Here is a 60948-nt window from a genome sequence, read left to right as displayed (position 1 = left end):
TTAATTATACTTTGCTTTAATTTTTATTACTGAACTCATACAGTGCTTTTTATAAACATCCTCTCTCAACAAGTCCACATTCATTTTTGTATTCTTCATGCTACTATCACTCTGTTTTAAGCATAAAGGCCTCCTAAAATATTAAATTGGATCCACTGAAGGAATTTTCAAGAATACAGTAGGGACTCCAGGGTAACGTTTTCATCATTAAATTCAACTATAACAAAAGAGCAACAGAGAATGATGAATGTTTTGAACATACTTATAATTCAGTTCTTAGGAATATTACTTGACTACTATATGACTAAAACCCTGACCAGTCTGGAGAAATAGAGGATTGTAATACTACTTTACATTCATATAGTACTTCACCCTACATAAAGTGCTTTCTTTTAATCCTCATCTCAGTCCTGCAAGGCAAGTATTATTATCCCTATTTATTATGGAGACAATGAGAGGTTAAGTGACTTGCCCAAAGAGTTACAAGCAGAAAGTGGCAGAGCTGGGGTTCTAACCCAGGTTTCTGGGTCAAAATCCCATTCCCTTCTTTGCACACTAAGTTTTAGGATTGACTGACACCTTAAGCAGCAATATTTTACCAAGTGCACTCATTAGTAATTAAAATTGTTCTGATTTTTATGTGTGCATGTTTGATGACATAAATTAACTCTTCTAGCATAATGTTTTATGCTAGAATCATAAATCAAATGTTTTATGATTAAGTGCAGAGAACTACATATTGAAATATCAAAGAACAGCGGAAATTATGTAATACTTGAGTATGTTTCTAACTACTACTTTACCACTAATGTGTGCGAAATTCTGCAAAGTATGTAAATCATACAAGTTTGCTTCTTTATGAAAACAAATGTTTGGGAAGGTCTTTGAACTTTTCAGCTGGAAAAGGTTACTCAATGAGAAATTAAAGTACTGAAGAGTTAGGAGTTAAGCTTAATAGGTTTCTTTTTCATATTTAGGGGAAAAAACCTATGACTACATTTTAAAACTCCATACGGTAATTAAATTTGTTTGAGCCTATAACTGCTTAAAATATAATTTCCATTAGTATATAATAAACACATACCCCAAACCAAAAATATATATTATTAGCCAATCTAGATTTCTTACAAAAATTGTTCTCTCTATTGATTGCTGTCCAGAGAATTGAAAAACCTGTCTTCTTTTTACAAATTTATAGCTGTGTTCCAAGGAAAATCTCATTGTTAAGAAGAACCAGAACGCACAAGAAATTCAAAGCCATTTATTTTGGAGAATTGAAACCAGGCATCAATTACTATTTATTGTATATCCACAGGGTGCCTAAGCATTAAAGTGCCAAGTGCTTGATCTGCATTATTCCGAGGATTTCTAAGGGGACTCAAGATTTGCAGATGTCTTTTAAAGATGCAAAGTGGTGTGCGCTTCTCTAATTTAAACAGGTCACACTTGAAATGAACTGAATAGTACGAATTCATCGGAGCTCTAGAGGTTTCTAACCCCAGAACCGACTTTTGAGCGAAGACCCCACTGGGTGACAAGAGACAGGCCGACTGGCGGGCAGAGCAGGGCCCTACCAGGGGCTTCTGGGCAAGTCAAGTCCTCCCCAGCCTGGTCACAGGGCCGACGGCAGCAATGGCGTCCCTAACCTGCTACCCCATCCCTGCCCTTCCCCCACCCCGCACACCCACCCCCCACCCCCGGCTCACACTATCTCCCAGGCTCCGGGCCCCCGCTGGTTCTCGCGAGATCCGGGCAACAGAGCGCTCGGGGCCTTTTCAAATCGGGATCCGTTACCGCTTCCCCGGCCGCCGCCATTGTCACGCTCGGAGCCTCTGTACGCAGGCGGCCGAAGCGGAGGCAGTGGCGGCGGGATGGCGGATGCCGACAAGTCCGAGGTGTCCGGGGCCCCTGGCGACGACAGCCCGCTTCTACAGCCCGCAGAGCCGCCAGGAGAGCCGCGGGGAGAACCGCGGAGAGAAACGCACCCGCCAGAGAACGAGAAACATCCTCCTCCGCACAGCAGCAGCTCCAATGGCGTTAAAATGTATTGTCTTTTCCTCCGGGGACCGGGACGAGGTGGGGGGCGGGAAGTCGGTCTGGGGGGTGCCGGAGGCTAGGCTGGGCGTCGGAAGATAACGGCCTTAGGACCGTAGGCAACGGGAGGAGCAGGTGCAACCCAGCCGCTCCCAGGCCCAACCCGCCCGCCGCGGGCCCAGTGAGCTGGGCTGCGGGTCAGGGGGGGCTGGCGTCCGCTTTCCCTTTGCAGCCGGGGACCAAGGCTCACCCCCTCTTCCCTCATTTTGGCTGGAGAATCTTTGAGCAAAGCCACAGGCTGCTGGAAAACGGTCCCCCTTTAAAGGCTAGTAGTTAGTGTTCATCACTAGGGAGTAACTAGGGATGACATCATCGGACATTTCCTCCTAACCACCTAGAACGTATTTCAAAGAAATATCTCCGAATCTCCACGGCCTCACGCTGAGCTTTATAAATTCAGTTGTTTTCTAAAGTAGGAAGGCATTTCTGAACAGATACACACCAAAAGGAAGTTTAATATTGTGCTGTTAGGTTGAATCCATTGTTATAAATGAATTGGAAGAGTGATTTGAAAAAGGGAAATGTGCCTTGCTCCCTCGTCTTTCCCGGCCCCCAGATGTGTGTCAACCCTGCAGGCTATTATTTATAGACAGTTTGTGATGGTAGATTCTTAATGGTAAAGTAAGATTTTTTTAATTGAAGGAAATCCCCTGCTTTTAAAGTTGCAGCTGTCAAAGAATTTAGTTGACTCGAATTCATAATAATTTCGTCACTATAAGGAAATGTTGTGCTCCCCTTTGTTGTTATATGGGGGGATGTGAAGTCAGGCATTTATTTGCATATGCCCAGCTCTTTAAACCTAAAGTTGAAGTATGTTGTTATTTAGTGAAAACCTCCTTTTCCTTCTCTCTCAATTATTAGGGTAGAAAGCAGTGAACATACACTCACACTAAAATAGACCATGGAAATGTCTTTTTCTTTTGTATAAAAATATTTGAAATGGTGTAGTAAATCTGGACCTGTTTTTCTAAGGGTTGATTGAAGATAAGGTATCTCTGACAGCTGGGTTGGCTATGACACTCTTGCTCTCAACTGGGTTTGAATAGGATGGGCAGTGTCTTCAGGCAGAATGGAGGTGAGGGTATAGGAGGTTGTATCTCCTTGGAGTTCGTGGGTGGAATATGGTGCACCTCAGTTACTATGGGACCAAAAGTGACTGAAGCACTTCTACCACGTTTATCAATATGTGGGCTTTCAGGGATTTGGCATCGTAAATATGAATGAAAACCACTGAAATGATAAATTTAAACTGTGCTTTTAAAAATTTAGGTAAACATGGGTCTGCCACCCATCTTTTTCTGAACAGAAAGTACAGCCTTGAATTACAGAGAGAAGCCCTTCTCTACTTGGATATGATCAGTACTGCAATAGTGTTAGTGCAAGTAAAGCTGGCATCTAAACCTCCGTCAAATCGAAACGTCTCTACTCCCTTTTAAAGTTTCTTTGTGGTTTAGCTGGACAGGAGAGGAGAGGAGAGGAGAGGGGTGGGAAAAGAATCTCTCTAACTTCTAATGAGGAACAGGAAAATAGAAGGTGAAGAAATTAAGCAATGTTACTAGTAAATTCAAATGTAGATCCTTTTCGTATTGCTTATAATTCATCTCTTTCCAATAATCTTTCCTAAGAAGTTGAGTGAAGAGGCTAGTTTACTCTTGGGGCTTTCTTGTACTGTCTAGTCCATAAAAATATATAATGGTTCAGCATGGGTCACTCACACTGAATAATTAGGGACATTTACCTAACAATCTTTTTTTTTACCCTTGTGACCCAATGGGAGGAGTTAACAACCCAACACATAAACTTCAGTTGATTTCCATACGTTTTTAATGACATAGAGATGATAAAAATTACCAAATATTGCTTTGAAAATCTATGTTGCATAGAACACAGTGCTGCTTGTTACCAAGATTGAAATTACTTTTGCTGAAATCAACCCATAGTCAATGAGGATGGAAACCTCTCATCTTTGTATGCTTTAAAGGGCCTGGGATTTTTAGTGGTCATGTTCACATCTTTTGACAAAAAAATTTAAGATGTTTCCCTAGGTGTAGTGTTTTTCTTTGTGCCAAATGGTATATTAGCTTTTCTTTTCTTTAGTGAATAGGAGGAAAAATAGTATTGTTATATACTCCTCATTATTCAAGTGTAATTAAGTAACACCTTGGAGTATGTGGACATTAAGAGTTACATTAGGGTCTAGTATAAAATATTAAACATTGGAATAAGGTAGAAGTAGAAGTAGAATAGTATTTTATATCCTGTTACAGTAGAGTAGTATTTTATATCCTATTAGTAAAGAACTGGGCTTAATTTTGGATCTCATACTATAGCTTAATGTTTTTAAAATCCTTAAAACTGTTTTTCTCATTTGATATTAAATATCGATTTTTCAGAAATTTATGTTATAATTTGGGTAGGCATAAATCAGTCTTAAAAGTAGATAACATTTTTATGACTTAGAAGAGTCATAGTCTGTACAGCAGTATGGTGATTACCAGAGGGAGAGGGGGATAGAAAGGAGTTAAGTGGAGATAAATGGTGACAGAAAGAGACTTGACTTTGGCTGGTGAACACACAGCACAATATACAGATGATGTACTATAGAATTGTACACCTAAAACCTATATAATTTTAACAACCAATGTCACCCTGATAAATTCAATAAAAATAAAAAAGAATAGTCACAATCTATATTTCAAGTACATTAAGAGAAATGTTTACCTAAATGAATACTTTGGGAATTACTACATGGAATTCTGGATATAGTGTTATTTTGATATTATATAGCATTGTTTCCTTAAGAGTTTTTACATATCGTCTTACTGTGTCTTCCATAATGTATTTAGGACATAGAAAAGGTTTAGAAATTTAGTAATTACAGCTTAGTTTCTTAATCAGACCATATCTCTAGCTCTAAGTGATCTGCCTTCCATAGACAGTCTTACTTTACGCGTTGTAGATGAGCAGTAGCCATTTTCAGCATTGCAGCTGTATAGGCAAGTATTACTTGCTAGACTTGGACAGGTGTGATGATCACTTCCAGGCTGTGCCATTTCTGACGAAGGACAATGTCTGACAGTGAAGATGGCCCTGTCAGGGTCTGAAAAAGTGGCAAAGCAAGTTTGGCCCTAATGTCTCCTAATTTTAGTAGTTTTTCTGGCAGACATCAGCACCATCTGACTGTTTGCTTGTTCAAGAATTAATATTTATTGAGCACATGTTATGTGCAGTCACCATGCTAGATGCTGCTGATACCAACACACATAGTTTTTGTTCTTGTAGAGTTTTATCTAGTATATTTATTGCTGTGTTGTTACCTGCTGAGAAAAGTAATGTGTGAAAATGTCTGTGTATCATGGACTAGAGTAAGAGGTGTGTGGGGGGCACTGCACGATTGCTTGGCTTAGATAGTACGTTTTTCTGCCAGAAAAGCTGCTAAAATTAGGAGACATTAAGGCCAAACTTGCTTTGCCACAAAGATTTTATAAAATTCTGGTTGGTGCTGCATTTAAGTACTGCTTTCCTTTTCCACCCCATCCCCCATTATAGGTAATACTAATAAAAATGGCATGATTCTATGAGGTATCCTATTCTAGTTTATAGGGTAAAACACAGAAAATATTGAGCATGAAAATATTAGGATACCTTGTTAGTTTTCTATGTTGATCAAAACTGAAAATAAGCATTTTGAGTCACACTGGAGTGTGTATATACAGATATAAGTTGTAATTATGTATTTTAACTGTTTTTAAGCAACAGAGGAGAAAAGTTCTGGGAAGAAACTGTTAATCTTTAAGAAATGAACTTTTGAGGGTATCATTTTGTAGATTAGTTTTTTAAGAGTTCGGAATAAGGCCCAAAAAGTCAATTCTCCATTAAAGGTGGCAGTTTTACATACTGTAGGAATATAATCACCCATTTTCCCTCTTAAGTACTAATAACATTTATTATGTACTATGATGGGGAAAAACTGGGTGATTGTTTGGATGCTGAAGCTGTTTAATATGGTAAAAAGGATGTGGAATGAGAATTTTGGTAATGTGCCCAAATCCCTGCTTTGAAATAGCACTGGGTAACTTCAAAGCCAGTGGTCTGACTTGCCAGCTGCTTTGCTGATATCTAACTTAGTGCACTGAGGGTTTTGTGAAGTGGTAAATATTGAATATTTAATATAGACTTCTGTTTTGTTTTTAATTCATAGGGAGAATGATGAATCGGTAAAAGAGGAGAAATCTGAATTAAAAGAAAAATCAGCAGGAAATAAGAAGGCCCATAGATTTCATCCTTATTCAAAAGACAAGAATTCGGGCTCTGGGGAAAAGAAGGGTCCAAATCGAAACAGAGTTTTCATTAGCAACATCCCGTATGACATGAAATGGCAAGCTATTAAAGATTTAATGAGAGAAAAAGGTAAACATCTTTGAAAGTCCACTGTTTGTTAATCTTCATATATAAGGGGAGGGAACTAAGCAAACTTTTTGTATATCTCTGAGCCACACAGACTCATAAAAATTGGTTTTTGTTTATTTCTGGACACATGAATTAATCTTTTCCTCCTCTTTCATTTGACACAATTTCATTACAAGGTAGTATGGACAAATAAAGATTTTAAAAAAAATTTCTTGTTATTTCAGTGGGATGGTAGTGAGCCAGCATATGCATGCCACCAAATATTTTGTTAAAGTGATTGCTTTGTTTAGTTGAAGTTTTTATAGATTTTTAAAGGACTATTGCATTAGTTAAGCAACACATTTAGCTGTTAAAGTATGAATAATAAGGTCTGATTAATTTTTTTTCCAAAAGCTGCTTTGTTACTATCTTGGTGGAGTCTGGAATCTGGCTGTGGAATGCATTTTGTTTGCATTGTCATGAATGCGATGATGCTGTCTCTGCAGTTCTATATTAAAATTGTGTTACTGCTGTTGCAGTTTTGTTTTCAGAATAACCAGAAAACCTTCATTTTATATGTATGGTTGGTTTTGGGGAAAAATAATTTTAATATTTGATTTTGTAAAAGTTAGTTTTGTTATCTCTTGAAAAATTGAGTTTTAACAGTCCTGCTAACTACGTACTTGGCTTTGAGGCTCATCTCTTCTAATAAATTTTTAAAAATTGCATTGGTGTATCTGTTGTAAGGTGACAACTATTTGATTGGTTTTATTCATTGACTTTATTTAGAAAGTGTGTGGCTTGCTGTGAAGCATGACTTGTAAATTTAGTTTGATGGCAAACATGATTGAAGACATTCAGGTAGGAAGTCACCTTAAAACAGCTGTTGTGTGTAGGAGACTAAAGCTACTTGAAAAGTGCTAATGTTGATGTTTTTAATATGATAGGCTAAGGGAACATTTGTATGTATATGTGCATTTGTTCACCAACTATATCATGCGGGCCAAAATATGATCTGTAGTATGAATTAGGTTAATATGGTTGTTAGCTTTTTTAGAGAATGTGGATGATGTACATTTCTGAAAATTAGTTAAATTTACATAGCCATTGACAGGAGGTATGTTGGTCTGGTTTTGATTGTTGGTGAATAATAGGTGCTTTTCTGTAGAGTTGTGCACAGGTGTGCAGTAAAGCAAGACACTGGTGTTTAAATGTATTGTTTCTTGGTATCTTCCTTTTGTATGTCTTATGTAGTTGGTGAGGTTACATACGTGGAGCTCTTTAAGGATGCGGAAGGAAAATCAAGGGTAAGTGCTGTGGGCAGTAATCTGCTTGAGGTTTAAAAGTTCCTCAGCAGTTTACTTTTTGTATAATACTTGTACCAGTTTTTGGAAACTTAAGTTTCATTTTGTTTTACTTTATTATGCAAGATTTGAGGCTTTATACCAGCAAGTCTGACAACACAAATCAAGCTAGCTGCCTGAAAGGGATGGGTTTTGTAAATGCTCATAAAGGGCACTCACTTTTCTAATATTTGAAGGTAATGTTTCTTCTTAGACAATAGAACTTAATATAGGACTTTTTTGTTGTGTTTTGATGTCTTCGAGGATATTTTTAAAGTCACTGAATTGATAATATTCCCTAAAGAGTTCTATGAGAGGCATATAGCTTAAATGTGTCAATTCAGAATGTATGTTTGAAATTTATACTGAAAAAACTTAATTTGGTAGCCTACAGGACGACATAAGAGGCAGTGCTCTGACCAATTGGTATGCATGACATTGATGATTAAATTGACATAGAAGGAATTGGGTGATAGTTGATTTTGATTTTTAGCAACAAGAAAGAATATATTGAAGAATACAATGGATAACTCTTTAACAGTGTTTAATTTTATTAGCAAAAACCACTTGGGTGCATGAAAAATAAAAATTTTGTCATTACGTTTAGTGGCACTTTGAACAGTAACAATGACAAGTTATTTAAAAATGATACTGCAAATTTGTTTCTTAACGCAGGTGACTTTTTTAAAACTTTAACTTAAAGATTTTTTAAAGATTTTGTTTATATTTTTAGAGAGGGAAGGGAGGGAGAAAGAGAGAGAGAGAGAAACATCAATGTGCGGTTGTTGGGGGCCGTGGCCTGCAACCCAGGCATGTGCCCTGACTGGGAATTGAACCTGCGGTGCTTTGGTTCGCAGCCTGTGATCAGTCCACTGAGCTACACCAGCCAAGGCCTTTTTTTAAAACTTAAAACTGAATGCTATTAAACTGTGCAGCCAGTTTCCCCTGAGAACTTTGTTAAAAGTGAGATTAATCTTTTCTATTTTGATTTTAATAACATTTAAAATATACATTAGAAACTATTGGTGCACACTGCAGCTTTTGAAAATAGTTGTAACTATCTAAGGACAATGTAAAGATAGGTATAGTGGAGGCTTCAGTTATTTCTTTGAATTACATTTGATTGAATTTGTGTAATGACATTACATTAGCTTTAAGGAAGAGTCATCTAAATTGTGCTTCAAGTTTGTTATACTAGGTCCTACTATCTTAAATAGATATGTTTAAAAATATACAGAAAATTTGTGGTCATTCGCCTTTTATGTTCTGGAGGTATAAAGACAATAAAAATGACTACTGACTACTTTTAATGACTTAAATGTCATATTCTACTTTTAACTTCATCTACTGATACAACTTTTTTTTCTTTTACATATATTGACAAATCTACCTGGATATAGGGTTGTGGGTAAGAATTTTTTTTTAAGTACCTTAAGACAAATTTAAACTTCTGGTTGTAAAAAAATAATCTTAGTATATAAAAATCCCCCCATTTTTTCCCCTGATTAAGTGTGGTCGAATTTAAAGATGAAGAATTTGTAAAGAAAGCACTAGAAACCATGAACAAATATGATCTGAGTGGAAGGCCCCTGAATATTAAAGAGGTAAGATTTCTTATATTTGGAATAATTTAAACATTTGAATATAAGGATATGTTTTCTTTGGATTTTCATCTTTGGTACTATATCTGACTAGAACATTTTTTTAGCATAAATGCTTATTAGAACATTTATATTGATGGCAGTTTTGCTTCCTTATTCATGATTTTCTATTTGCCCTTAAGCAGTTATCATATATATTTGATTTGCTCCAAATTATTATAAGCAGATATATGATTTAAAGACATTTCAGGCCCTAGCAATTTAAAAATGACACACTTTTGGTGCTGAGTTTATTTAGTATATACATACTCAGTCTTTAGGTTGCATTGTTTAATTTGAGAAGTATAAAGATATTTGTAGATATTTTTGTAGTTGATAATCAAGGTTGCTTAATAGTATAAATATCTTATGGATTTGAATAAAATTGGTGTTCACTTTCAATAAAATTGACCTGAAATTGTAGCAGATTAAAATTTAAGAAAATTATGTCTATTAGCAAAATTTATAACTAAAACTTGGAAACCCTAAAATGAAGATGTTCCCTTTGAATGGAATTGTTGCAGTAAAAATATTTTGATAAAAGATTGATTGGAAGATACATTAAAAACTGTTGATAGTAAGGGTAATTGAACTTATAAATAATTCACTTGAATAGCAGTCATCTTCCTGTCTTCCTTTAGTTGATATTATTAATCTTATCTGAATAGTTTGATCACAAACCAGTTATGTATATATCCTTGTTAAAGTCAGTATTAAAAAAGGATAGAGGATATAACTTGGGGAACCCGAGGAGCCTCCACTAGCATGGATGTTAATCACTGGTAATAGAGCAGTACTATCAGTGACAGTTTAACTTAGTATAGTAGTGACTTGATTCCCAGCTCTGTCACTTTTTAGCTGTGTGAGTAGGCATTTACTTATTCTCTAACCCTTAGTAATGATAACAACACTACAGATAATACTTACCTAATAGGGTTTTTATGAGGATTAAATGAGGGTACATAGTAAAGAACTGTCTATGGCATATGAGAATCTGTATGACCCAGGTAAAATTACGTAACCTATTTTTTTTAATCACTAAAATGGGAACAGTGATAGTGTTATAAGGAGTCAAAGTTGATATATATAAAACATTTAATAAATGTTAGCTATTTGTTATAATTGTAAATTTAATTATAATTGTTATATAATAATTTTATATAAAGTATTTAGCATAGTGTACCAAATATTATAATTACATAATAAATGTTACCTGTAATAATAATTATGATTGTTGTTATTACTATCCAGGGTGGGAATGTTACTGGTCATTGTTCTCTTGTTTCTGATTATGAGGCAATAAGGCAATAGTTCCATTCTTCCTTCTCTGCAAGGGATACATTCCAAGACCCCTGGTGGATGCCTGAAACCAAGGATAGTACTGAACTATAAATATAATATGTTCTTTCCTGTACATACATACCTTTTAACTTAAAGGAAGCACTGTACAGCTTCTCTTTGGCATATTCGAATTGCCAGCATCAGTACTCTTGCACATTGGCACCATTAAGTAAAATAAGGGCTACCTGAACACAAGCACTGTGAAACCATGATAGCTGACCTGATAACTGCAATGGCTACCTAGTGACTAAAGGGTGGTAGTGTACATAGTGTGGATGACACTGGACAAAGGGATGATTCATGTCCTAGGTGGGGTGGTGTGAGACAATATGATTTCATCACACTACCCAGGAGGGCACACAATTTAAAACTTATGAATTGTTTATTTCTGGAATTTTTCATTTAATATTTTTGGATGTTGGTAAACCATGGGTAACTGAAGCCAAGGAAGTGAAACCATGGATAAGTAGGAACCTACTATAGCTTAAAATGAAAGGTCATGCTACCAACTTATACAGGTATCTCAAATCCCTTTATTTTCATCAGCTTCTGAATTTCTTTAATCCTGTTTGACTCTGAGGGTTCTTCATTTGCTTCTTTGCTTGTTTATTTTTATGACTGGGAAGTGGATAATTTGTAGAGAAAATTTAGACTGTTATGATCTATGCAAGCCATTTATTGGGTTGGCCAAAAAGTCTGTATGTTTTTTTCCATAGAATAAAAGATACATTTTTCATTTTCACCAGTAACTATTGATTTGGATTTTTTGAGTATGTCAGCCATCTCTTCCGGGTGATATAATGTTGACTGTTCTCAATCAATGCCTCGATTTGATCAGTACCAACTTCAACTGGTCTACCCAACTGTGGAGCATCGTCTAACAAGAAATCTCCAGCACAAACTTCACAAACCGCTTTTGACATGTTTGATCAGTCACAGCACCTTCTCCATACACTGCACAGATCTTTTTTTGCATTTCAGTTGCATTTTTACCTTTTTTGAAATAATAAAGCATAATTTGCTGTTTTGTGATGTTTTTTATTTTTCAAAAGACAAGTGTTACAGATTCTCAGTGTTTTCATTTCTAATAGGAAAAAGATTTATTGAGTGCTAAAGGACAGGGCCATGTTGTTTGTGTTTTAAGTTTTAGCACACTGTAGATCCTCGGTAATATTTTAGAGATTTTAGGATAGAGTTACATGATCCATGATGATGTAGGATACTTCCGTTTTTAGCCTCTTTAAGATTAAAAAAAATGGTATACTTTGGCCTAACTAAATGACGAGATGTTCTTTATTCAATTAATTCTTTTGTATTAATATCACTAAAGGTCCTTTTTCTGGGAATATCTGAGTTACAAATGGATGGCTGAGGTTAGTACAGAGAAGTAATAGTGAGAGTCTAAGGAAAAGTTTATTTCCTATGTTCCTTTACAGATATTAGAGTTGTACTTTTTCATGTAATTTGGGGTGGGGGGGTTGATAGCAGTTGTAAACTTATTATAGGCTCTCTTAATAGCAACAGCTGGCAATGCCTGGCAGTCTGACATCCAAGGGAAAAAGAGGAATAAAAACTATATATAGTACATGATTTGTGTTATATAAATTATATATATATATATATATGTTTTACATATATTGATGTGTGTCATGTATGTAAAAGACATCTAAACATAGTACTATGCTTTATTAATGTTAAGGTAAGAACAAACAACCCATCTTAGTAGTTCATGAAGCCTTTATTCTACTATGTCCTCCTCCATAGGTAACCACAATCCTAAATTTTATATTTGTGCAAGATTCTGAAACCTTAGACCTGAAGCATTTATGATTTTATAGCATTCTTTAGAAACATTGATTTCTTCTTGTTTTTTTATTCTTCATGGTAAAGAAATATATTGGAAGACAGAGTACTTTTATTCTTACATTCAAATTTTCACCTTCTATTCTATACCTTGAATTCTTCCTAGAAAATTTATTAAAGTCACCAAATTTTTGTTTCTTTTTTTTTATTCCCAGTCCAGTGGAGTAGAGTTTATGGTTACATAGATCATAATTACTTGTATTGCAGATGATAGACTATTACTGTGTTTGTTTGTTTTTTTTTTTGTTTTTTGATTTTTGCATTCCACCTAGTGAAATGAGTGAGAAGTACATTTAAACTTGCTTTTCTTTGGTTTAAAGGTAGAATATTTCCTTATAAAATTAATGAACTAAAAAATAAAGCAATGCTTAGTATCAGTCTTCATGTGGACACTCTTTATTTCTCCCCTCCTCCCAGTCTTAGATCATAATTATATTGAGGATGGAAAGAGGTTGGAAGGTAGATGATTATATTTTATTTGTTCAGTAATAAAATTTACACATTATCATAGTTCCCTTGTAACCCAGTATTCTGGGTTTTATAACAATCTGTTCTGCTGTTGAAAAGCTCTGAATTAGTCTTAATTAGGCCTTGCATTGGTCATCTAGTAGTGACAATTCACTATTAGTGCATTTGGGAAAGAAAAGAGTTACAGCAAGTATTTTGTTCCTCTTTGAGTTATGTATATGAATGTGTATGTTCCATATACTTGTACACTAGTGCAAGGGCAGAAGTAAATTAATTTCAAGTTCTTAAGTGACTTTAGTGATTGGATAGAGATATTTTTATTTGACATCCCTGGAGACTAATCTTTTGTTTGTCCACAGGTTTTTATGGGACTGAATTCTCTGGGTGAGAAAAAAAGCTCACTCTTTAACAGAGCCAATAATTTGACCCAAATGGGATACCTACTGTAGAATATGAAGTTGTTGTTTTCATTATATAGGCTTTATAATGTATGTAGTGGCATTTAACATTCAATGTGTGTTTTAGGATCCTGATGGAGAAAATGCTCGTAGGGCATTGCAACGGACAGGAGGATCATTTCCAGGAGGACATGTACCACCTGATATGGGATCGGGGCTGATGAATTTACCACCTTCCATTCTCAATAATCCAAACATTCCTCCTGAGGTTATCAGTAATTTGCAGGCTGGTAGACTTGGTTCCACAATTTTTGTTGCTAATGTAAGTTTAAGCTTTAGTCTAAAATTTTGTCATTCAGATATGTAGTTCTAATTATGAGATTATTTGATTAGATAAATGGGTTATAGGTTTATAGAACATTTTATTTTTAATTAAAGTGAGTCAAACATAAATTATTGTAAACTCAAACCCAATTTACATTTTTATATATAAGGTTAGAGTGTATATACCAATATTTTAATTTTTCAAAAAAAGAACTGTGCAATTTATAGCCGTTCTTGAAATTATTTACTTTTATTTTATATGATTTTTGGTCATTTTGGTAAATTGATTTTTTTAGCTTTAATATTTGATATTTGTGAGTGTGTGTGTTATAGTTGGTTTGTCATTTGTTCTTAGCTTTTGAAAGTCAGTGATATCAACAATTATTTATAAAATCTGAATTTCTCCTAGTAAAAATAGATGTGCAAGTTTCAAATGTACAAAACAGGATTGAATAGGTGAGAGACTGTTTTGTGAATTTTTAAAAAATTCAGGATAAGGAATAATGCAGATGTAGCTTAACTAATTTCAAACAACCTAGTATTTTATGTGAATATTATTTGATATACTGATTAACAAGAATAGTAGTTGTTTAGAGCTTGAGAGTTTATAAAAGATTTGTTTATATTATTTATAAGTGAGGAGAGGGTTTATTAGGTACATAACTTTATATAATTTTATGTTAAGCTTGATTTTAAAGTTGGTTGGAAGAAGCTAAAGGAAGTGTTCAGCATAGCTGGAACTGTAAAGCGGGCAGATATTAAAGAAGACAAAGATGGCAAGAGCAGAGGAATGGGCACTGTCACTTTTGAACAAGCAATTGAAGCAGTTCAAGCAATTTGTATCCTCATTAACACTTTAGGATTATTTAATAAGGGTGAAGAATCTTGTTACCATTTTGTGAAAGTTCTGGAATTTAAGATTGCCTGGCATAGAAATGTGTGTTAGACTTTAGTCTCCAGCACAAAGCTTTTTCTGTCCAAGTACTAAAGTCACTCTTAAAACTTGAATTGGCCATTATACAGGCCTGGTATGAACCTTTTTCTGCTTTCTCTTCCTGCCACAATTAATTGTAAGGTAAACATGCTCCTGATATTTATGTAATCCAATTATGTATTACAGTTGCTTCAGATGAAGTCTTGTTAATTTTCTTTATTCAGTGGTTGAATTAAAAGCTTACATTTTATACATAAAATCAAACTACAAAGAATAAAAGTTGTTCTTTGAGTATATGGAAGAGACTAATATAAATAAGTAAAATATTAAAAATGTTTATTAAAATATTCAAGGTGGTCTGACTCTAAATAAGATTATTAAAATGTATTTGTATTCAAGTATAACTTTATAGTTGTCTTAACTGGCTTTCCTTGACTGAACCAACAGCTATGTTCAATGGGCAGTTTTTGTTTGATAGACCTATGCATGTGAAAATGGTGAGTTCCTGTATGTCACTTCATCTCTCCAAACGTTTTAAAACTTTTCTCTGTTCTCTACATTACAGATCTTTTTAGTTATATATTAAGCTTATAATAAACTTTTTTGCAATTAGGATGACAAGTCTGTCCCTCATGAAGACTACCGTTCACATGACAGTAAAACTCCACAATTACCACGTAAGTAAAAGCCTTTAGAAACAACCAGAGTATTGTGTTTCAGCTTTACTGTGTGCTAAGCAGAACTCCTTGTTTTCATGTCTGTATCCCAAGTTGCCCAAAGTTTGGAGTTACAGAGATAGTTTGGCATGATGGATTAGGATAATTGAGAAGATAAATGTGTGCCATTTTTCTCTTTTTGGTAGGTTTTCCTCATTATAGAAATGTATACTAAAAATTTCCGCATTATAAAAATTTTGGTGAGGGGAGAAAAAGTCTTTGTAATTTTACCGCAAGTAATCTCCATTATAACACTTTTTTGGTATTTTTTTCTAGTCTTCTACATATATTTTTTATATAGTTGAGAATTACCATATAATAATTTTGTTTCTTTGTATTTAACATAGAATATATGAAAATTCTTTCCAAATATGTTTATTGGTCGAATAATAGTCTCATATGGATTCCCCATAGCTATTCCACTGTTATGTATATTTAGGTGTTCTTTTTTCCCTTTAATCACCAACAGAGTAATTCATGTCCTTTTGTATACCAATCTTTGCTGTGTTTTTGGTTATTTCCTTAAAGTAGATATCCTGAAGTAGATTTACAGGTTCTCAAGCCATGCTCATTGATCAGTGTTATCAAAATGTTTTCCAAAGGATTATGAAACCAAAATGTAATGTACTTAACACCTGCGACTCAATACTAAGTTTGTGAAATGAGGGTGCTAACAGTACCTATTTCATGGGATTGCCATGGGTGTGTTGTGAGTTAATACATAAAGCTTTTAGCACAATCCTTGCATAATATAAGCAGTCAATAAATACTAGCTCTTATTCTTACTGTTTCACCATGCCTTCTCTGGTTATTATTAATTTTTTTAATATTTTAAGTATACAGCCAAACTTAAAATTACTCATGTAGCTATCATGGACCATACTTGTTTTAGGTGATTTTTCTTTAAAATAAAACTTTATAGATAAAGTTGAGATTACTCCACTCCCCTGCCCAACTCCTACCAGATATCTTACCTTGAGGAAACAACTTATGACGAATACAGTGTTTATCTTTTAAGTTCTAATGATTTGATTACAGATTTACACATTCACAGACATTATATGGAATTGTTATGCTGAATTTGAAATTTGGCACGTGATATCATATCATATATATTCTGCAACTTGCTGTTTTTAGTTTAACATTTTTTTGAGATTGTTTATGTTGATACATATAGTTTTAATTCCCTTATTTTATCTCTTAATACCACATTTTATATATTTTTCTGTTTTTCAGTTATTCTAATTTTTGTTAGCAATATTACTAAGTTGGAGAGAGTGTGTTCTTTTTCTAATAGAATGATGTTCTCTTAATATTTGCTAGAAATTATGTATAAAACAGTCTAGCCTTGGTGTATAGTTTTGGGGAAGAGTTTATCTTGATTGTTCATATTTTCTATTGCATCTTGAGTCAATTTTATTTTTATTTTTCTAAGAATTTTACCATTTTTGTCCATTTTCAGATTTATTGGCCTAAAATAGTCTCTTAAATTTCTGCCATATCTATAGTTCTACCTTTTAAATTTTTGAAGGGTTGCAATATCTCCTTTTCCCTTGGTCAGTTTTGCTTGCAGTACGCCACACTGGAAGAAGAGGAATTGTTTTGTGCTGCACATTAAATACATTGCAACACATAATCACAAAAAACCCTCATGTTTAAGTAAATTTATGGTTTTGTTTTGGGCCACATTCACAGCCATCCTGGGCTGCATGTGGCCCATGGGCCGCAGGTTGGACATCCCTGGTAGAGGTTGTCAGTTTTTTAATGCTTTCAAATAAGTAATTTTGTTTTCTGTATCTCAATTTCTGTTCTTAGCTTTATTATTTTCTTCTATCTGTTTCTTTGGGTTTAGTCTCATTTATTCCCTAATTCTTTAGGTTGAATGATTCACTAATTTGCAACTTCTATTTCTTTTTTTAAAATGTTTTTTTAAAGATTTTATTTATTTACTTTGAGAGAGAGGGGGAGGGAGGGAGAAAGACAGGGAGAGAAACATCAGTGTGTGAGAGATACATCAGTTGGTTGCCTCTTGCATGCCCCCACCAGCTGGGGACCTGGCCTGCAACCCAGGCATGTGCCCTGACTAGGAATCTAATTGGTGACCTTTTGGTTTGCAGGGCAGCACTCAATGCACTGAGTCATATCATCCAGGGTTGAAGCATATTTGTTGGGCTTTCATAATGTGTATACTCATTTTTTAAGGATAAACTAGAAAATTCTTAGTGCATGTGTCTTTCAGTATTGCCCCTTCTTCTATAGGGCAGTTCTTTCTGTCTCCATGGAAAAGTGGAATTTAACTCCACAGATAAGTTTACCTTATCAGTCAGAGTGTCATCCTTCAAGATCTTGGTCTTAAGGCAGGGTATCCCAATTAACTTTCAATTATTAGTAATCTTTTATTTAGATAAAAATAAATCTTGTATTACATGTTTATACTGTGTTCTTTTTAAGATTTCATTTTTATATACTCTTCTCTATTGATATATGACCTCATAGACTTTGACAGAATCAATTTGTTGTAGTTATGCTAATTATTATTAACCTCCCCATATTTTTTCTCCTTCCCTCCCTTTCTTTGCTTAAATTGTAACTTGGCATGTGGGAACCTCCTCATTTTCTATGCCTCTGATATTCTTTTTAGTAGAAACAGGATTTCCCAAAACCATGAAGATTTTTCTTGTTTGAATACAAGGAATTGACCTACTTTCAAGGAATCCCAGGTCCTTTAGTGAAGAATGATAGTGCTAGGTGTAGACATGGGCATTGTTGATGTACAAATATGCTATTGCTTTTAGTTGGACCATTTTTAGGGACTGAGCTGAGAAAAGATATTTCCTTTACCAGGTTATATTCATCATTTCAATTTAACACAATGTACCTCTACTCTACCTTTAATAACATTTATGTGTGTGTGAGGGGGTTAGCCTCTAATTGATACATTAACTAGAGAGAACTTTAAAAGTAGAATAAAACAATACCTATTCAAATATTAATTAGTTATACCTTTAAGGTCATCATCGGGTTATCTTCTTGAAGTCTATTTTAAGAGAAGTAGTAAAAAGAATATTGGATTTAGAGACAGAAAACTTAATCACATAACCAAATGGCATTGTGCAAATAACCTGAGGTCTCAAAAATTCCCTTGTCTATGGATAATATATGTGAAAACACTTAAGGTACCATATAAATATAAATAAATATGATAAAAGTGGGTAATGCAACATTTGCTTTATTTAATATTGTTTTCATGGTTGTTGACTTTTTAGTTTGATTTGAACCATTTTAAAAGTAGTTCTTAGATTTTAAGTGGTTCTACAAATTTGAGAAAGTCTTATTTTCAGATATGTATGCCATTTATAAGGTGACACAATTTTTAAAATCCTCTCAGTATTTTACTAGTCTTTCTCAATATGCCTTTAACTAAAATATAAGATGGATCTGCTTTATAAAACAGTTATCATTACTTATAAATTATACTGAGGGTTCAGTGTGCTGCACCCCATGAAAACAAGAACCAGTGGTCTTATTTAGATACATGCAAAATTTTAGAGGTACTACTATAGGTTTATAGCTTAAAAAATTGTAGTGCCAGTTATGTAATCATATATGGGTTGGTGATATTATTATTTGTGTTTCAGGTGGTCTTGGAGGCATTGGAATGGGACTCGGTCCAGGTGGACAGCCTATCAGTGCCAGCCAGTTGAACATAGGTGGTGTAATGGGAAATTTAGGTCCAAGTGGTGAGTATTATAACTTGCTTATTTCTTTTTAAATGATACATTTGCTAGGTCATAAAGCTCACATTCAGTAGTTTGTAATAATGTTTAAAGGACTGCATTTTATAGTTGGGTATTTAGGATGTCACTTCAGTTTGAAAAAGGAATGAATTTGGAGAGCAGAGAACACAAAAGAGAATGGGGAAATGTCAGGAGGGTCCCTCTGAGGCCAGCTGTGCCGTAGCTAGCCTGTTAGCTCTGTGGGCTTTGGAGTGGCTTTGAAGCAAAAGGGGAATGTGCAGCACGGCACCTTGTGTATCATGGATGTACGGTGTTTGTGGGATGGCCAAAAGGCCGCTGTATCATAAGCAGTTTAACTTTGAATATCTAGACAGGTAGTAGTTTTTTTAGATAGCTATTTGGCTCTTCACCTAGACCTAACTTAGTTTATTTTTAAGATTTTTAAAAAATTTTTGGTTTCAGAACCTTTTTATACTCTTAAAATATGTTGAGGATTCCAAAATACTTTTGTTTGTATGGTTATCTTTATCAATATTCACTGTATTAGAATTTGAAACATATTTATGAATTATTTAAAAATAGTAAGCCCATTGTGTTAACATAAATATACTCTTTAAAAAATAAATTATATTTTCCCTACAAAAGAATTAGTGAGAAGAGTGGCATTGTTTTACTTTTTGATACATCTGTTTAATGTTTGGCTTAATTCAAGACAGTGATGCCGTTGTATCTTCTGCATTTAGTTTGTTACACTATCACACATCATGTAGTAGTTTATGGAAGATTCCACATTATAACTGAAAGAATAAGAATAAAACAATCATTAGTATGAATTAAATAGTTTTGACATATTGGCTCCTCAAGGGTCCCCAGACCACACTTTGAGAACTATTATTGTAACTGATGGTTTAATAACATGATCGGATTTTTATTTTTTGAGATGCTATAGCTACACTTTAAATTATAAGAGTAGTTATTGTAATCATTCTGATCCAAACAAATGGAGATTTTCTTCCTTACTCTTAGACCCTCCACCCTCCTGAACACATACTATTTTTATTCTTTAATTTTTCACTGCTCTCTTGGCTATCACGTATAGAGTGCTTAACTTTCTCACCTGATTTTCAAATCTGCTATAGTGATACTTCTGTTTGTCTGAAAAAAATCAGTGAGAGTGGTATTTTACGTCTACTCTGGAAAAAAAAGAATGATTTTCTAGTTCTGGATATTTTCTAACAGAATGTGAATGTGACCAGTGACTTTCCTCGTCTAATAATTATTCAGTGAAGCCTTTTTGAATATTCATGATGAGACTGTTGCTGTGGCATAGTGCTTTGAATCATCCCACCTGTGCCCTTGCTTCTCTAGTGTTCCATTGTGACTAAACCAATGGTATCTGTTTGCTCCTTTGTGTTTTGTCGTTCTTTAGTCATAAAGTAAGATTTACTCAAAGTGTATACTGTGTTTTTATTTGAGGTATGGGAATGGATGGTCCAGGTTTTGGAGGAATGAATAGAATTGGAGGAGGTATGTACAAGCACTTGTTTTTTTGTGTGTACCCACCGCCATTTTTAGTAAATAAGGAACTGTATTGAGAATTCCAAGGGCAAACAAGTCATGGTTTTTTTGTTAGCTTACTTCCTAAAGATGCTAGTAGAAATTGAGTCTGGTACATAAGAAATATGGAAGGTGATGTGTTAAGAAGCAGCTGCATGAGGTAGGGTAGATGAAGAGCTTACGGGTGAGACTCAGCATTTATAAAATGTATCTTTTAGCTATACAATGGACAGTCAAATCTCAAATTAATCTTTATTTCATAGGCATTGGGTTTGGTGGTCTGGAAGCAATTAATAGCATGGGAGGATTTGGAGGAGTTGGTCGAATGGGAGGTAGGTAAATGTATGTAGTGGGGCATGTATGCTACATTTAGTTTACCTTATATGTAAAATGTTCCCCCCTACTTAGGGATGTGTACTATAGTGATCTTTAGAGTGTGGGCACTTGGTGTTAGGGACAGGCATGGTGAATTGGTATATATGTGGAATATGAGGTTGGGTAAATAACAGACCTTTTTTTGTATTTGTGACTTTGGCTATCTCTTTAGTTTCAGCATGTTCCTAAATGGGTTCCTGTGTATTGATATACTTGAAAAGGGGTTAATTTGTTGCATAATTTTTTCAGAGCTATACCGTGGTGCGATGACTAGTAGCATGGAGAGAGATTTTGGACGTGGTGATATTGGAATAAATCGAGGCTTTGGCGATTCCTTTGGTAGACTTGGTAGGCTGGCTGCATACTTCTTTTCTTTTCACAGGTTATATTTTTCCAAGTTTGTTTCCTTTTTCTGTGAAAAATTAGAAATTTGTAATGTTTCACTAAATTTATTACTAGAAGAAAATACTTTATGGATTTTAATGTACTAGCTCTGTTTTGCAGTATCTTAAATATTTGAACCCTATTTCTTGAAGACTATACTTGTCAGTTACTGTACATCTTTTGAGAGCATAGTACCTTGGGACTTTGAAAGTATGATTGTTTAAATTAATTAGTATATTATCTCTCCACCCTTGTTTAGGCAGTGCAATGATTGGAGGGTTTGCAGGAAGAATAGGAGCTTCTAACATGGGTCCAGTGGGATCTGGAATAAGTAGGTTTAAATTTTACTAGAATTTATTCAGTATTATTTGTGTGCTTGCAAAAGACTTGCAAGAGTAGTTATCGTAGTATAGCAGTACTTTGTTCTTATATGTTAATAATGTCATGTTATAATGTACAGAAACTTTGATAGTTGTTGAGCTTTTTTCTGTGTGATCACTGAAATTTCTAAAGTACTTTGAATTTTACTTTTTTGGTATTTCTAAACTAACACCAGAGTATGTGTTAACTGTCAGCCAGTCCAAGAATCTCCTTTCCAACTAAAAAATCTGGGGATTTCTCTGATCATGTGTGAAGAACACCTTTTGCATAAAAAGTGAAACAGTAAAAATAAAAAAATAAAAAGAACAACTTTTGTATTAGCACCAACTTTGTTTCTAACTGCTATTGGTTACTAGCTTATTTCATTTGTGGTTACCTTTTGGAAGATGCAGGTGAATTGCCCCAGGTACACACTTCTAAAAAGACCTGAAGTTGAAGATGTTTATTTCCTTTTAAACCTTTCCTGTGATAGAATCAACAGTAGTTGAAACACTGGGGAATGCTGAATCTCTTTCACCTGTTTCCACTACCACATTTTAGGCCTAAAGGCTTAACATGAGGCTTAGTTATTGACCTCTGTTGCTTACTCAACCATGTCTCTATGAGTTCTCCATACTTTGACTTCCTTAAATTGATTGAAATCTCACAAGTAGGAAACACAGAATGAATTAAAAAATCCTGCCAGCTGAAGATACCTCTTTCCATTGTCCCTTTCCTCTCATTTTATTCCTTCTTTTCATCATCTTTTCCAGCCTTGGCCATTTTTCTATTGATGGTAACTTCCCTGCCTTTCCTTTTTCACCTCAGAGTTACACTTCTGTTTCCCTGATTTTATATTTGTTATTCACAGAAAGCCAACTTGAGGGTAATGTTAATTTTTAGAATTTCTATGTCTGAGGGTTTTAGGTATGAGAAAAAAGCATGCATTTTGAGAATGAGTAGGATTGGAATGAAGTGGATATGCTCTCTGAGATAAATTCTCAAGCTCTGGCCAAAGGGTTGTGATTTCATTTGTTGTTACTACCTTTGCAAGTTTATATGACACTGAGGTTAAAATTAACTGTGTTTTTGTGGTTATTGAAAATTGAACTTACACAAAAAGAGAGATTATATGTGAAGCAGAAGATACAAAGGTGAAAGGGAATCTAGGAAAATAATATTTTATAGGAGAGTAGGATGAGAGCAACAATTGATGTCCTGGAGTTGTAGTAATTTGAATTTGCTCCATATATCTTTGCTCTAGCAATTATTAAAGTTAGTGTGTTATTAGAAAATAAAAACGAGGATAAAACTACTCTAACATTATTGGATAAAGTAATTGGTAGAAAATTTATATAACATATATGGTGGGTTTTATGATTAGAGTGTGATTTTATAGAAGTATATGTATATAATGTTATATAGTGGCTAAAATTAACATTTAGTTAGCCATTAACATTCAACTAACCAAATGTATACCAAATTAAATTCTGTTCTTGAAAGATTGTTGTATTGTATGTATGAAATTAATTTATGCTTACATATAATCTAATTACATAAATGAATTAATTTTTCTCTCCCTTTGTTTCTCAAAATGATTCTTTCCCTCCTCTTTCTCCCTTTCTTCTTCTCCTTTTCCTGCTTTTAAAACAAAACACCGAACTCCCAAACCCTCTTGTCCCTTCCTGAAAATCCAGGTGGTGGAATGGGTGGCATGAACAGTGTGACTGGAGGAATGGGGATGGGACTGGATCGGATGAGTTCCAGCTTTGATAGAATGGGACCAGGTATAGGAGCTATACTGGAAAGGAGCATCGATATGGATCGAGGATTTTTATCAGGTCCGATGGGAAGCGGAATGAGAGACAGAATAGGCTCCAAAGGCAACCAGATATTTGTCAGAAATGTAAGCAACTAAATGTAAAGGGTACTTAAAGTTATTTTTTGCCTCCTGTATCTGTTACTAATACCTTTTTTCATTCTAGCTGCCTTTTGACTTGACTTGGCAGAAACTAAAAGAGAAATTCAGTCAGTGTGGTAAGTATGCCAATGATTGCAGATATGTTAATAGTGATTATGGAGGAAAAATTTAAACTTTTTAAGATTGTCTTTGGACCTTTACCTGTCCAGATGCTTATTTCTAGGCTGTATGACAGATCTAATTTTACTTAAAATAAATGAATTATTTTTCTGACCAAGAGCAGTGCAAATTACTACTAAATAACGTGATGTAGAATAGAGCTTGTCATTGTCTCCTGTGGATAAAGAAAATGACTGGTCTACTATCTGATTATTAAAAGGTTGCTATATCATGATTCTTCATATTTAAAAATATTTTTTCTTCTGGGAAGTACTAGAATTGGTATGTTTATTTCCTATAGTGCAATACATTGTCAACATGACCCAATGATATTAACTCCAAATGATGAGATGACCCCATTCTATAATACTCCATTGCCTACACAGCACAGGAAGCTAACCTGATAGCGTAGAGCCCCCTGCCTGGAACTCTTTAGATGTAGGTGCATTCTGGTGGCCTTCTGATTCTTTTGTAAACTATTCTTGGCTATAATGATACTACCTGTACAACCTTAATATATTTATTAGGTCTGTAGAAGATTAGGTGTTTTAGTACTTTTAAAAAAGGACCTTTTTGTGTGTGTGATGATGAGAGAATTAGTGTGAGTGGAACAAAATAACAGGTTTTCTGCCAGTATTTTTCTGCTATTGCGTGATGTCCTAGAGACTGTAATCACAAAGTAAGCTGTATAGGTGGCGTATACCCTATTTTTCAGACTATAAGACGCTCCCCCTGAATTTGGGAGGAATAATGGTTGCTAATGCTGCTGTTGAGTTCAGTTACATCTATGTTGGTGAAATATTATGTTATTTATGCTACTAAATATTTTAGCACATTTTTTGCTTCAAAAACTTTTTTCCTATTTTCTTCTAAAACCTAAGTGGGTCTTATGGTCTGAAAATTATAGGTAATGTTGAAAAAGGGCTAAAAATGATACATTCAGTCTTTGAGAGTTAATGAAAAGTTAGGAGCATTTGGAATGTATCTTTAATTTTTTGAGCTCATAAAGAGGCTAAATCTAATGTCCTCCCACAAAAGTAGCCTGTGTAGCCACTTATCAAAAAGTGATAGATCATTTGTGATCAAAGCGATCACTGTGGGATCTATTGTCTGTCTACTGTGTTCTCAGAGTACTTTATATGAACTCTATTGTAATTAACTGTTCATGTTTTCTTCCCTCCTAGATGGAGGCTGTTGAGGACAAGAACTGTCTCTTTTATCATAGCACCTTTTATTGCCTTGATACATATAGTAAGAGTTTGTTAAGTATTTTTGGGTGAGTTAAACATTCTGAGCAGATCTTCATTTATTTACTCATTCATTAAATCTGCTAATACTGTATTTTGGCAGTTTGTTACCATTATGTTCTTTTGTCTTCTTCTGTTGATTATTTTTTTAAAAACGTTTTATTCAAAGAAGAGAAACTCAACCTTTTCTTTGATAAAAAAATTTGTTGAAAGTGAGTCAACTAGTAAACAGTTACCACTAAGAGAAGGCAAAATTATAAAGTTGTTTGGAGGGTGTTGGTAGTCTTCTGTAGGAGCAAGAGTATCTACCAGAATGAGTAGGCAGCAACTGGCCACCCATAGATACAGAGGAATGAACACATTAGGGCCTTACTGTAATATATGAAATGAGGAGCAATGGCAGCAAGTGTAGATAATCTCTGTTGAAGTTTCAGTGAAAAAAGAAATCTCCAGTTGTGATATATTATTTTAAAAGGTAGAAATGAAACAAGATAAAAAGAACAGAGTAGGGCAAACAAAAATGACATTAATGAAAATGCCATTAATATTGAGTTGACTGTTCTTTATCCTACGTAGACAGATTATTTTTGACATTAGGTATGGGAAAGGCTTGCAACAAATTTGAGAGTTTTTTAGTGAATGTCTAGCTGGAGTGGTATTGTTGTGACAGAAGAACATCAGCAATTCAAAGACATTTTCTGAAAGGAAATATTAGTATCCAAATCTACATTTAAAAAATTTGTACAACATTTTAGACAATAAAAAGTGGTTAAATTATTATTCTCTACTTTGTTATTTTAGCTCTAATGGTTTTGATCAGCCTATACTCTTATCATGAGAGTAATAATTTTTGTTTTTTTTCCAATTCTAATTGTAAAAGCTTCTGACTTTTAGATTTATATTAAGGTAATAACATAAATACTTAAATAATTGCCTACCATCTTCCTGTTTTTAATCTTGAACTGCATTGATGGGAAAGGAAGTAAGTTATATAGTAATACAGAATTTTGGTCAGCATTGACAACTGTTGAAATTACCTGGTTTGTATGAACTGAACCATTTCCATTCTGCCCCATCATTTTGTTATTAAATCTTAAGAGTGTTTCTTTCTTAGTGTGGGAAATTTTTTTTTAACCTGATATAAGCCAGCAGTAGCTTCTTTTGCAGTAAAGGCAAGGTTTTGTTTTGTTTGTTTTGCCTCCTGAGCCCAGGGCATGTCACTATACAGGGTCTGGCATAGATAACTCCCCATTTTCATTACAAAATCTTTTATTACAAAATCATAAGCACGTAATTCTGTAACATAACAATATCATATTCAAGCACACCATGTAACATTTTAGGTGAAATGTTCAAATTAAAAACTATAAATTATTACACCCCTACCAGCCACATCATGCAGGCATTACTTTTGCTGGACCCTGTATTCTCTTGGTTGCTTCCTAGTAAGAGTCTAGTAGTACTCCATGTATCTCCCCCAGACATTATGTACCAGTAAATGGCCTACTTGCAAGCCCTCTGCGTATTAAATTTCTACAGTGGTTAATTGTCCTTGATGGGATAATTACAAAGGCTAAGAAATGTTGTATTATGGGTTATATTACCCTCAATACAACCAACATTTTCTCAGCCTTTATAATTTAGAAAAAAAGGTTTTCATATATCCCCAAATATAGAATGGTAAGTAATAAGTGAGTATAATTTAATAGGTCTTTTATCCTGCCCTATGCAATTCTTCATTGACATGCATTTTTAAGAAGGCTGAGGAAGTGAATTAACTGACTTATTCAGAGTTGGACCCCAGATTAGTTCACATTGTACTAATGAAGTCAAATGGGCATAGTCCTTTAAATTTGCTTCATTTATGTCTATACACTTTAGCTGTACTCTGGTTTACTGGCTTAGTGTGATTCAAGGCCATAACATTTTAGAACTACAGTGCCCACTCTTTTTTTTTTTTGATTAGTGAAGAAAAATGTAGGGTTTAACACACCCTTTTAATTTGTTTTTACATATTTTTAAGATTTAAGCGTTTAAACTTTGTAATTCCTAGTAGGCAAACACTATCTGAAAGAATACTGTAATGGCAAACCACTGTCAAATGTTACAGCTGCATTTGGGGCAGAGGGGTAGGGATTCTCTTCAACACACCCCAGCTTTCTTCATGAGAAAGTCAGAAGTACACTGGTTTGTATTATTGTGACATCCATTTGGTGATCCAAGTTGCTTTTCCTTCAGCAAGGGCTTTATCTGTCAGAAGGGCATTATGCTTGACCTCCAAATTTGGCTGACAACTTACTGATTAGATTCATAACCTTTGGATTGCTCTGATATTTTGACATATTTGCTGGGTTTTGAGCCATATCCTGGAAGGCCACCATAACTTCTGAATTCTGCATGGCTAGCTGCAAGAACCTCTGGATCACTGAGAATTTCATTGAGCCCAGGCATTCCTCCAGGAAAATTACCAGGCATTCCCCCAGGAAAGCCACCTGGAAAAGAGCCATACTGAGCTCCTGATTGTCCTCTGGCTTCTTCTTCCCTCTGGGCTCTCAGGTTCTTCCCGAGCCTTCTTAACCCTTTCTGTTCTTTCGTGTCCTCTCACTCTTCATTTTTCTGCTCATACTTTCTTCTATATTCCTGCGATTTTCTGGGCCCTTGGTTGAACTTCTTTCAGCATTGCATTAGCATTTCATCATGATCCAATTTACATGCAAGGGCAGATTATGGGCTGCTTCTTCCCAATGGCCCAGAAGTCTTTGTGCTTTCCCTCACCATTTATAAGGCTGAGCTGAATCATGGTGTATTTCAATAGCTCTGTCACAATCTCGGATGGCAGCATTTGGCGTCTGTGATTTGATGAAGACACTGGCTCTCTTGGCATACAGAATGACCAAGTGAGAATTCAGCTTGATGGCAACTGTGAACAAGTCGGTGGCTTTCTGTAGTTCACCATCATTTAGGGCATCAGTGGCAGTCACTTTTTTATTGTTTGCCTGATCCATTATCTTGGTTATCTCTACATTTTCATCTCCCATTTCCTGAGGGGTATCAGTGTCTGTCTCAGTCGCACCCTCATTGACAATTTCTAGATAACTTTCCTCATTTGATAGTTCATCAGTCTTTATGTCTTTCTCCACCTTCTTAATATGCTTTTTCTTCCTTGTTTTCTTCTGATTGACTTTATAAGTAGCAGGTAGTATTTTATCTCCGTGCTTTCCACCCACTCCCTCAGGAAGTGCATTCCCTCAGCATGCAGAATGCTCAGATCCTGCCTACTCATTTTCATGAAGGCCTGAAGCTCACTCACTTTGCAGGGATCCATGGCCAGGAAAGTGGTGGGAGGCACGGCTAAGATTGCTAACTTGGAGTGACCATGTGGAACAGGCAGCTCTACAGTGCCCACTCTTAATTATTACTGCTATAAACTATATAAACAAATAAAGTTTTTTTCCACAGATTTCTGTTATGTAGTTTTCTACATGAGTATGCTTGTTGATTGCATAGAAAATGTACACTTGCTAGATTTTATCTACTAAAAGCCATAGGCTTCTTCAAGCATTCATAGTAGACTTTGACTCTAGAAAAACGTCACAGTAAAAATAATGCAGTGACAGTAAAATACTATATGAAGAACATTTATTGATAGTTGCTTTTTTTATTTGTAAAGAAACAAAACTTTGTTTTTTGTCCCTTGTGTCATAATTACTTCTTGTAGAATATCTGATTTTGCCTTTTTTTTTCCTTCTGTGGCTATGTTACAGCTTTGCTTTGGAGGTAGATTTCATTGAATTATTTATTTATTTATTTATTTATGCTTTAATTTGGTCTACTTCTGGATATGCATTTTCCAAAATACACACCACAAGTTAATAGGCTAGTAGGCTAAGTAAAGTACAAGGTTTCTTTTACAGCAGGACATCATTTTTATCACTAATAAATGTAACAGTAATATGTTTGATTATTCTGTGGTACTAATTCTCATTGCATACTATTTTGTCCTATGCTTTTGCTAAGATAGCAGTCCTGTTTTTTTCTTGGGATTATACAAGTTATTTGTAGATTTAAGTCATTTAAGAAAGTCCTCAGAGAATGTAAAAAGGTAGAGAGGTCTGATTTTAATTGGTTGAAACTAAATCTTTTCTCCTCAGTTATTTAGCTTAAGAAAAGAAAATATCTCACATAATATTTTTATGGGATTAAGAAAGAACTTAGAAAACACACAACTCTTTCTGGTTCTATGCCTATTGGGAATTTTGGGATAGTCTAACCATGAAGCATGTGTCCATAGGCCACTTACTGTGCACCCTGAGTCTTCAAACTAGGAAGTTTCATGTATCTTTGCTAAGAGACCCTGTCAGCTAGAAGAGCGTTGAGATCATTGTGAGCTCAGGAACTTGGGGCTCTGAGTGATGGTCCCTAAACCAAGAGACAAAACGTAAGAGGAAAACAAAATAGAAACTTGTCCTGAAAGATTGAGAGAGTTTGCAAGAGATAAGTACATATTTTCCTTTGAAATTTAAAAAATTACTTGAGTGAACCTTACTATTGCTAATATACCTATGGTGGGACATTTAATGTTAAGAAAACCCCTAAGTTCTTAGGTAACATTAGAATAGGACGAACTTTTAACCTTAAAAGCCCTTCAAAATTATCCACAGTTCCCTTTAAAATCAATGTATAGTATTGCCATTTACCAAGGTATATTTCTTTAATTAAACTTGCTTTTTTTCAGATCCCAGCATTCAAGATAGTAAGAAGACTCTGGAAATTGCTCTTTATCTATCTTTAAAATTTTTCAAAAATTTTTCCAGTTTCATTTTATAATGTATTAGAAAAAGTGGTTCCTGTATGTGTCTTTCTGTGTCTGTATATTTTTTAACCACTTGTAGGGTGAATATTGTTTGAGTCTATTTTAACCATTATAATTTCTCTGGGAATTAGCCTGTTTTATAATTTTTAGAGAACAGTTAAAGATTTCCTGGTCTGGGTTCTAAAATCATGGTTTTAGCTCAACATGACATTTATTAACTTGGACCATTAAATTGGTTTTGAGTGAGTGACAGGCTATCAGTTTTTTTAAAAAATATTTACAGTTATCGGAGGGAGGATAGATGGAAAAACAGTAGAAAAGTAGTCCAGAATGTTTTAGATTGGAAATCAATCAGATCAATATTTAAAAAGAAAAAAAGCCTTACTCATGCATTGAGATTAAAAACTGTTCCCATTGCCTGAAAAGAGCTCATGGAATTTTTTGCTAAGCCCTTTGCTTTTACCTCCCCCCTTCTTCCTTTTTCTCCCTTTAAAGAATAAAATGTGAACTGAGTATGTCTGGCACTCTGATTTTGTTGCCAGACTAAAATTAGCCCACAGTGATCTGGCAACTAGACTATTTCAAGGGGAGGGAAATATTATGGTAAGTAGTCACACACCTCCCACTTAAATCTTTGTGGATCGAGTGGTCATACCTCCCGGTGTGCCTGTGAATAGTTTCACCTTACACATGTTACCTGTGTGTAATAATTATAACTCTGGTTTGGGTCACAGATTTTTATGGCCCCTTTGTATTTGACAAATGATCATCTCTGTCTACTTCAAGTATCAATCTCTAGGGTCAGCAAGGGATATTAACTGTATATGGAATAGCTGTCTATTTTCTTCTCTTTCTGGAGACTCCTCTGAAGTTCTTCTTTGTGCTCTTACGATAACTGGTTTACATTTATTGATTTACATCTGCACTGTCCCTTCTGTACTTATTTCCATAACACATTTGGTGCCATTCTTAGGTTGGAGTTCAAATTGTGATAGTGAATAAATGACTTCAGCCCTGTGGTTGCAAAGCAGAATTAGTGGGGCCCTTTTGTAACCTGGCAAAAATTAAATTTCTGGGCAGTTGTTAGTATTTTCAGGGATGAAGGATTAAAATGGAGGATACAAGAAAGGGAAGGAAGAGAGGGTTGGGCAGAAAGCAACAATTTTCTATAAAAATAATTGTGTTTTAATCTGTAATGGGTCATCGGGCATGGTGACTTAGTGGCATTTTGTGCTAGCTTGCCCGTCTATAAAATTTACTTCAGAAACAAAGGGTTTAACATAAATAAAATTTTTGTTTTATTAAAATAGTAAATCTTAAGCAAATTTGAGTTCAGCTTTATATATTCTTACCTGCACATTATTTTATATGAATTGCATTATATTTGGAATATAAAATGATGCAAAAATGCATTTATATGTTGTTTTTCAATCATTGATGTTGATATTTTTAGTCAAGTTACTAATTGCTTCATTGGCAATGAGAGATTTCAAACCTGTGTAGTGCAACATGGAACCTGTTTAAACGGGCTGGTATAATAATTCTATAATTTTTCTTTTACAGGTCATGTAATGTTTGCAGAAATAAAAATGGAGAATGGAAAGTCAAAAGGCTGTGGAACGGTCAGATTTGACTCCCCAGAATCAGCTGAAAAAGCCTGCAGAATAATGAATGGCATAAAAATCAGTGGCAGAGAAATCGATGTTCGCTTGGATCGTAATGCATAATTTCAAACCACGGTTGGAACATTCCTGTATCTGTTTCACTGAATCTCCTAGTAAAAGTCATTTTAAAAGTAACACTGTATGCTTTAAAAAGCTGTAAATATGAACTTTTAAAACTTCCACCAGCTTTTAACAGTATAGTGTTAAATATACTGTGATTTTTGTTAATCTCAAGTTTGGGTTTTTAAAGACAGCAAGTCTGGTCATTCAGTTTAAATGAATGGTTATACTGTTTTTTAATAAAATAAGCCATTTTCATGTTATTTTCAGTACTACATAGTGGGATTTGTTCAGGTTTCTCTAGCTTTTATCAACTTATTTATTGTTAGGTAAAGCATAGATTTTTTTTAAACTTCTGTTTTCTCTGTGTAATTGTTCTTGATAAGAAAGGACTCAAGACAAATTAAAATGTGATTTTGGTTGATTTTTAAATTAGTTTTATTTGATGGTAAAAAATTACTCTGAGTAAGTTTTAGAGTCTAAAGTTCAGGATTTTTTTGACTTAAATGAAGAAATGGAGTACTCCTTCTCTGCCCCTTTCTGTCATTCACATTTCCACCTATCACTATTAACATTAACCTCCACAGCCACTTATTTTGTTATCTCCAACAATTCCAAGTTCATATAGAACTGATAACGTAGCAAGCCCCAAGTATAATAATAGGCAGGCTAGGCCCAACTTTTTGTCTAGTTTCCAGCCATTGAAGTGAACTGATAAAAAAAGAAAAATAATTGAAACGTTGAGAGAGATGGTTATGTAAATTAGTCCTCTGCTGTTCACTTCTACAGGAGCTGATGTATTTATAAAGGCAGTTTTAATCAACCATGGAACACCTAGGCACAGCATGTCAAACACGTTCGACCCCACGATGTTAGACATAGCCATATCTCCTTTGCCTGCAAAAAAAACCCATGTGGTTAAAATGTGCATACCAATACTGTATTTTATTAATAAGCTTAAAAGACACTGGATACTGTTTTTGTTTGTTGGGTTTGGAAGATTGTATTAGAGCAAAAATCTTACTGAATTTGTATTTTGTAATTTTGTGAGTTTAGTATTTAAAGTATTAACATTTATTTATCTAATAGTTATTTCTATTAAACCATTTTTCAATAAGTTATAGATCACTTCTTTTCATTCTGATTTAACCTGTTTAATTACAATTTAATGCTCATTCCAAATGAATTTTATTTGGGGAATTAGATATAATGAAATTAATCTGTTATTAAACAGTAAATCCTTCCTCTTGAGTTATTTTTTTTAAAGTATGTTACTGAGGAAATAAATATTTTTAAAGGTAACTTTGCTTAGTATTCAGCCAGGCCTGAAGAATGGGCAGTGCAGCTTGAGGGATCTGATTCTTACCTTTTCTTGCGACCAACACACTTGCAATTGTGTCTGGTATGCTCGTTCCTGCTGCTAATAAAGTAAGGCCCATTATTGTATCTGGAATTTCCAGTGTTTCCCCTGTAAAAAACAGATATTATGAGTTACAGATCTCACAGGTTCACTGACCATTCTCTGCAGATATTTCAGGTATTTCCTTTGTAAATGAAAAGAAAATAGATGCATTTAGATTTTAGCTAACAAAATATTTGGAGAAGATTGGTAAATTGAGCAACATGAGTAGAACAGATATTTAACAGACAAAATTCTATCGAGGAGTAGTTCTCTGCAGTGTGTTTACAGAAATTTTGGTTGTCATCACTGTTTTATATCATCAAGGCTGTGCTTAATGTATGCTAATGAAATTGGTCATTTTTTCTCTTTAAAAGCATTTTCTTAATGTAGTCAGTGTTAAGGAAATTATTTATAGCTATTTTAAAATTTTAAATGTGTTACCATGGTATATATTTTTAAGTCCAACTTTAGTGATACACCTTACTTTCGTGTTTTCTTTGAGGAAGTACCGTAAATCTGAGGAAAACAAAATAGGGTTGTTCTTGAGTCTTTCTAACATCATAGTTCCAATTTATTAAGCTTCTGTTAAATTTGATGTCAGTTCAACATTTTCAGAAACGTATTCATTTTAGGAAATAGAACCATTGGGAAGTTAAAAAAAGTACATGTAACTGTTTTATTGTTATAATTGAAAACTTGCTTTAAAGTCATTTCCTTTCTTTCCTTCAAGTAGCAATTAAAAAAACTTTTAGTCTGTTTATTGCATGCTTACATATATTGATAATTGTAATTGTAATTGATTGATAATTTTTGTTACTGATTGGCCAGAGTTCATATGTACATACATATAACACTAATATTTATCACTTCGTGGGGAGGCTCTATGATCTGTTACGTGATTTTGCTCTTCTCCTGTTTTCTTAATGTCAAATATGTTCTGGCTGAGAAAGTGTGGAGAGATTTACTTTGCAAGCTAATTGGACTTTTTCATCTTCTTCATTAAAAAAAGAAAAAAATATTCTGCTTTTGGCTAGCATACTATTCTAAGTCATATATTAATTTGGGAAAAGTTAGAGATCAGCAAGCTTTTTTGTAAAGGGCCAGATAATAATTATTTTAGGCTTTGCAGACTATGGTCTCTGTGACAATTCTTCAGCTCTGCCAATGTAGTATGAAAATATTCATAGGTTCGATGTAAGTAAATGGACCTCATTTAGCAAAAACAGGAGGCCCAGTGATTTGTGCATATAGGAGGTTGTTTGCTCACCTCTGACACTAGTTCATTCAGGTTAACCTCTGGGGAGAAATTTCTGAATTTTTTGTTCTGTGTTTATATTCAGTTTTTCCTTCTGGACTAGGAGTACTGTAGGACTAGAGCTGATTCCAGCCAAGCAGTAATAATTAACTCTCAATCATGAAGGTAGTAGAAACCTAAAATGAAACTTTATTTTACATCCTTTTTATTCATTTCATAGTATGTTTGTATTGCCATAGTAATGAGCAAAGTAAAATGTGTTCCAGTTAAACAGTGAGCACCCATCATTTTCCCAAAACACTGGCGTCTTGCTATTTCTTTTTATTTTGTAATTGAACTCAATATAAAGGGTGAATTATGGACCCCCATGCAGTGTGACTTAATTATTAGCCTAATAGAAATCCATCCTGTGAATTTGATTTCATTTATAAGATGATCCCTTTTCTTGTATTCCTGGGCCGTATAACTGTGAGACTATAGTTGATAAGTAATATGCAACTCACAAAACCTGGATGATTGTTAATATTAACATACAATTTAATTGAAACAGCATTGTTCTTCAGTAAGAACAATGGTAAACAACATTATTCTTCATTCTTTGCTGAAAAAGAAATTTTCTCCTTAGCTGGATTACCTTTAGTGAACATATGAAGTTCTTATATGAAACTGATTATTTTCTTTTAAAACTGTGCTCTTGTACTTAAGATACATACCGGTTATCGTGACCATCCAAACCAGGATATATGTAAATGCAGATATCCATAGTGCTGACATGAAAAAGGTTATCACAAAATAATTTTTCCAAAACTTCCTTCTACAATCTGGTGTGGTTAGAAAAAGTAATGTAATAATAGGAAGGGAGAGTACCCAAAAAACTCGTTTTAAATCTGCTTCAGGCATGTTGAAAATGCTTGGCGGATCTGTTGAGGAAAAATTAAATGGTTGTGAGTTTTCTCAAATGGCCAATTAAGTTAGAAATGTCCATTTAGAAAGCTATATTGAAATAAATTAGCTGTATCAGGTTTAAAAGGCTATTTAAAACATTTGAATACCTCATTACTGATACTGCTAGCAAAAAAGAAACTAATTGAGATGGTAGGGCAGACAGTGTAAAATGTGATACTCGGCATTTCTCAATTTGGGGCCTTAAACCCATAGTCACTAAAGGTGTTAGCGATAATGTTTAGGAAGTGTCAGTTGACATCTCTTGGTTTTCTACAATGTGGATGGTCTGTAGTAATTTTTTTTCCTTAGGGATTAACCTGGCTTCTACCTTCGCTATCTAGTTGCCTCCACTTCTCAAACTGATGCCGCCACAGCCCGGCCCTCTGTATCAGATAGAGTATACTTAGGGATTATAAAATAATTAGAGCATAATTTTTATTAAGTTGAATATTCCAATCTAATTCTCATTGTAAGTGATTTTTGAGGGGCTTATTTCATTTTTTTATTACTAACTTCAGAATTCACCATAGTTCATAGAAAGAACCTTAAGAAAATAGAAACTAGTATAGAATGTACAATGTCATTTATAAAACTTGAGTATGTTCCTTATTCAATTTCTTTTATGAAGTCAGTGGAAGATAATAGTAATATATTGGATAAAAATGATAATTCACTTAACACTTGTCTAAAATTTGTATGGTATTTACAAAATAATATACCTATATATTTGATCAAATCACATTATAACTAGTGCTAGTAAAGTAACTCATAAAAAATTTGCAAAGCCTCAGCCAATGGGCAATTAATATTAGATATAATTTTAGTGTAATAATTATAACATTTTTAAATCCTCACATGAGGACATTTTCATTTGCTTTTTTAGAGAGAGGAAGAGAGAGAAACATTGATGCAAGAGGAGTATTGATTGATTGCCTTTGTACGCACCTGGGACTGGGGACTGTACGTGTCAGGATGGGGGTTGCACTTGCTGATGACAAACCCGCAACCTAGGCATGTGCCCTGACCAGGAATTGAACCCACAACCCTTCAGTTATGGGATGATGCTCCAACCACTGAGCCAACTGGCTAGGGCTGTTGTTGTAATTTTGGACTGATTCTTTTGACTTGTTATAAAATTTGACTTAGAGATGTATAACTCGTTTACCTGAAATACTAGAAACTAAAAGAGGAAAATCATGTAATTTTTTAAGATAGTAAATTAGAATAAGTTCCTTTCCTAATGTACTAAATTAAATTTAGACTCTGTTTTATACAACCATTTTATAAAAAAGTAACCCATACTCTCATATTTCTGACCATAATTGCATATGACTTTCTCCTAAACATTTGTACCTAAATGTTCTGCTACTGCTTCAAACGATATATTTAAAATTCAACTGTTTTTTTTTCCCTTTTCTCATCAGCCGTTTTCCCTAAATTCCTAATTTTTGTAAGCAGTGTTCCATTTTTTTAGTCTATTATGGTCAAAGCTTCAGAATTTCTCTTCCCTTTTCTGGCCCCATATTGTCCTTTAGTTGGGATGTTTTCTCTGCATTGTCTCACATCTGTTCTCTTTCATTCCCACTGCCTCTGCTCTGTGTAGTCATCTATTAAAACACATCAGCTGTTTCAGTGGCCTCTAACAGCCCTCTGTGTCCTTTAGCACATGTCTCAGTTCTAGTGATTTACCTGTTCACAAACTTGCACAGACTCTTAAACACTTAAGTCTCTTCCTATCCTGTTCCTTTCTATCCACCTTCCCTCTGCTTGCTTACTGCACACATTTTGCTCTCAGTTATGCTAGTACTTGAACAAGATAATATTTCCTTGGTGTCCATCCATGGAATATACTTTATTCTTACCTCTGCATCATTTACCTAATAAATACTTCAGTAGCTTTTAGTTACTGGTTTCAAATCAGATCATCAATTAAAATCTCTATGCTACAAGGCTCAGTTTAAATGCTCCCATGTGTGGTAGTTCTTTCTTTCTAACCATCCCCATCAAATTTTCAATGATCTATCCCATATAGGAAACAGTTACACTTTCTTTAAGTATTTAAACCTTTATATTTTAGCTATTTTGGTTTTTAATTTTTCTTACAGTTTTGGAAGCTTCTTAAGGATATGGCCTAACTGCTTCATCTCTGAATCTCCAGTGTCTTTTATATAATAAGTGTATAATACTTGCTGAAGTGAGATGAGGCTAAGTTTCATTAGTGAATAGACTTTAATAGGGGGCAAGATGTGGTTATTACCTTCAGAAACCTGATTAAGACCATGCAAACTCATAGAAAGCTGGGAGTAACCAGAATCTTCATGAAATATTCCACTATCATTTCTTGACTGCCGCCGGATGAAGGGTTGACCCTCATCTTCCCAGCCTGTCAGTGATTGTTCGCTTCTCTCCTCCATCGCTTTGGCAAGACGTGTGCAGCAAGGACTGCATTTCTTTATAATGTAGTGATTAATTTTAATGTCAAAGCACAGCACCAAAACATATAATCCGTATATCAAAAGTAGTAAAGTTCCTTCATACCTATAAATTAGAGAAATTTGTGTGTGTGTGTTTTAATAAAAAATGAGTTATTTGAGAGGTAATAGCTTTTGGGCAGTATCTGCTTCATTTTTAATGCAATAGAACAATCAAATATTTCTAAATATATTTTGGTTTTGTGGATGTGTTATATAGCATTATTATAAATTTATTGATAGCATCTTTAATGTTTTTTTCTGTATTTAAAGAAACAGATTGGAAAACTCACCTTCATTTATAGATTTCTTCAAGATAGTAGTCATAAAATGCTTAGAAAATAATAATTACAGATTTTCAAAATTAAAGTGAAGCTAATGGACATTAATGGGCATTCTTCATCTCTCAGTTCATTGGCAGAAACCATTCCCCAAAATACATAATTATAAAAGAATATAGTATGTGTTAGTTCATTTTACTGTGTTCAAATTTTTTAATACAAGAGCTTTGTGTAAAACATTTGGAATATGTTAGGTTTTGGCTGGGGCTTTTCAGTTTCCTATACAAAGATTAAAATATAATATTAATGTAACTGAATTAGCAAGAAAATGAGATAAGTCTCAAGAATAAAATTATACCTTAGGCACTGAAAACTCTATTTCCCTGCACTGTGGCTTCCTGTATAAAGAATACCATCACATTTGAACCGTGCATTTACCTTCTGTTTTATAGCTAGTGAATCTCTGCTACAGCCGAAAGCACACAGGTCTTGATTTCTCTCGTGGCGGGATACGCCCACAGTCATTGTGCCCTTACAGACAGCGCCTGTGTCCCAGAAAGACCCCAACTGTAACCAACAGTTTTTCTTTGGGAGACAGACTAGATTTTGGAATGATTTATCTTGCTCCCCACTAGATTTTACCTTTCTTGATAGCAGGTATTAAGCAGCACTGTTAAAGTCCAGGGGGAAGCCATTTATATTGTTTTTTTTTCTTTCTGGTGTCCTCTTGCCATGTGTAAGTCACAACCTGTGCAGCTGTGGGTTTTATATTTGCTTATCCCGTATGATTCCTAGCATACTGATAAATACCTAATAGACACCTGATGCATATATACTGAAAAAGTTACCTATCCACTATGCTATTCCCTTTTTTTATTGGGACATAAAAGTATAGGGATATTACAAAGAAAGCAAGCAATTTTTAACATTGAAACCTAAATGTTTTGGAGTCTTAGAGGAAGAATGCTATAGTTCCTCTTCCAAAATAACATCAGAGAGAAAGTCGCAGGGATTCAAAGGGACTTGTACTTCCTTCATCATCATCCCTCTCCAGTCTGGTGACCATGACCACTCCTGAGGTGAGGTGAATAACCCAATAGATGAAAGTGCCAACTGTTGGGACTTTAAGGGATAACAAAGTTGGGAGACTTTGTGAACTGTCAAGTCAGTGGAGAAGGAAGGATGGTAACATCCAGTGATTATTGAGGCAGGAAAAGGAGACTGATGAGAAAAAATTGCAAAGAAGGGAGAAAAATGCAACCAGCAATTGTGATGAGGAGCTTTAGCTGCGAGGCCCACTGAAAAATGGGGCGAACGTGGCAGATAATTGAGAAGTGACTGAAGTAACATTTTTTGAAAGAAATGTTAATAAACCATTAGAACTTCATGAAGTCTCTGTAATTGTGTTTTACATAAGAGTAATGATTCCGTCAAGCTTACCAGTGCACTTGGTTGTCAAGTAGTGTACCGAGAACGGCCGCCGCACTGACCGCATACGCCACGCAGTCTCTGAGGAGGGGCCAGCACGACAGCGGCGACACCTGTAAAGTGGCAATTTACCGTTTCTGTTACACTGCGACTTCCTGTGCAAGCTTAATGTAAGAAAATTGTTTGTATATTTGTAGCAAAATAGTATCTTTTGCATATTGCTTAGAGAAAAAGGAACTTTTAAGGAAAATTGTTTCTAAAACTCTGGTTTTCATAAATTTGACCAAGAGCTATTTGTTGGTTAAGTTAAAATCGAGTACTTGCTGGTTTTTCTACTGATTAATAAATTTGATTGAACACATTCCTAGTGCCTTGTTAATGCTAAACTATAAATGGTTCTTTAATTTGTTGAGACAATAGGTTTTGTTGAATACATTTCTGGTACATACCACATTAGATAGCAAGCCACAGGCAGCACTGATTCCAAGGAGATTATAAATTGCAGATCCAAGAATGGTGCTAATGCCAATATCTCCCTTTGTGATAAATACACCTATGAGCAAGATAGTAGGTGAATTAGAGTTGATTTGAAATAGATGAAATCATAACAGGGTTAGCAAAAAATACAAGGTGCAATATTTACCTAGGAAAGCAGTCACTAATTCAGGAGCTGAACTACCGGCTGCCATGAAAGTCGCACCTGCAACGTCCTGAGACAATCCAAGGGCTGAAGACAAGAGAGATTATGTTATGCCTGGGAAAGTGAAAGAGTGTGTCTTTGTAACTAAAACAGGTACTCAAAGCCACAGCTTCACAGAAAAGAACTAACACTGACTGCAACTGGAAAAGTAGAATATGTAGGTTAAGAAATAGAGGAATCCAGTGTCTTGCTTTCTTTATGACTTCACGATTTAAAGCTTCTGTAAAAATAGAGATAAGGTTGGAAGTATATTGAAACTATGCTGCAACTCTGTTCTGAGTGCAAAAATGGATGTTTTGGGATCCAGAAAAGGTTGCTTGCTTTTTGTAGGTGGGTAGCAACAGCATGACTTTTAAAAACTTTAATGCTCCCATAGGAGCTGAGAAAAATCAAGGGAATTCAGGAATCCTAATCCAACTCGAAAGAAGAGAAAAAGTGAATATTGGTAGTTTTTAAGATCTATAAATGAAGTGTATTAAGGCACACATTCACAAATTGGTGATTTGAACCTTTTCTAAATACAAATCAGAGAAAATGAACTATAAACAAGATTGACTATTGTGTAATAATAGTGTTGGTTTAAATCACTGAGCCATGAAAAAACTGCTCTAGAGTAAGAAATTCAAGAAAATACCACAATTCAAACTGTGTGTGCCCCCTACATTCACAAGAATGCAAATCATTATCCTCAGTGATTGATGGGATGAGAATCTCAAAATTTTTTACCCCTTAAATTTTAGAGCTAAGGGGCCTACTATGGGAAGGAAAGAGGGGGCCACGTTGAAGAAACCACCCTGCTTTGGGAAGGCTGAGACAGCATCACATCAGAAACCCCCAATGAGGCTTTACTGGTAGAATAAAAAAACAGCTCATGGAGGTAGCAGTGGGGGGGTGTTATTTACCCTAGGTCACAAAGTTAGGACTGAAATTCAGGTTTCCAAGGCTCTTGATAGCAATAGTTTGTTGATGTTTATTGTTTATTATACCTATTGATTCTTGACACTTCAGTCTTCTGGGCCCTTTAAATTCTGGTGTGCTTGGTTGAGTCTCTGTCACTTGTGGTCAATTTTTCCTCATTCTTGCCTGTGGGGACCATTATATGTTGCTCATTCTCTGGTCTTCCGCATGTTCTACTTCCCTGATGGGACATCTGCCCTTGACTTTACTGATTTTTTTTTCTTGGTGTGGCAGGTTGTATTTTACAAAAATGGCTACAATATTTTTGCCCACATGATTTCCCAGAACCTTTTCATTCCCTATCAAAAAACCGGGGTGGGGGGGGCAGTTTATATCTTTTCCTGGACCCAGATGAGCCTTTGTGACTGATGCTTTGACTAACAGAATATGGCAGTGCCATAATATTGGTAAGGCTAGGACAAAAGGTGACCAACTTCCATGTGTTTTCTCTCTAAGAACATTTGCTTTAGAGCCATAAGCCTCCCATAAAATGTCTGACTTGAACCCCCATACTGGAGAGACCTCCTGAAGAGCCCGTAAAGAAGTAGAGATGCTTGAGGAACCCCTGCTGTTTTGAATCTCCCCATCCCAGGCACTTGCCATCCTAGGGAGGGGATTTCGGATGATCCCACCCTCTCCTCTGACCTTGAGCAAGAACCATCTAGCCGAACCCAGTTTGTTAAGGGGTGTTCTGTTAAGCATCCATGGATAATAGGAACTTCTGGCTATTGTTCATTTATTTGTTGCATTTACTGACAACCTACTATGTCAGATGCCCTTTTCATGTGCATGGGAGTATGGCAGAATGTTTCTGTCCTTGTGGAGCTTTAATGCTAGTGGGAGAAAACAGGCAAGGTAACACACAGTTATGTTAGAAATAGCAAGGAACAAATTCACAGAGGGGGAATATGAAATTGTATGATGGAAAGATTGTAATTTTAGACTGGGTTACCAGAAAGGACCTCACTAAGATATGCTGACTTAACAAAGACTTCAAAGGGAGGGAGCCGGCCATATGTATACGTGCGGTAAGAGTATTCCAGGCAGAAGGAGTGCGTGCCAAGGTTCTGAGGTGGAAGCTAGCTCGTGTGTTCAAGAAACAAGGCCAGCTTGTCTGGAATTAAGTGTGTGAGGGGAAAGCAATAGATGACAGTCAAAGGTAATAGGTGGCCAGATCATGTGAGGCCTTGTGGATCCTAGTAAGGACTTAGGTTTTTGCTGCTAAGCCTTGTGGACAGTGCTCTGAGGATAGCTGGGATGATCCAATCCAGGCCCTCTGTCCTGTTCCTCACTCTTTGCCCTTGGTCATATCATTGGATGAACATCTACCTGCAGTGGCTAATGAATGGAGAGAAGTAATGATTTACAAAGGTGATATTTTATAGCATTTCTTTTACTGGTTAGAGTGATATATATCACTCCACGTAATATATGACAATTATATAATTTGAGATATAATTTATGTATATATCAACTGGCTGTAAAGCAAAATAGAACAAGATGAAGATTATTACTCTGTGATTAACTTTTTTCATTTGAGGTATGAAATACGTAATAAATTACACTGATGGTATGCAACTCACTCTCACATAATTTATTAATTTCATCCATCCTCAAATATGAATGGTGCTATTTCCATTTTACAGATAAAGAAATAGGTTCAGGAGGTTAAGTAACTCGAAGTTACATGGATAGCAAGGATCTTAAACGTGAGAAGTTACTACATAAACCCCAAGTATTGTATATTGGTTGTATATTAGTCCTAAGTCCAGTGCTATTTCAGTTTCATGACAGAAACCCAGTGTAAGAATGGCAGTTAGGCAGGCCGGTTAGAACATGACTGGGTCACTATCTACTCTGCCTCATGGCACTGGCATATATATGCCCCCAGTGCATTCCTTGGGGGAAACAGTAGTTATTGGGAGTCAGGGATACTTTGGAAGTTTCCCAGCTTATTCCAGAGAACATATAAATTTATGAATATTGGATATTTTCATGAATTCTCAAATCAAATCGGGGCTAGATAATATATGGAGGAAATTGGGAAAGAACAAAATACTTTATCTTGAAGTTACTGTCCAAACTCAATGCAGTGGAAGAGTTAATGACACATCTTTGTTTAGCTGAAGATGCTTCATTCGAATTAAGTCTCAAGTGCGATCCAATGGGTTGCTGCCAGGTAGGGAAGTGGGGGGCCCTTTTGAACATTCTCACAGTCCAAGGGCAGTAACAATAAAGCCTGTTGCTGTTCACGGGCTCTGACTATGAAAGGAAAGAACCCATATCAATGGATGTGTAAACCTTCAAAGATATTTTAACAAGTTATATCTTAAGGTTATAAGCATATTTCGTGAAAATGGTTTATACATCTGAACTTTAGAATAGACTGGTTTTGTGTTTGCTGACCTTTGGGTAGCATTTCTCTCTGCTATAGTTTATTATTAAAGATAAATTGTTCGGGTTTTTATTTTCCCTAGAGCTATTACTTTCTTTCCTCTCTATTACTCTAAAGGAATCATCACATTTTCCATCAGGACAGAGTAGAAATGTCTAAGGTGAGTTTGCTTTATAAGTTTAGATATCATCACATTGTTTATATAAAGTGCAACTTTATGATAATGAATGGATTACTAAAACTCATCACACTTTTTCTTAGGTGTGTTCTCTTCTAGGATGTTGGGAAATTTAAAACAGATTTTTTTAAAAATCCACTTCTGGAAATACTGTAGGAACAGGTTTAAACTAAAATGGGGACCCGGATGCTGGCCCTGCCAGTAAGGCCCTTAATACGAGGTATTAGACAAGTTAGTTGTTCAGGCAAGGCTTGTACTTTGCCATCTGTAAAGCTGGGGGGAGGGGGTTGGACTACACAGTCTTTAAGGCATCTTCTAATTCTTTTATAAACTTTTACTCAAAATTTCAAGTATAGATTCTATACTCTAGACTCCATACCAGTTTTCATATTAAATAAATTTTTTTACTGTAATCAAAGAAAAAACCCTACATTTTTGAAAATTTAGGGGATAAAGGAAAATAGAGGGAGAGGAGTCACTTATACTCTTGCTGCTGTATTTAACCACAGCTATCATTTTAATGTATTTCCAGTTCTTTTCAGATTTTAATGGAGTTAACAACTATAGGCTGTACGCAACTGGGTATCCTCTGGCATGATTTTTAAATGTCCTCAACAATTGCAAATTTTCATGTTTTGTGAATGAATTCAAATTTTGGAAGCAATCAAAAGTCACTCAGACCCAACTCTAGTGACTGGGGTGGGTAGTCATGCTGAGTAATTCTATTTAGGGTACAGAATGAAGTGTGACAGCAAACCAAAGTTTTTTATGCTCTGCAAAACTTGGTCTGACATTAATTTCAAATTTTTTTAGAAAATTTTGAGCAAATTGAACATCATTGGAATGAATGCCTGCCTCTTCGTGCACATCTGCATGTGTATGCTCTGTGAGCACATTTACTGTTCTGAACAATAAATAAAAAGATTTTGAGAGCTTTATAGTCACCACCTTATATTTTATGTGAGTTGTGATGGAATAGTTCTGAAGCCTTGTACAATGGTTTTAAATGCTTGATTTCACTGAAAAAAGGACTCTGCTAACCCCCAACCTAATAGCTGTACTATTACAATAAATGTCCACCTGCCCTAAGCCTGTTACATAATGCCTATGCAAGGCGTTTCTCACAATTACCTGAGTTTAAACTCCATAATTTGCCAAGGTCCCATAGTAATTGTAGAGGTGGGATGGGCACCTAGATCATTTTTGTTTTAAAAAGCTGCCCTCTCAGTTGTCCATGTAGGTAAAGTGAGGAGATGAATACATAACTTTATCATCATCATCACTTGATCCTGCAGTAGCATCTTTATAATATCCAGACAACTTGATGCTTATTTAGATCCCTGCACCTGGGGTAGATTTAGATACAACCCAAGGTGGCCACAATTTAGAGCAGAGAGAGAGGACAAACGAAGAGGATGAAAATGCCCTCAGGAGGAGGATGAGTGCCGGCGTGGCAGGGAGGAGGCACTGTTCCTTGAGTCTTTGTTCTTTGGGGCGGCTCTGCCTCAGTAAATTTCATGAGGATTAAGAATCCAACACTCCCTGAAACTGTAGGCCAGCCAAATGCCATACTCACAGAAGTACTTGACTCCTTTTCAATTTTATCAATTTAGAACCAAATCTACCTGGAATTAAAACTTGCCTTCCTTTCTTATTTTCTATTTCTGAAATATAAAGTAGAACATGGGTAAATGTTAGCTCAAAGCAGAGTGAATAAGCAAAATTTTTAATACAAAAGTAAATATTGAATTATGTTTCTCCATACCTTATTAAGATCATGTTCACTTAAGATGTGTTATTCCTCAAAGGATCAGTATGGTAGAGGGGTTAGAATTTCTAATAGAATGGTGTAACATTTAAAATGAGCAGAAAGGAAAAAGGACTCATGGATGACAACAGTGTGGTGATTGCTGGGGGGAGGTAGGTATAAGGGGACTAAATGCTAACGGAAAATATTACAATAAAATAAAATTAAAAAAGATAAAATGAAAAGTTTCAGAGGAAAGAGGTTTCAAAAAAGGCTGCTCTGAACAATGTTTAAATAATTCTAAGAGGTCCCCATTACCAATCAAAAAAATATGTAAAAAGGATTTTTTTGGTTTTATACTGAATTTTTGTGTTTCTAAAAATGAACTGAGAGATAATTGTCCTATTTGGGCTATATGTTAATGTAGTTTATATTATATTTTTAGGTTGATTTATATTTAAATTAAATATACCATAAAATATTCTTTAAAAGATTACTAAAGATAGAATAAAATGGTATGGATTTTAATGTAAACAAAGTAAAAGAAACTCTAAACAATATCCTAGAGATATTTAAGGTATCATTAAAGTTGCCAAATGGGTTACTGGATCAAATAAAAGAATGGATTTGATAAACCTGCTTCCTACCTTGTGAAACAGTAGTTGCTTTTATTTGCTTTAAATTTAGTTTCCAAGCCATAGCAGAATTACCCTAGATTTGGTACGTGCCCCAGACATACTTATATTGACTTTGGTCATTCACCTTCTTCACCTTCCTCTTTCCTGGGTGAAGGATGCTAATCTTGGTCGTCTGTTCTTAGGAACCCATGAACATTTAGTGAATGTCTGCCGTGCACGTGGTCCTTGTGTGAGCAGTTGTATTCCCTCGTGTACTTGATGCACAGCTCTATGAACTTAGAGCTCTAGTTGCCCTTCCTGCACAGCTGAGATAACTCGGGCAGACAGACATTCACCACTTTGCCCAAAGTCAGATCTAGCAAATGGTAGGGCTGCGATTTGAACCTAGGCTTGTGTCAGGCTCCAGGGTGGACACTTTCAACCATCTCACTACAAGGCACTATAGCATAGGGCAGCTTTCTCCCCTCCAGCACCTCCAAGGATTCTTAGCACTGTCGGAGACCCTTTTGAAAGTATAGCATAGAGATAGGGACCAAAGTGGGCAAAGCCCTAAGCAAATGAAACCAGATATGAGCACAAGGATTACCTTCACAAACTTCACAAACCCAGCATGGGAATTCAGACGAAGTTTCATAAGTCAGGCTTACATGAATGACCAGAGACCACTGAGGCGCTCTCTCTCTCTCTCTCTCTCCCCCTCTCTCTCTCTGTCTCTCTTGCACGAGCGCGCGCACACACACACACCCCACACACACTCCAGAGAGTATCCGCCCAGTACCCGATTAGAGCAGCACAGCTGATGGGAATGAGGGAGCTCTCCTTAATAATTTTCCTTACCCCACTACCCTCAGCCCTAACTTCTCTCAGGTAATATTCCCACTCCGATGACACCTTTTAACCCTTTTTTCTGAACCCCTGACCACCTTCCCACCACAGAAACCAGGTTTTATTTGCAAAAGTAAAATGCCCTAGACAGCTAGAGTGTGACTTTTTAAAATTTCTTCTAATTGGATTAATTTCACTTCAGCCTTCTGTGCTCAAAAAATCATTAGCCTCTTTTTCTATAGAATATAAATGGACAAAAAAGCAATAGGACTAGAGGAAGGGCATAAAACAATACCATTTTGTTAGGATGACAGTGCAATGTCTCAGGCTGTGTAACACAGGTATGTGCTTGCTTTTCCAGGGTCGAGTCGGGGAAGAGAGGTTGTGTGCCTTTTATGATTATGAGTAGAACAAGAACGGAAAGTTCCTTGCTGGAAGCCTCAGGTCATGGCAGCCCTGGGGGAAATTGCCATTCTAGCATACACAGCTACAGACAAAGAGCACTTATTTGCTGGAGCTGGCACCAGGCCAGGATGTCAGCAAGAGGCTCTGCCCTCCACTTCCTCTGTCCCCTGCATAGAGATCCCACCCCTGAGCCTCTTCCAGCCTTCATCTTGCTGAGGCCCCTTCTGCTGGTGATTTGAAGAAGGGTTATGGGGTGATAGGGCCGGGGTGGGCCAGGAGCCTGCCAATTCTACAATTGTATTGTAGGTTGGGACACTTAACAAGTATGGCAGAGAAAGTCATTGCATCATACCTGATCATTTGATATACTATATCCTCATGTACATCCTCCACACAGTGTAGACCTCAGAGTTTCATTATTGTGGACAAATGTTTATTACATTAGTTTACAACCTCAAATAGGTTGCTAAAAGACTAAGCTTACTTTTTAAGTGGATTATCTTCATTTTGTAGTATATTTCCTTTAACATCATTGTGGATAGTGGTTAGGGTTTTGGGGGGGTCAAAATTTTCAGTGTCCTTGAGAAGAAAACATGTTTTAAGGTTGTTCATATAAAAATGTTCTTCTGAAATAATCATGTTACAACAACTACTCTCAAACAAGGATGTGTAAAATTATATCATGTAGCAATTGAGAACATTCTTGTGTTTTGGCAGTAGAGAGACCAGGGCTTTGCCATACACTGACTCTGAAGCCTTGAAAAATTACGTATCTTCTCAGACTTAGTTTTCTCTTGAGGAAAACCAATCTGATAGTCCCTACTTCATGATATTTTTTGAAGACTAAATAAAACCATATATATGTAATTTAGAACCCTGCTTTGTCTTCTCTAATTGTTTTTAAGATAACTAACAAACGAATAAATAAATAACACTTCAGTACTCTGGGATGCTTCAGTAAACTGTTTTGAAATGATATAAATCAGTTGAAAAGATCAACTGATTTATTTATCAGTTGACAGGATGGGTGGAACTATAGTAACTCAGTGCTCATCAAGCAACCATGGAGATGTATAAAGCATTTGCAGACTTTTCTGTGGATATAAATAAAGTCTAGGGAGACTGTTTTTTATTGCTTATGTTCTCATTTGGATGAGGCCATGCTAGATCCTCCTCGAAAAGAGAAATGACAGTATTAATTGACAGACATTTAAAAATGAATTGAGCTTGCACTATTTCTATCTCACTTTGTTGCCAGTATTTTGAGGACTCAAGACTGGGGTCAATTCTCAATGGCTGAGGAAGACTTGGCAGTGGCGTGACATCCATCAGTCACGCATCTATAACAGCTACGGTGTTCCGTTTCAGAGCCAAGGGCAGTGCACTTGAGAAGTGCGTGTTGTTGGTGATGTTTCAGAGTAATTCCACAAGGGGCACAGTAGAAGTGATTGCTGGAGATATGCTGTGAAGTCACTTAGTGAGGATTGTTTTCAAGTGGCAATCTAAACTTTAATGTAGTGGTGTCTTTCTGCAGGGTTGGGCAAATTATTTATTTACAACTCCAGAGGCAATTTTTTAATAAATATTTTTGATGGATTTATTTTTTCAGCCAAGTCATTGTTTGGAAATGTGAAAACAAAACATTTTTTTAAAAGTGATTATTTTACTTTCCTGAAAGAGAAAGATTCTAGGTGGGATAGCATACCTTGAATTTTCTTGGATTTATATAATTAACATGATCTATTTTAGGTTTTCTATTTAAAAGTATGGTTCTTCCCACAAGGATGAACAAATAAGATTGCTACAAGTAAGATTAACAAATAAGGATGAAAAATAAGATTACTACAACAGAGTTGAGAGTATAGAAACAGATCCACACTTATATATAAGAATTTAGTATATAAAGATTGATCAAATTTTTAGAAAAAGCCATTATATCCTATAGCAAAACTAATTCTTACAGGATGAAATAAATAAATGTAAAAAACTATAAGTAATAAAATATGACAATTTTTCTGACCTAGGGATAAAAAAGTCCAAGTATAAAACCAAAAGAATCATAAACTATCTATAAATTTACTTAAAACATGTAAAATTTCAATGTGATAAATACACAAAATACAAAAGAAAAAATATAAAATATATTATAAAAAGGGTTAATGTCCCTATATTTTAAAAAAATGTCTTGGAGATCAATAAGGAAAATACAAATTACACCCACCCCCCCCATTAGAACATGGGAAATAAGACACAAAAGAAAAAAATAAAATTTCAATAAAATTATATAAAGTTCAACTTCACAAACACAGTAAAAGATAAACACAAATTTTATCAAATGAAGTTCCATTTTTAAAGCAATTGACAAAGACATTTAGAATGATATTGTTCATGGTTTTGTGGAATGGAAGCTACCACGCATTCTGGAGGTTGAAGTTCACTCACCCTTTGTGACATGCTTTTGGCAATGTGTAAGAAAAGCTTAAAATATGCACAGCTCTGCATCTTTATCAGGATGTGATCAGAAGATTTTATACTAGTGGAGGCATAACATTATGTAAAACAAACAAAATTAGAAAACAAATAAAATATCTCATTAAATGAATAACTTAAAAAATTATAAATTTCTCTATGGTGCCTACTATGTATATAAAATCAGATTTAAGTGCTCCAATCATTTACAGAATCCTAAACTGTCATGCTAATGTTAAAAATCATGCTTTTGAAGAGCATTTAATAATATGGGAAAATGTACACAATATTATATGATAAAAAAGAAAAGCCCTTAAACTCTATCAGTAGCAAGATCCAAAAGACTGAAAGCACATACACCAAAGGGGAACTGGGAGCCTCTGGGTGGTGGAAATGCAAAACAACATCAGCGTAAAAATGTACACATTTACATCTACTTCAGCTAAATAATAATTATAATAAACGTATGCTGACTTAGTCTATAATATTGTCATTGTTAAATGTGTTGAATGTCCCCACTATCGCCAGGCCTTGTATTAGGTCCCAAGGATACCGCTATACTGTAGTGAATAAGAGAGAAGAAAACCTGACTTGCATTTCAGCGGGGCAGGGGTCTGGGGCCATGGATAAAGGAGAGTTTGTGTCCCTGCTCTTCCCCTCAGTGAAGAAATGCTAGCTGTTTGGGTGGGGCAGGGGATGCTGTTTCTGTCTGATAGGCAACCTAACCTTTAATTTTGACTTCCTCTGAGGTGAGCCTGCTCAAATAATGAAACTAACCAAGTAGGAGACTCCTACTTGGCATTTTTGATTATGTGGCATAAAACACCATTAATATCTTGATTTTAGGGACCAGGGCGCCAGTGAAAGACCTGTTCTTAGAATCCTGGGTGACGTCCATGACTGAAGGGATACAACCAATGGGCTTGAACCAGTAGATCATGTTTTCAGAAACTGTTAACTGAGCTTAATTTCTAATTGTGAAATGCTGCAACCAGTTGAGAGGTGGTTGTGCACACATAGAGGACTATCTTTGAAATAGATAGTCCTCTATGTGTGTGGCACAACTATTCTGGAAGGCCACAGGGGAGCTTTCCAGCCACTTACATTCACTGATGATTTCCAAGGAGGGTAGGAAGTACTCGTCACAGACAATAGACACAGCCATGAACATGTAAAGGATAATTAGGAAGTAGATTACGATGCCTCCATCTGCACGCTCCTGTTTTGTGAAGAACCCTTCCGGAAACTCCGATGATGGAGAAATAACACACTGGGTACCATTTCCTGGTAAGGAAAAGGTGGTGAAAATTTGAAGGATGTTGGAGTCACACTTTCCAAGCCCACACCAGGAAATTGCTTAAGAAAACTGTAAAGTGGGGGGTTTCTGGGTGGCATTTTAAGAACCCTGGTGAAAATGTATAAAGCAATTTTGAATATGATGTAGTTGTGGATCCTCAAAAAAAAAAGATTAGTCTTTTGGGGACCTGAAAGAGGTACTTGAATGAAGCAAGTTGATGATAGTAGAAGAATTAAAAAGAGGAAGTCATGAAACCACTCTTTCCTGTCTGCTTAATTGCTAAAAGGGAATTCTGAACCCCTCTTTCTCCTCCAGGGGAAACTATATCCCCAATTGTAAAGATTTCTGATATCTGCACAATTTCATTTTCCCATTTCAGAGCCCAAGTTGTTCACAGGCCAGCAAAGAATCATCTACTGTGGGTAGAGTGAATTTCTGGGATGAAAGATTTTTTCATGAAGTCTCCAACAATAAAAACTGGAGGCTCTCCTGCTTCATGATACCTATGAATTATATCAGTCTTTGAGAACTTATTTGAGGGATCAAAAATGTTTCAAATCCTTCCAAATGCTAAAAATCAGAGGAAATACAGAAGAAAGCATAAGCAAAAGAGTCAAATGAGAATTTCCCTTTCTTTGTCCCTTCATCTACATGTGGCGGCAGCAGCAGCAGGGTTAGCTGACCCCAGTGTCCACCTACCTGTGGCCCTTGGGACACGCTGGGGCAGGGAAGCGCCTGGGAGAGGCAGGTGTGCAGTAGCCCAGAGGATGCCGAGGAGCAGGGCCCTCCTTGTCCACCGTGGACCCCCTTTTGTCTGCATTTCTGCTGTGCTCTTAACTTCAGTGTGTAGCTTGAGGAAGAGAGGAAAGGAGGATTAAGCAGGATCATGTGAGGAGTCTCTTTCCTGCCCAGTGCCCTGCCCAGGGCACATTTCAGCAAGGCCAGCACAGGAGGGAGGGTGATTAGAGCCAGCCAAGCTTCTCTGATCAGGAGTCCCAAGCCCCAGAGAGGCTGGAAGAGGCAGGAGGAAAGCAGACAATCCTTATCTACAGCTGCTCTGTGCCCCAGTTCCTGAAGGCAGATCCTGGAGGCTTGCATGTTATGGGGTCATTTTATTTAATGCCTACATATGGGCTCTGCCTTCCTCTTTCTCTAGATTTGTAAGGATCTGAGTTTTGCACCCACTTCCACTTCTCTCCAGCTCCTGCTTCTAGATATTGTTGGGACTGGTATATGTGTATTCTTTGGCTAGCTTGGTGGTACCTTCTGTATTTTTGTTTTTGCCATTCATCCTTATCTCCAATTAGGGCAGGAGACAGGAAGGTGACTTTGGTGGAGGGATGATAGTGGCTTGAACCCAAGCAGCAGTAATGGGGATGGAGAAGAATTGACAGCTCTAAGAGCTATTAAGGAGACAGAGTGGATGCCATTTGATCATTGATTGGCTGTGCTCTCTGCCAGAATTGTTATCTAAAGTGCAAATTCAACAAGGCAAGGAGTGTTCAAACAGAAACCATTATCTTCCCTTCCCTATCATTTACTGGGCTTGCCAAGGAGTTAAGAACTTGTGGCAGTGTTATAGGCTCTGTTGCCAGATCACTTGGTTTGAGTCCTAGCATTGCTACTTACTAGCTATGTGACCTTGATCAGGTTATTTAACCTCTGTGCTCCCTGGTTCTATTAGCTGTAAAATGGGAATGCTACAGTACTACCTCTATTTGGGTTGTGATGAGGACTACATAAATGAATGCATGCAATCTGCTCAGAACAGCCTTTTCCACATGGTCAATGTTATCTCTCTATCATTGATCTATCATCATCATCATCATCATCATCATCATCATCATCATTTATTATATAACTCTTGATTGAGGTAGAAGCTTCTTGGACTTAAAGCAATTTTATAGCCTTGCAACTCTCATAGATTCTTTGCTTTGCAGAAAAAGCAGATGCCTGTTAACTTTTAGATTTAAAACTGAATCTTTCTGGAAAAGAGTTGCTTCTGGATGTTTGTGATCTCAGTGGGGGTAAAAATTCTCAAACACCCTTTAGTTTGCTGGGAATTGGTACCCACTATAAACCACTCTGAAACTGTCATTTCATGGAACTGGCTTTCCAGATGGGTGGTGTGGTTATGAGGCTGGGATGATGAGTCACTGAAGTGTAGCTCAGTTACAGAGAGTAGTCTCTGCAAGCAGAGTGTCTGATGCCGACACCTGCAGGAGCAGGCAACCTGGACCACTAGACGATGGTTTGGTACCAGCAGTGGCTAAGACCAGGAGAAGAGGCCACTTCCTTTTGTGCTGAGTGGAGATTTTTCATGAGCTTTTTTTTTTTTTGAAAATATAGTAGTTAAATCAATTAATAAAACTAAATGTTATAAAGAAACAACACAAAAACTCAAACCCATGGTGAATACTTCAAATACCTGATGTTAATCTAGGAAACAGAGGAAGTATTTGAATATATAATCCAATTGCAATGGGACAGCAATGTCTTGCACAAAGTGGATTCTTAATAAACATTTGTTAACTGATTACATTGTAGTGATCTTTAAAAATATATTCCAAGAACAAACATGTACTTGCTCTGATTAACTATGTAATAAAATAAGGATTTGCCAAGAAAAGAGAATTTAGGAAGTTAATTGGATTTGCTTTGTACATTTATTCTTCTTATTACAAAATGATCTTAAAAAGCTTTTTATTGTAAAATAAAACATAAAGAAAACCATACAAAATAACTGTAGTGTATTGCTGTATTATTATCTTTGTTATTTTTCTATGATAAACCCCTCTGGTTAAGAAATGGAATGTTGTCAGCCACTTCAGAAATCCATTCCTGTTCCTCGATCTCTGCTCCTCCTTTCCTCTGAAAATGACCTGACTCCTGACTTTCATAGGAATCATTTCATGTGTGTATTTTTATAGTTTATCGCCCATCTCCAGTTGGATATATCCTTAGTATAGTATAGTTTAGCCTTAAAAAAAGCTTTTTAAGTCTCTTATAGTATATAGGTTTCCCCTCCTTCCTTTTCTTTTCCTTATAATTTATCTGTTGGAAAAACCCAGCTGGGGCACTTGATCTGTAGAGTTTCCCAGTTTGGTTGATTTTGTTCTATAGTATAGCGTGATGTGTTCCTCTGTTTTCTGTATTTTTGTTAACTGGCAGCTGGATGCAGAAGTCTGATCACTCTCAGTTCCGTCCCTCTGGCAAGACTACAGGCAGAGGTATGATCTCTCTTCAGAAGCACACACTGTCTGCTTATCTCTGTTCTTGTGACATTAGCAGCTTTTCATGCTCATTACTTTAATGTGTTCATTCTTTAGAGGTTACAAAAGGGTGATGTTCTAATTCTGTAATTCCTTCTTCATTCATTACTGGGGATATTTTACAATGATATGATTTCTATCATTTACTCTTTGAGTATCCAGGGATACCCAGTTTATATAGAATTGATAAAATACATGCTGGATTCTTTTTCTTTATCAGTTCTCATTATTATTGGTTCTTTGCTTTCTTCTGAATATAATTAGTTAGATTTTTAAAATTATTATAAATTAATATATTTAAATATATTTGATGAGCTCCAATTGCAATTATCTTTTTTGAAGCTCTGATTGTCTCTTCTTTAGCTGGTGGGAGCTTCTTCAGGTTGTTTTCTGAAGGCCTTTGACATGATCTTAGTAGGGTTTGATAGGGTTTACTACTTGATGTAGAAAGATGTTCCAGATTCATATTACACATAAAACCAACCATTTATACAAAATGCCTCTTTGTTTTTTTAATTGGAAAGTGTATCAAGACCGAGATCACAGAATCTGGGCTCCTAGGCATGCTCACCGCTATTGGGTTGTTTCCATTATCTGAAGGGGTGCTCTTCTGCCTCTTTGTGTCTTTTATTCCTACAACTTTGTGTAGGACTTGACCTCCACACCTTTCTTTTCCTCTGACACTTCTGTGTCAAATTATTTTTCCTGAACTTTTAGAAGAAGGTGTTTTTCAGTATAGCTTTTCTCAGTTCACAGAGATCCCCCTTTTCTTGTTTTCTTATAGTGAGTGTTACTGGCTCTGTCCTCAACTCCTACTTTCACTGGGAACTTCCCTTTCCCTTTCTCTCTATTGTCTCCATCCTGCTTAGCTTTTATTCCATGAGCAGCAGTTTCAAAACTCTATGCATTGGCCTCAACCTGGAAGGGAGCCCTGGTTAATCAATTTTTAAGGTTCATACACATCAGACCTTATTGTGACCCCTGGTACTCTAACTGTTCAACTGTGCCAAGCCTTTTTTAGTTTTAACTGCTGTTATCATATTTTTTATGTCTTCACCCTGCGTTCTCCCACATGCATGGAGATACACATGCAAGGAGATACCATGCATGTTTTATATCATGAGAGTGGTTTGTCCCCATGTACTTGTATTTGGGGTTCATGGAGATAGCTTGACACAATTTTATTTAAAATGTTGCCCTGGCTGGTGTGTCTTAGTGGTTGAGTGCTGGCCTGCGAATCAAAGGGTTGCTGGTTTGATTCCCAGTCTAGGGCACATGTCTGGGTTGTAGGCCAGGTCCCTGGTGGGGGGTGAGTGAGAGGCAACCACACATCGATGTTTCTCTCACTCTCTTTCTCTTTCCCTTCCCCTCTCTAAAAAACAAATACATAAAATCTTTAAAAAAATAAAATATATAAAATGCTGTCCATGGGTCTTTGGGTTTGCTATCTAGTTGCTTTGTCTGCTTCTACGTGGAAATTTGGAAAGATTGAAAAACCATGCCACTCCTGTCTCTATCTTGAAAAAAGCTTTTTGCTTTCAACCAAAGGGATTCATGGTTCTATTCTTATAATCAGAAATTTCTTCTAGTACATTGAACAAATGCTTTACTTTACAAAGATTCTCTTTACATACAATCAGTAGGAAACTCATCTGTTACGTAAAGTTGCACAGAGCTAACTTGTTAGGTAGCTTCATGCTGAACAATAAAACATCACTTCACTTCCTGGGGCTTCCTTGTTCTTATTTGTAAAATGTTAAGGGCTAGGCTAGATATGATTCTAAGATAAGGTCTTAATTTTTCTCCTTACTGGCACCATATTAAACATTATTCAACTCTAAGTGGTTGTTTGTACTGAAAATGGAAATTAAAATAAACAAATAGAGAAGTTCCAGAACATCTCTTGAAATGGCCAACTAAACTCACCTATTAACATAGAGTGCAAAGATGGTTATGAAGCCATGATCAAGTAACAGGTTGGCGGTCATTTTTTTAAAAGAAGAACACTATCAGAATTATCTTCAGTTCTTCCTTGCTCACTGACAACCTTCAGGTTGATAGTTTTCTCCTAGATAGCTGGACCTCTGCTGGGTTAGACAGCACCTATTATGCTTGGGAATTGAAGCTAACAATTAGGTGTTTGCAAAACTGGAGGTGTTCATGTGCACCATTCAGTGCAATTATCCCATCAATCCTAGAGGACTCAGGAGTGGTTCACTCTGGCTGTACAATAGAAGTACTCAGTGGCTTTTAAAATTGCTGAGGATTTGGCAATTAACCAGAACAGTTGAATCAAAATCTATGGGGGAGGCTCAGGCATGGATATTTAAAAAGTTTTCCAGGTGATTCTAGGAAGGCTGAAAACTACTGGGGTGGATATTACTGCCCCTGCTGTACAGACAATAGATTGAGTCAATTGCCTAAGATCTAATAAGGGTACATTGTTCTCAGCTAGGTAGGAGAGCCAGCGTGGAAACAAAGGTCTGTCTAATGCTAAAATGCGTGAATGTCCTTACCTGTTCATTGAGCCAACACCTCAGAAGGTAAGTTTTGTGAGGGCAAAACAATTCCTATCTTAATTTCCAGTGTTGAACACAGGGCTGGCTGGGCGTATGATGGGACTGAATGAATAAATAAGAAGTTCCACAATGACTTTTCCTTGACAACATCCACAGAATCTCAGAGGAATACACAGGGTCTTTGTAACTTGGTCCCTTTGTCCCATCAACATGCCACCTGCTCCATTGTCTGAACATTTGTCTGTAGTGTCCCTTTGCTAAGTGGTTCAATGAGCTCTCCAGCTCCACCTGCTGATGCTTCACCCACCGTGGGGATTTCCAACTTCCGGTGGGAAGAAACATGGGAAAATCTACTAGGAGCCCTGTGAAATCTGTCATTTGAAGAGACATTTTGGCTTTCCCTCATGGAATGAGAGCTAGGAATATTGGCCACTCTCAGCCTATATCTGCACCCCAAAATGGAAATGAAAGTTTTCATGAACTGTCCCTGTTACTGTGAAGACAGAGGAAGGAAAAGGAAGCCGATGGCTAAGGTTCTTTCTACATTCTGACTCCAGCTGGTTGCTATTACTCTTCTTTTTAATGGAGAGAGGGGAAAGGAAGGAGAAAGGGGGAGAAACATGGATCAGTTGCCTTCCGTATGTGCCCTGGCCGGAGACTGAACCTACAATCCAGGCCCTTGCCTTAGCTGAGGATTGAACTGGTGGCCTTTTGGTTTGCAACGTGATGCCCAACAACTGAACCACGCTGGCTAGGGTGATATTACCTTCTTATTTTATGACATATAATATATAATAAATAAAAACTATATAATATACATGCAGAAAAGTGCACATATTTTGCCACTGCTTTTTGCAAGTTAAATATGCAGAGTCCTATCCCATAGGTAACCCTTACTCAGGTGAGGGATTGATTGTCACCATGGTAAGAGCAACCTGGCAAACTGGGGCAGAGTGAGTGTTGAATGAATGCGTTGCTGTAGGGAGCCTGCAGTGTCTCCATCGCTGGCTGTCCTTCAGGTTGCTTGTGCAGGAGAGAAACCTGGGAATCCTCGGGACTCCATGGTGTGCGCTCAGTGTGCTGAGCTCCCTCCTACTTTGTTTAAGCATCACAGGAATTGCTAGCTTGAGTGTCAGCCACGTCTGTGAGTTGGTCAGCATTCCACTCCATGGTTCACAGATTTATTCACAAGGTACCTGCCTGCTCACCCTCACCCTCACCCTCAGCGAGTTTACCAGCAAAAATCAGGATCAAGCGCAGGTTTAGACTATGACTGAAAACTTCCCATTTTCAACCCAGTTCAGGTTGGTCTCATTCATGGCTGTGAGGGTCCAACTCAGTGAAAATTATTCAAAATATTTTCAATTTCCAGAAGGCCTCCATGGTCTTCCAAAAATTTATACTCTTTTCCCCTTTGACTAGAGGGCATGATCCAATTCTCTGAATACTAAAGGGGAGTTCAAGTTTTACAGGTCAAATATTATCTAATAAAGCATTTTCAAGTAGAAATGATTTTAGAATTAGTGAAGCCTAAGTTAAATCTCCCCTCCTTCATTTTTTTGGGATCACAACACCTGGGGATAACAGCACATGCTTTCAGCCTGTGTGATTGCAGACCTAGAACATAAATATTCATCCCTTTCCCTCTGTGTTGTACCCGTATATGGTCGCATTGTGTGTTACCAGGACTTGGCAGAGCCTTGGCTGTCAATGGAATGGAAGGCACTGGGCAGGCCATCAGCTTGGGTGGGGAGGATGTTTATTAGCTGTATTTACAAAAATGAACTTTTGCCTTTAGACTGTTTTTTGGTTGTGTTACTCCCGGATCATTTGTGCTAGCTTTGCTTTGTCTTTGTTGGAAGAATTTAAATAGAAGTCTTCTCTGAGTGTTTCAGTAGGTGGTGGTTTACTGATTGATCTGGAAAAAGACTTGCCTTAGTCTGGCTTTGTCCTTTTATCTTTCAGCTCTGTTTCAGGGAGGTGTTCTGAGGGGGTACAAGTGACACAAGAGGAGGAGGGACCCTGATTTCAGCATACTGCACTATGGAGACTTATTGTCTTGACTTTAACATAATATCCCACCTCAGGGTCTGCCTCCTTTACTCTGAATAATAGGGACAAAGAAATTCTTCAGTTTGCTGGCCTTAGAATTTCTCCCCGAGCTTAGGAACTCAAGAGCCCTAGAGCTCTTAGGGCTGAATGTAAGAGAACCTTGTCCTGGAGAGAGAAAGCCAGTAAGTGCTTTGTAATTCTCTCCGTGCAGGGACAGGCTATTCACATTACTTCATGTGCTTTGCAGTTCCTCCTTGCGAAGAACAGATGGGGTTGTTATAGCTGTTTGTGTGTGTTGTGGGGACTGAGGCTGGAGGAGTAGTAGGGAAGTTGACCGGAAAGATCAACTACAATAATACGAGTAGCTCAGTGTACCATGTCCGTGTAGCCCATGACTGTTTTGGGGACTGAGACTATGGTCATTCTCTGTGAATCAATCTCCTGAAGGTGTGTCTCTGCACAGGCCTCTGTGAAAAGGGCCCCTGCGTGCCCGACCACTGTTCTGTCTTAAACTGCATTTTGCCAAGGACCTAGAACTGTATGACTTTTTACTGGAACCCAAGGACACATATATCTCACATTTTGCCCTTCTTCCCCTCTTTTTCTGGTTCTCCCCCAAGTTGGAAAGTCACTGTGCTGCACTGCACGTGTGGCCCCCAGACTCCCCTCAAGGGAGAACTGGGCCAGCACTGGGCGTGCTGTCAGCAGTGGCCTTCAGGGACTGCCTGAGCTGCAGAGGTGCCTCGCCTGACATCATGCTCCATGGCCCGCATCTAAGCAAGGCAGGGTGTAGAAGCCCAGCCGTTTCAGCCTGACACAGACCACTCATTGTAGAGCTCTCCACTGGCTTGGCCAAAGCTTCATGGGGCCTGCCTTGAACTTCAAGTTCTTTCACCCCCCAGTTCTGCTTCCTCCCTTTCTTCTCTTAAGTCCTGAGACCAAATAAAGGTCACACAGCCCAGACTCCAGGTTAGTAACAGCTTCAAAGTGCCCTGCCTGTGACAGACTCGAGCCTGTTTGGTAGAGTTCTATGCTCAGAACCCCAGCTTACTCTTGATATGAAAACAGTGATTTTTAGATTTTAGAAAACACTTTTTCCTTCAGCAAATCTTGGCTTTGAGACTGTTGTCATGGATAGAAAAAACAAGTTGAATTTAGAACTCAAAGTGGAGAAATGGCTCCTTTGTTCTGGGTTGTGTAGAGCCTTTCTTTGAAGCAATGTATGCTCTTGCTTCCATGGGCAGGTAGTCACAGGTCAAGAGGAAATACTTTTTAAAAAGAGTTGGAAAGTATTTATAAAACATTATCCCCCTTTGTAAACTCTAGAGCTCTAGACAAACCTGGGGTGGCTGCCCTTCCGATGAGGAGCACTGTGCTTTCCACCACGTTGCAGTCCAGTGAACACCTGGGCTGCCTCGCCTCTGCCCCTCCCTCAGCCAGCTCGGTTCCAGATAAGTTGGGAGGCTGTGTAGACAGGATGAGGCAGCACCATGTTGGCTGGAATTGCTTTCATCTAGTTAGAATATTTTAATTTCAGCCCCTGTCTTTATTGTGTTTTCTGTCTGTACTTCTCTCGTACACTAGTGCTTATTTCTTGGCTCTGGAGTGTCCCTCTAATCCAGACATTTTCGGACTTCCTCCAAAGTACACAGGGGGCGATAGGTTCATTATCGAAGGGTAGTCTCCTTTTCTGTGCTTCTGCACTTACCTTTGTGACTCTGCAGCCATCTGTTTGTCTTGGTCAGGGGACTCATGTGACTGAAAGGTGTAGGCACTGGAGAATTTCCAAGTGACAAGCAGCCTTCAATTCTCTTCGAAAGTAATTGAGCTGCAACATTGAGCATTCACTCAGCACCCCCATAGCAGACACGGTTTCCTTTTAGAAGGGATTATGGTGAGGAACAGAAACAAAGCTGCCATGTGGG

The 60948-nt window shown here is 36.4% G+C and overlaps 2 protein-coding genes and 1 pseudogene across 8 annotated transcripts; 1 reads left to right on the top strand and 2 right to left on the bottom strand.

The window, feature by feature from the left end:
* Nucleotides 1-1721: 1721 nt before the first annotated feature.
* Nucleotides 1722-33344, top strand: MYEF2 (myelin expression factor 2). Of its 6 annotated transcripts, XM_028505616.2 has the most exons (17): nucleotides 1724-2044; nucleotides 6296-6504; nucleotides 7738-7790; nucleotides 9227-9234; nucleotides 9337-9430; nucleotides 13664-13858; nucleotides 14546-14699; nucleotides 15242-15291; nucleotides 15408-15471; nucleotides 19149-19250; nucleotides 20724-20774; nucleotides 21068-21136; nucleotides 21429-21527; nucleotides 21823-21894; nucleotides 23621-23829; nucleotides 23909-23960; nucleotides 31627-32717. In XM_028505616.2, exons 1-17 carry the CDS (start codon nucleotides 1872-1874, stop codon nucleotides 31788-31790), a joined length of 1818 nt encoding a protein of 605 aa, XP_028361417.1. In that variant the 5' UTR covers nucleotides 1724-1871; the 3' UTR covers nucleotides 31791-32717. The 6 variants fall into 6 exon arrangements, with proteins under 6 accessions (XP_035889054.1, XP_035889067.1, XP_035889063.1 ...); XM_036033161.1 differs by lacking the exon at nucleotides 21068-21136 and having other exon boundaries at nucleotides 1722-2044; XM_036033174.1 differs by lacking the exon at nucleotides 23909-23960 and having other exon boundaries at nucleotides 1722-2044; nucleotides 31627-31731.
* LOC118502106 lies at nucleotides 27452-30773 on the bottom strand (annotated as a pseudogene).
* On the bottom strand, nucleotides 32237-52076 carry SLC24A5 (solute carrier family 24 member 5). 2 transcript variants are annotated; one of them, XM_028505619.2, is made up of 9 exons: nucleotides 51880-52076; nucleotides 50988-51167; nucleotides 40213-40296; nucleotides 40019-40122; nucleotides 39582-39682; nucleotides 37647-37927; nucleotides 35158-35364; nucleotides 33154-33255; nucleotides 32237-32684 (listed from the first exon to the last, which is right to left on the bottom strand). In XM_028505619.2, the coding sequence occupies exons 1-9, from the start codon at nucleotides 51998-52000 to the stop codon at nucleotides 32362-32364; spliced, it is 1503 nt and encodes a 500-aa protein (XP_028361420.1). In that variant the 5' UTR covers nucleotides 52001-52076; the 3' UTR covers nucleotides 32237-32361. The 2 variants fall into 2 exon arrangements, with proteins under 2 accessions (XP_028361420.1, XP_035889081.1); XM_036033188.1 differs by lacking the exon at nucleotides 40213-40296.
* Nucleotides 52077-60948: the final 8872 nt, after the last annotated feature.

Source organism: Phyllostomus discolor, chromosome 1, assembly GCF_004126475.2.
Source record: "Phyllostomus discolor isolate MPI-MPIP mPhyDis1 chromosome 1, mPhyDis1.pri.v3, whole genome shotgun sequence".
Classification (NCBI taxonomy): domain Eukaryota; kingdom Metazoa; phylum Chordata; class Mammalia; order Chiroptera; family Phyllostomidae; genus Phyllostomus; species Phyllostomus discolor.
The sequence above is the reverse complement of the archived record's forward strand: the minus strand, read 5'-3'. Positions and strand labels throughout refer to the sequence as shown.

Excerpts from the sequence above, each read along its gene's own strand:
- SLC24A5 (XM_028505619.2), bottom strand. The coding sequence starts at position 52,000 with ATGCAGACAAAAGGGGGTCCACGGTGGACAAGGAGGGCCCTGCTCCTC. Across the intron at positions 51,168-51,879 it reads GCGTGTCCCAAGGGCCACAG|GAAATGGTACCCAGTGTGTT; the intron begins GTAGGTGGACAC and ends TTTCCTTACCAG. Across the intron at positions 33,256-35,157 it reads TTGGATGGTCACGATAACCG|GGGAAACACTGGAAATTCCA; the intron begins GTATGTATCTTA and ends TGTTTTTTACAG.
- MYEF2 (XM_028505616.2), top strand. The coding sequence starts at position 1,872 with ATGGCGGATGCCGACAAGTCCGAGGTGTCCGGGGCCCCTGGCGACGAC. Across the intron at positions 2,045-6,295 it reads AGCTCCAATGGCGTTAAAAT|GGAGAATGATGAATCGGTAA; the intron begins GTATTGTCTTTT and ends TTTAATTCATAG. Across the intron at positions 6,505-7,737 it reads AGATTTAATGAGAGAAAAAG|TTGGTGAGGTTACATACGTG; the intron begins GTAAACATCTTT and ends TGTCTTATGTAG.